General features: G+C 47.5%; 1 protein-coding gene across 3 annotated transcripts; it reads right to left on the bottom strand.

Moving 5' to 3' along the window:
- Positions 1-21,683: 21,683 nt before the first annotated feature.
- On the bottom strand, positions 21,684-69,761 carry DCLK3 (doublecortin like kinase 3). 3 transcript variants are annotated; one of them, XM_073902217.1, is made up of 5 exons: positions 69,728-69,761; positions 47,072-48,903; positions 29,753-29,885; positions 26,943-27,110; positions 21,684-24,722 (listed from the first exon to the last, which is right to left on the bottom strand). In XM_073902217.1, exons 2-5 carry the CDS (start codon positions 48,761-48,763, stop codon positions 24,529-24,531), a joined length of 2,187 nt encoding a protein of 728 aa, XP_073758318.1. In that variant the 5' UTR covers positions 48,764-48,903; positions 69,728-69,761; the 3' UTR covers positions 21,684-24,528. The 3 variants fall into 3 exon arrangements, with proteins under 3 accessions (XP_073758318.1, XP_025740431.1, XP_025740432.1); XM_025884646.2 differs by lacking the exon at positions 69,728-69,761 and adding an exon at positions 49,342-49,742; XM_025884647.2 differs by lacking the exons at positions 26,943-27,110; positions 69,728-69,761 and adding an exon at positions 49,342-49,746.
- Positions 69,762-71,862: the final 2,101 nt, after the last annotated feature.

Here is a 71,862-nt window from a genome sequence, read left to right as displayed (position 1 = left end):
TAGCAGGTGACAAAAATTGGGAAAGGCTGTGAAATCCTCCTGTGGTTATGTTTCATTTTATTGTTGTTTTTTTAATTTTCCTTCATTCATGAGTGAATATTTCTGAGGTAGGGAGGAGATAACTGTGTCCAAATTCCCATAATATAACGGTTATTGTAGTATTAAAAAAAAAAAAGCCTTAAGATTCTAGGAGCCAGCTCTGCCTCTGGATTTTTAAAGATATTCCATGAACCCAAGTCCAGTTATTTAAAAGAGTCTTGTGTTGCTTTGGGTTCCCAGGAGGGCAAAGCTGAGACGGGGGTGCAGCCAGTTTATTAGAAGTGTGATCCCAGGAAGCACAGTGAGGGGTGAGGAGAAAGAGGAAAGGAAGGAAAACCAATATAGGCAGGATAAAAGGACTTAATGTTGTCAACTGCTTGCTGACACCAAAAAACTTCCATAGACTCTCAAAAAGAATCAGATAAGACCACTCATGGCAGGTTAAGACAAAAGCAAGACCACTCCATAATCATGACTGAACACAAAGATAAGGATACTGTGTGACCATGAAAATAATCAAATATCCCCTTTTTCTGACATAAGTGAGTTCTGCCTCTTTATCAACAATAACCCAAGATCTGCTTTGTTGGTCCTGCCTCTTAGATAAAAATTATTAAAATACCCAGTCGTCAAATTGCTCTGAGCTCCCAATTCAGCACTCAATTCGGGAGTGGGGGGATCAACTCATGTCTTACAAACCTTTTCAAAATCACCCAACACAAGTCCTCCTATACTAAAATCTCCTTAACTCTCTCACAGTCGCCCATGGTATGTATTTTCCCTGTTGCAGCCAACTAATCAACCTCACTTTGACTTCGGATGGGGTCCTATGGTCTTAGGCTGAGGGACAGTGACACCAATAAAAAATGAGTTATTGAATTAATTACCATCGTGGGCAGCTGGGATTCAATCCCACTGTGGACACTACAGACCTGCATAGAACGCATCTCAGAATTAATTGTGCCATAAGATGGAAGACACCAGGGAATTAATAGCCGACTCCCACTCTCCTTTACTTGAGAGTCATCCCTGGCGCATTAACTCCTCTGCATTTTTGGATTGTGCCTGCATGAGGCTTGGCAGCCTCCCACAGCCTCAGAGGAATCCCAGCGATGGCAGAACAGAGAGGCATCTTGAGTTCTGCTCTCAAATGTGATCTGGGGACTCTGAAGTCTGTGGACCTGTCCACCAGAAGTGTGCTGATCCCAGGTGGTCCAAGAAGATGTGGTGCAGTGTCCTACACTGCTAGTGATAAGCCACATTTTACAGATGTAGAAACTGAGGCTCAGAGAGGTTAGAAATGTTGAGCTGAGGTCACATGGCCTTTCTTTCAATGTTAAAAAAAAAAAAAACACTAAATTTTTTCTGCCAGAGACACATTTCTGCTCATCTCTCCTAGATGTGTTTCTATAATACTGTAAACAAAAGAGAATGTGTTAAGCCCCACTTCTTACTTTATCAAATTGCAGGATGCAGTTTGGAGATCATCAGCTACCACAGAGCATCTTAAGGAATGTGCAAGACCCTTTGGAACAGGGAAACTCCTGTAGTCGTGAAACCCCTTTTCTCTTCAGAGGAAATCTTATGTGGAACATAGAGCAGAGATGAGGCCCAGAACTTCCCCAACTTCATGACCTCAGTCAGCTTGTGAGGCTCCTCTGAGAATACCCAAACTCCATAGAGCACAGATGTGAATCAAAAACAAAAGATTCAGATGCCTGCACTAGCCTGACCTCTATCAGCTTGTTACCCTTGAATGAATTATATTATTTTATCTCTAAGACAGGGCTCATATGGCCCTGGGATTCCAGTTTCTCTCTTATATTACATTGTAGAGCTATCTTCTTTATCAACCAACAATTGAGGGCTAAATGAGCTGATTAAACAGCCCAACCCTGCTGACATAATTCACAACTAATCTTGTTCATTCTCCAAGTGCAGATTCAACCATTTGATCCTCACCATGCATCAGTGGCACCTGCTGTGGTGCTCATCCTCCTTTATTATGTGTTCAAATACAGTGTCTTGTGCTCCATGATTATTGTTACAACAGATACATAGCTGAACACAGAGACAAAGCAAAACAAAATCCTTTATCTCTTGTTTGCAATTTCCCTTAGGAAACAAATGGAAAAGCATGGCAAAGTCAGGGGATTGGCTGTGAAATAGACTCAGCAGAAACCAGAGGGCTTTAGGAGCCCAAAGATTCATAGAGGATGGAAAAGATAAAGGACAGGGGAATGCTTATCAACAGGCTGCTACATGTATTTAGGGGTGAAATGATACGACTTTGGGATTTGCTTTAAAATTCTCCAATATGATAAAAAGTGAGAGGACAGATGAAACAAGATTGGAAAATGCTGCTAATTATTAAAGCTGCATCCAGGGTACATGGAAGTGTGTTTCTTTTTGTGAAATTTTCTAGATCTAAAATCTTCATAATAAAAGGATGTGGTTGTGGAGTTTTTTTCCAAGTCCAGTGTGTGTGATGCCCGTCTTAAACACTTTGCATGTTATCTCATTTAATCTTTTAGGTTTTTTTAAGGTTTTATTTATTTATTTGACAGAGAGAGAGAGAGCACAAGCAGGGGGAGCTGCAGGCAGAGGGAGAAGCAGGCTCCCCGCTGAGCAGGGAGCCCTATGCAGGACTCGATCCCAGGACCCTGGGTTCATGACTCGAGCCGAAGGCAGATGCTCAACCAACTGAGCCACCCAGGCACCCCTCATTTAATCTTTTAAAAATCTGATTTGCTTTACCGATGAAGAATCTAAGAGTCAAAGCAACGAGGTGATTTCCTTGGAGTGCTTGAGCTCTCTAACTAGAATTAAGGGCTCATGAAAAGGCTGAGTTGGAATTGGACCTTGATTTCTCAGCATATAAAGGCATCCCGGGAGAGGGAACCACATGAAGAAACCTCCTCAGGTAAGACCTACAGGATGAGAAGATGGTTTCGCAACTCATAAGTGTGTATTTTATTACCCAGCTGGTACGAGCTGATTGTCTCATCGCCTGATCAACCCTGAGTGAACTAATTAGAGGAAGAACAAGATAATCAGGTGTTGAAGCAGAAGACTGAATGACCTGAGGGTGTTCTTGACTTGAACTGATCCAGTGACTTGCTGTCTCAGCTGTGTCCTAAGTGTCCAGTGTGAGAAGGAAGGGGGACAGGGATCCCTGACAGCTGAGTGAGGCAGAAATTCTGGCTCCTCCCAGCTTTTGAAAAACTAACTTTTCTTCTTTTCTTTCTCCTTCCTTTTTCACTCCCAGCTCCTGGCCAAAAAAAAAAAAAAAAAAATATGTATATATATATATATATATATATATATTTACTGAGCATACTTACTGCATGCTGGGCGGTGTGCAGGCAGGATGTTGGGGATTTAGAGGTGCAGTATCCCTCCAAGGGCTCCAAGGCTAGACCAGCAGCCACAAAGGGCAGTGATAATGTAAGTTCTGAAGGAGAGGTCTGTCTTTGGGTAAGACAGCTTAGAGGCAGGAGAACCCACATTCCACACAAGGCAAGGGTAGGGCTTGGGCAAACAAAAACTAGAGAGAGCTACCTAGGTAAATGAGGACATGTTTAAGATGTATTTGGGGAGTGGGCAGAGGAGGGCTATAAAAAGTTACAGAGGAAGGTAAAGAAAAGAATCCCTTTAAATTTGAGTGCTAGGCTTAGGATAATACAGAGTCAATGATGTTTTCCATGCAATGCAGAGAAGCATCTCATACACAATGTGGTAGATTACATTCTGGGGGCCAAATTTTTACACATCCCTATATCCACACCCTTTCCCATATGACTTTACAGTTTCCCCATGTAAGCATTAGTGAGTGCATTTCCCCATCTCTTGACTTTGGGATCAGCTATAAAACTTGCTTTGGCCAATGGGCTCTTAGGAGATGAGACAAAGCTAGCTTTTGCAGGGGCCCCTCCCTGTTGAACTTCTGCTGTTGCATGACAAAGATATGCCCTGGATCGGCTGTTGGTCCAGAGAGGATGAGACACACTCCCCAAGACCCACAGACTTGAGTGAGAACTGGAGCTTCCCCAACCATCACAGTCAAAGCCGAATGGCTCAGCCATGCCCCACTTTGATCAGAAAAACTCCAGCCAACCTGTGATATATAAACAAGTCACACTGAGATCAACAGAGACATATGGCTGACCCACACTTATGAGCTGCATAAGTGATTTTTGTTATATGCCACTGGGATTTTTTGTGGTTGCTTGTTACACAGTAATAGCTGACTGATGCACTCACCATGCTTCTCTCTCCCCAAAATTCAGGGATTTTGTCAAGACTAGTCAATTCGTGGACAATCATGGGCACCTGAGAAGCTAAAGTGAGGGATTATGTCTCTCTTCTTGCTGTGGAAAGAAGGGCAGGATAGTGCTGGCAACAACTGTGGAAAAGGCATGGCTTGAGGTAAGATAATATGCACACAGTCCTCCTATATATTTGACCTGGCCTAACTCTCCCTAACCTAGAAGAAGCAATGCTTTTTCCTGGAGATTAGGAGCATTCTGGAAGATTCTGAGAAACTTTCTTGGAGTTGGAAAAAAAAAACTGCTCTAGAAAAGTAAACATTCTAAGTCCCAAAACTTTAGACTCTCTCACACACACACACACACAAAACACCTTTCAAACCTAACCAATAGTGTGTCTTGGGCATATTTAACACTATGATTTTAAAATATTGACTGACCCTTAACAATTTTAGAAGGTTAAAATGGTAGAGGCATCACAACTGTCAACAACTCTGTTATTAGGGGAAAAAAATTGTACATTTCAGCCTGAGATCTTATCTCCTTTTCATGACAGCTGGTTCCAGGCAAGCTTGGACAAAGTAGCCATAAGCATTTATTGCTTCCCTAAGCCAGGAATCAGGGCTGTTAGCTGTTGAGAGAGAGAGAGAGTTGTTCCCAGAACTGACGTTCAAACCCTAACAAACTTTTTCTTTCTCACAGATGGAGATTTGGGCAGAAGTGAACCCAGACTGCTTTGTACCTTCCAGTGTGGCCACAGCCCCCAGCTGCCTTCATGTCCCCACCCCACCATGCATCAGAGACTGCTTCCCAGCAGATGCTGCTCAGCGTGTGTCCCCGTTGATCCAGGAAGAGATGATTTCCCTGAGCCTCCCATAGAATGAATCAGGACCTTTCAAAGCAGCAATTTGACAAGGCTCTTCTTACCTTTAGGAAGTTTTTATTTAGTCTTTAAGGCATATATAAAAACACGGACCTAGTCAGGGTATAAAAGTGTTCCTTTTGAATGTTTGCAGAGTGTGTGCATGAGCCCCTCCCACAGCTGCACCCCAGCCTTTGGTGCACCAGAATCTGAACATTTCCCCATTAACAGCCCTGTCCTCTGACCCCCCAGCAGCCTCAACTCATCTTTCCCCTGGCCCTTTGCCCAAGCTCCAGCCCCTGCCTGGGTCTGTCCATTCACACTCTCTCTCACCCTGACATCTGGGACAGGGCAAATCTAAGTCAGGGAGTCTAGGTAAGGACTGGGCAGGGCTGCACACTTTAGAGCTTATCCATGAAGCTTTTCATTGCCGGGAGCAAGAACATCTTGTTACAGTGACACGATCCTTATCTTGTCTGACAGAAATATCCCATTTTGAGAGACTAAACCTAGCAGGGCAGAAAATGAGAAAGATACCAAACCCAGATTGTCAAAGAAAACATTTAAGAAGCCAATACAACACAGATCCCTCAGGTACAGGGTCAGGATGCAGGAGCCAGACCCAGGCACTGTTGCGCTTTGTTAAACTGAGGTCATTCCCTGATCAGAGCCACGCTGATTCCTCAAGCCCAACACAGCGCCCTGGGAACAAGGACAGATTCCAGGACGATCGGCCTCACCTGGGAGGGGCCCTACGTGACGCTGCTCACAGCGCCATCTGGTGGCTCCTTGGTGACGTGCCAGCCTGCCAAGCCTAAAGACCCCAGCAAAATCTCAACCAGAAGGGTTCAGAAAAGTCAAAACTTCACCCTGCCTTTAGTTCTCTCTCCCACCTGCTCACTCTTGTTTAATTGTCAAGATTTTCCTGTTCCTTGTAATGCACATGGTGAGAAAAAAACTCCGCCAAACCTCAGTCCCACTTGAAGTAAAGCATTTGCTTCTCCGGGATGTATTAGACAGTCAGCCAGACCAGTGCTGGAATGTTCCAGCCCATGTGGAGTGCAGTGATTTTTCCCACTTGTCCTCCCCTTCAATGACTTTGTAAAGGCAGGAGATGAGGACAGAGACAGCCTTCCGTGGCTGCCCCCCTAGGACTGCAGGGTCCTCTTACTCTTTGAATGTGATCTCCAAGGGCTGTCCTCAACCCAGAAGGAAAATGTACAGCTGCCAAATGATTTAGTGGCCAGTGGCACAACGTGGAGGCCTCTTTTTACCTTTTCCAGTCCACTTTCAAATACAGCAGAGCCAACCTCTCCTTACAATTAATGCTCATCCCAATGTTAAAGCACCATAAGGCGGCAATATCCAGCTCTCCTCAAAAATCTTACTGCAAACACGAGAAGATGGGTGGGGTAACCAAGCAGTAATGCCACTGACGACAGATGCCGCAGCTAGGAGTATGATGCTGTGAGGGTATGTTCTTTCAGCTCAACCAGGCTTAGGAAGTGACTGTGCTCAGGTAAAAATATGCACTAAACCCCTGGCATGATAATCCTGATCATACCAGATAAATCACAGCAAAGAAAGGGATACAGAATATTCTGGACAGTGAGCAAGAGAGAAAATACTAGAGCATCATAAGCAAAACAGGCCATTGGGGTAATGTAAACATTAGCAGAATACTTTTTTGAGATATTAGCTTATGTTTTTCTCATGCTACTTTAATGTCCTTGGATTTCATGCAAGTAGCCTTTGTAATTCTTCCCCTCAGGGTATTTTTTACAGAACAGGATGCAGATGGGACTTGAGGTCAGAAGCTTGTCTTTCTGTCCTCTGTAATGGCTCCCTGATAAATACTAGGTGTCCCAGGTGTGGAGTCGAGAGAGAGAAACTTATGCTGGCAATGAGAGAATGCGGGACAGGGCTGGGACTATCTGTGAGCCCCACATCTGTGATGTCGGGAATGTCTGAGTCATGAGGACAGCACTCTGAGGCAGGGTGGGGAGTGAGGGGGTCACAAGACCTCAAAGGGTACTAGGGTAGGGGACGCTAGACCCAAGGGCCCCAAACTCAAAGCCTCACCAAAGATTCTGGCATTCCAAGCTGAACCTGAACAGCCCCCAACAGGCTGGGACAAAGGGTATGTCTCAGCATTAATTAGTGCAGACCCATGACTCATGACTGGAAAGGCCTCCCCTTGGCTTTACCCCTATAAGTGACCCCAGGACCCTGGCACGACCCCAGGGCAGAGCGGTACATACGGTAACACCTGAGGCGAAATCTCCAGTCAACCCAGCAGAATGGGACTCAGCATTAGAATATAAGAAAGGTGAAGACTCAGATTCACACCACTTCAAACATACTGGCAGGAACAGACTTTGCGGGAAACTGCCACTAGAATTACAGAGACCCAGAAGGAAACATAAAATGGAGACTGAAGGTAAAGACTCAGCAGTATGGAATTAAAATCCAAGCATTTAAAGCCCAGAGCCACACACAGTGCCCGCAGCGGACCTAGACAGGCCTGGTGTTTGACCACGATGGTGAGGGTGACTCCCAGATTGTTAGCAAGGATGCCCAAATCAGAGCCTGTGGTTGGCAGCAGTCGCACTTTGTGTGGCCCCCTTGTCTTTTGAGACCCCAATAACACTGGTCCGAGCATCCTCTCCCACAAGCTGCAGGAAGCTCGGTGAATTCCTGGGGCGGCACAGCCAGTGCTCGGTCCTCTTAAGAAACTCAGGAGAACAGACAGGGTCACGGAGATGTCAGTTTTCCTCCCTTTCCAGACAAGCCCTGAGACAGCGATTTGCTTTCTCTCAGATACAAATTGTATTACTCCATCCTCCTTAAGACTTAGATCTATAGTCAGGTTTGTCCTCAAAAAGCAATTACATGGTTGTCAAAACCCATCAAGCTGAATACTTAACATTGGTGCATTTTATTGTATGTTAAATAGCCCTTGCCTTAAAACACACACACACATACACACACACACACACACACACACACACACACACACACACACTTGCTATGGGCATCTCTACAATCTGGAAACAGACAAATATATATGTCATCAAAGACATCTTCAATCTGTAAAACGTGATAGTTCCATGCTTTAGGACCCTCGAGACTTGGATTAGGTTAAAGAAGACAGAATATATATAATATTCTTATTCTAGGGTGTGGGTTCAGTCATTCTCAACACTAGGAACTACCTGGGTAGGACAGAGCAGGGAAGCAGCTAATGACATTGTGCCGGCATGCTGGTGTGCATCGAGTTGGGGCTGTGAGGGACGAAAATATCATTATGGCTTTTTTAAAAACTGTATCGGGAGGGGAGAGATCTAAGCTCAATACGCACCCACTGGGCTCCCTTGAGCAAATTTATTTTCTCTCCCTAGGCATTATATATTCGACCGTAAAAGGAGTAAGATGGGTAAGGTGATCTCTACATCTTAAATTTTATGATCGATTCTGTATTTTATCTATCTTGCAGTACTCGGGTGACTTGCATTATAAATCATAGAAGATATAAGTGAGGCTTCTGATAAGCGACGGTCCCTAAGAAGATGCTGCTCTTCCAAGTTTCTGAATGGAAAACCAAGGCCACATAGCAACTTGAAAATGAAGTGCCTTCTGATCACCACACCACAGAAGAAAAATGCACACTGGATTTCCATGTTGCTAAAGGTAAAATCACCACAACTGCATTTTTACAGGCTCCTTCGACTGGTTGAGAACCAGAGCACCCCCTTGCCGTAGCACTAGAATTAAGCCACCAGCCTGCAGGTGTGGGGCTCTGGAGTAGACCAGAGCCGAGAAGCTGACTGCCTGTGTCTAAAGAGGGTCCAAAAGTGTCCCAGCAAACCCTCGGCTGGTAGGCTAGAGCAAGGGCTGCTTTCATAGCCTAGAAAAAAACAGAAGGCTGCCCAATGACCAAACCACAGCCCGGTCAGCAGCCTGTGCTGCATTAGGGCTAAACTTGGCCCAGATAAGGTCATTGCAGAAAGGGTGTTTTTAGGGAGACGAAGAAACAACAAACCTACTGCAGTGCAACGCCGGCAAATTCTATCCAAAGCTGACCCAGGAACCCAGCACTGCGGACCCCAGTGTGATTCCAAATGTCAAGAGCACCACCTGCTGCCCAGACTGGGGAAAGTTTGGTTTGTTGGCTATCTCCTTCCCTTTCCCTTCAGCAACATCAAACAGAAAGTGCCTTCATCTCAAACTGGATGAGCGAGCTCAGGATCCGAAGTTCTCTCCATGATCTGAGAGCCATTTGTATGTTTTTGTGTTTATAATGGCCTAAAAAACTTCACACAAACTCGATCTCATGCTGGATCATCATACTGATAGGAAGGAAAATCATCAAAACATTCCCGGCCTCTATTTTGCATTTGTTAGGATATCGCAAGGAAGTTGCGCCTGGTGCTACTATTTTAACTGTGGTGTGTTCATGGATCAGAACAGCAGTGGACAGCCTCCTCAAGGAAGTATTTATACTAAGTAAAAGCCAAAGGACTCAGCTTTGAGCTCTATAGCGATTGTAAAAAAAAAAAAAAAAAAAATGGGATGAAAACTGAGTCATCACAAGGGACTCAGGATGGTATAAGCACACCTAACTCGAAAGAATGTAGACAGAACAGTAAGGACCACATTTGCACTGCAAAAGAGCAATTTAGTGGAAACAAAACATCATCTATCCGATCAAATTGATATAAATTATGAGGTAGTTTTATTTGAAGCGAATTTGTAATTTTGTTTTGCTTGTATGATGAAGTATGAATTATAAGGATAAGAAATGTAGACCTAGTATTGTTCGAAATATTTGTTAAATTAGGGGCGCCTGGGTGGCTCAGTCGTTAAGTGTCTGCCTTTGGCTCAGGTCATGATCTCAGGGTCCTGGGATCAAGCCCTGCATCGGGCTCCCTGCTCAGGAGGGAACCTGCTCCTCCCTCTCCCTCTGTGCTCTCTCTCCCTCTTGCTTGCTCTCCCTCGGATAAATAAATAAAATCTTTTTTAAAAAATATTTGTTGAATTATATAAAATGATTTACTTCTGCCTCCTTCTGACTGCTTCCCCCTCCAATATACACACACACATATTCAGTGTTATTTGTTGAGTGAATGGTCAAATTGTGTCAACACAGAGGGATCACTAGAATTTTCTCCCTCTAAAAGGGGCGCATATATGGCTCAGCATGAGTCAGGTTTGGGCTGCAGTGGTGGCGTGGTATATAGCAAACATCCCCCAGTTCTCAATGGCTGACAGTGTGACCACTGTCTGTCGTCCTCACCCGCAAGTGTTGCGGGTCAGTTAGAGCCCTTCTGGGTATGCAGGCCAAGTTCAGTTCTGCTCCACGTGTCTCTCATCTCTGAACCTAGGCACGCTCTTTTTGTGGCTGATGGCAGAGGCCCAGAGGCCACATCAAACAGGATGACACATCTAAAGCCTCTGTGTCCATCACATCTGCTCCCATTCTTTTGGCCAAAACAACAGGATAAGGAAGTATATTTCTCCCATGGAAGTGGAAAGAAGCCAGCACTGGGGGAGGAGGGAAAGTAGGGTTGTGGACAGACCATACAACCTATTACAGACCCACATTTGAGAAACACTGCCTTTAAGGAAAGGGATCATCTACATTCCTAGTCCTCCCTTTTAAAAAAATGTGTAGAACCTCCAATCCAAGTGGTAATCAAGTCTCTGCATCTTTTTTTTTTTTTTAAGATTTTATTTATTTATTTGACACAGAGAGAGCACAAGCAGGGGGAGCTGCAGGCAGAGGGAGAAGCAGGCTCTCCACTGAGCAGGGAGACGTGGGGCTCGATCCCAGGACCCGGGGATCACGACCTGAGCCAAAAGCAGCCGCTTAACCGACTGAGCCACCCAGGCGTCCTTCGAGTCTCTGCATCTTATTCTCTTTTCTTATTTCTGAAATCTCCGTCAGAATATCTTAAATGAACTGAGGACTAAACCACAACCAGAGGCCAGACCTAAATCCTTAAAAGCTGAGATTGTGGACCCGGCCTGCTGCACAGATTTGTGAGAGCCGGACTCCAGGACCCCCGCTCTCACCCCAGCTCTAAACAGGAGTGGCCGGAGACGGGGCTGAGTGGTCAGAGATGGGGCTGAGTGGTGTTGCAGCCGACCGAAAGCAAAATCCAACAGAGTGGCCCTCAGCCTGCTGCCAAGGCCTGAGGGAATGGGGCTGCAGGGTGACCTCACTTGTCCTCGGAGCTCCCCCCACCCCGTGCGCTGAGGGTGTGGGTAGCGAGCTTCCTGCTGAGAATGGCCTCGCTGTGGCCCTGGGCAGGCTGGCGAGGGGCCCTGATCCTGGCAGCTTCCGTCTGCTGGACCAGAAGAGGAAGTGCCCCCAGAAAGGAGGGATCCCATGGTGAGATGGCTCCCTTCCGTGAAGAGGAAGATCTGCAACTCGCTCTCCCCCAGCGTCCAGTGTCATACAAATGAGACCAGTCTAATCTCTGAGGAAGAGCAATCAGAAAACGACCGGAAGGGGAGCGGGTGGGGGAAGAGCAAGACGGGGGAGGGGGAGGCGCAGGCTTCCAGTTACGGAATGAGTAAGTCACGGGGATGGGATGCACAAGATAGAGAACATGACACTGTAATCGTGCTGTGTGGTGACAGATGGGAGCTACACTTGTGGCGAGCACAGAATAACATACAGACTTGTCAAATCACCATGCTGCATCCCTGAAACTAATGTAACATTGTCTGTCAACTGGACTGCAATGAAAAAACGAGAAGAATCACCGGACGTACAAAATGACTCCACAGTGTAGAAGCAACAGCCCATAGTAATTAAAATATGGTGCTTCTGATACATGAGTTAACAGGTTAATGAAATTGAATAAGTCTAGATATAGTGATGCGTATATTGAATGACTGAATGTATAGAAGAAAAATTCGTATATAATAAATAAGATATTCATTAAAATTTTTTTTAAATGGATAAGTCAAAAATTGTGTCAGGACAGCTGGCTAGCCACTAGGGGGGAAAAATAAAACTCAACTCCCTACCTAACTCCTTGCACCAAAATAAATTCTGGATGGATGAAATATTTATAGTTTAAATGTTTAATAAAAATACACATAGGAAAGAGTTTTAATATTTAATCTCGGCATGGGGGGGGGCGTGCTCTCTAGGCAATCGATCAACATCAGAACCCAAAACAGGCAAGACCAGCGAGTCAGACGCCCAGAAGAGTACCGCGATGCCTTGAGAGGGAAACTTACCAGGGGTGTGCCCCAGAGTACTGGGCAGCAAGCAGGAAATGACACTTAGGGATGGCACTAGAAATGCTGGCTCTCTCCTGCCCAGCCCACACTGTCCTCTTCTTAGAAAAATACTCTCAATTCATGCTCATCCAGAAGGGGCAGCCCACCACATCCCATGCCACCTGCCACCACCATCACACACAGCTGTCTGGGCTAGGGGTGGGCACCTGACCCAAGCCAGCCAATCGGAATTCCTCTCCCAGGAATATGGAAACAGATCCCTGTGGGTGAGCCAGTTAGCTCCAAGGAGACATGCTATAAGGTTACGGAGAATCCAAAGCCGGAGTAAGCATAGGACACCGATAACTGTGAGCGAGCAAATCCCAGGAGCTGGTGTGAAGCGGGCTGGTGTGCAGAGGAAGAGGAGAGAACACCCAGCCCCAGGCCTAGCTGAAAGCCCCTGGGCTACCTCTCCAAGAGGCTGGACAGTCAGTGCAGGTGACCTCTGGTTCTTGTGAGACCTTTTTGGTGGGGTCCCCCCATGACCTTGCAGTAAGCCCCCTCTCTACCTGAGTCACTTGTGCTGCTCATCACCCTTGCAACATCATGATTCCTGATGAAGATGCAGCTTATATGGATGCACATGCTAAGAAAAGCACCTAAGAAGGAAGAACAAATCAGACCTAAGGGAGGTGGGGGGAGGAGAGGTCACAGCTGGCTCCGTTCTGTTCTGTTTGAGAGATGAAGCAGACCTAAGAAAACCAGATGAGTGGAAACGGCGTGCAGTCACTCAGCCCTCAGAAGGTGGCCTGCATCCCAGAGCTTGGCAACAGAAAACACTCAGAAGCCGCAAATGTGGGACATAACGTCCCATGGTGCTTCTGTTATTTTCAAGGGAGTAGGCAAAGCAGAAAAAAACAGTGATGTTCAGCCCTTGAATGATTTTTAGGAGGGCTGAAAAGCCAGCCAGGCAGCTTGAAAGGGGCTGCCTCCCCGGTTACAAAGCCTGCGCTCTCTGATTCCAGGCAAGAGAACAGCCCTGCTGACTTTTCACAACCTTCCATTCTTTCCCTGGGATTGGTTTCCACCCCTGAGGGCAAGTGTAAAGAAAGAAGCACTATAAAAGGAATTACCCTCGGTTTGAAGACTCGGCTCCCCTCCTCAATCAGAGTGCTGTGTGCATGCCTTTGGGCCAAAGCCGGGCCTTTTATAAAAATAGAATCAAGCTTCGTGGATCACATTTCCGAGAATGGTGACTCTTCTTGAGAAAGTATTTTTGTTTTTGTTTTTTAATGAGTGCAAAGGTGCGGAGCATCCACAGCCAGAAAGAAAGCCATTGGGCCTCAAAGAAATGAGAGAAAGGGAACAAAGAGCCGTCCAGCAGGTGAAGGGCCACTCTCCTTCCTGTTGTGATTTTTCTAGCCGGGGAGTCTTTGTCAAGTGGCCACGTCTCCATAGCCAAGAATCTGAGCTGAAAACAATTTGAATTGCTGCTGCTGCCTGAGGTGGATGAGGAAGCAGGTGTCTTCCTCTGGTCATACCTGCCCAGGAGCCTCTCCATGTGATCTGCAGTGCAGACAGGAGAGCCGGAATGCATTCAAGAGAGAGCCCACTCTCTACCTCTGCGTGGCTCGATGTGTCTTGAGATATTTTTTTTAAGATTTTTTTTTTTATTTATTCATTTGCGACAGAGAGATACAGAGAGAGAGCATGAGCAGGAGGGAGGGGCAGGGGCAGAGGGAGAAGCAGACTTCCTGCTGAGCCAGGAACCCAACGCTGGGCTCGATCCCAGGACCCTGGGATCGTGACCTGAGCCGAAAGGAGACGCTTAACCGACTGAGGCACCCAGGCGCCCCGATGTGTCTTGAGATATTAATTGATGGTTTGCTGGTTTGGCATTTCCCCCCCTCTCTCCTTCAATTCTAGCTGGTTCTCAAAAGGTACGTGGCAAGGCAGAAAAGACAAGTAAACCGCAGGTTATCTGGTTTTGTTTCCAAAATCCATGGCCAGCATTAAGGTGAGGCAGGTGAGGCACTGTCCTCGGCTACAAAATCTAAAGAGCTACCAAGAAACTCAGAATCAGGATAGATAATATTTTAATGTAATAGTTTAAAAAATCAAAATTACTAAGTCATTCACCACAGGCTTGTTAAGTAATAGCCAGTAAATACTCTTGCTTGGCTTAAAAAAAAAAAAATTAGTACAAAAAAATTCTGATTTTGGGGGCGCCTGGGTGGCTCAGTCGGTTAAGCGTCTGCCTTCGGCTCCGGTCATGATCTCAGGGTCCTGGGATCGAGCCCCGCATCGGGCTCCCTGCTCAGCTGGAAGCCTGCTTCTCCCTCTCCCACTCCCCCTGCTTGTGTTCCCTCTCTCGCTGTGTCTCTCTCTGTCAAATAAATAAAATCTTAAAAAAACTCTGATTTTTAAGGTGTACCCTTAAGGGACATTCTGGACATTCCTAAATTTAAATTTAGGGTCTGAGAGGGATCTTCATTCACCTCACCCTAATCCAAGGCCTGCCCAGGGGAGAATCTGGAAGACCCATGAGGGTGGAAAGAGGGAGAAAGGAGCTTACAGAGAGAAAAGGAGAAAGAACCATACAAAGTAACCTTCCCGGCTTGAGCAAATAGAATCCTACTGAGCAAATAGAATCCTACGGGCTTCAGAAGCCCCAGGGATCCAAGTGGAGGCTTGGAAGAATAATCAGTGCGACCAGATTATGGACTGTTGTACAAAGGATTCCCAGGCCCTAAAGTGGCAAGAGAGCAGCAGAGAGGTGGGCTGGGACAGAGGGTGTGGCAGCAGGAACCCATGGGGACTGATCGCTGAAGGCTGCCCCCCCCCCCATGTGGCACTTCACAAGACCCCAGAACTGTGATCACATGTGGAACGAATGGTGGAGGTCACTGCCCAGCAACCAGCAGGATGGGGGTACAGTCAAAACATCAGAACATAAAACATCAGAAAATAAAATCATGCAGTAATAGTTGCACACCTGTAGTTTCAGACTAATATTAACACCTGCCATATCCAGACAGGGAAACTGAAGCCAAAAGGTTAATTAAGCAACTTGCATCAAGCTTGGACTTAAAAAACAAAAAACAAACAAACAAAAAAGACTGCGTGAATCTACATTTGACAAAGAAACATATCAGTTTCAACAGATCAATTTAAAATGACATCCTTAGTTTTAGAAAGAATGCTTATTAAAATATTTCCTGTTTCCAGAGTCACCTCCATGAGGCTCCTGCATAAATCTCTCTGTCAAAGGCCTGGGGGCCTTGCTGAAGGCTGATGAGAAAGTAGAGCAATCTAAGAACCAACTGTCTTCCTCCACCCTCCCCCTGCCCGAAGTTCTTTTGGGACGTTGGAGCCGAGAATTTATGCACACTCTTCCTTCTTTCAGATCAGGGGAGGGCCCAAGATCTCTCAAGTGAAGTATACTTTCAGATCATGATGAAGCTATTGGCTTTCTGTTGACATAAATTACACGGGTACCACAATAGATGAAGCATCATTTTCTCTGTGCTGCATGGTTTTAATAATAGCAGCTGGATTTCTCATTGTAACTTTTCTTAAGGTCAAATATTCTTCTCCAAGTATATTCGGTGATATGAAACTTGTCAGAACAAATCTAGATATATCTTTATGTTCTTGTATTATTATTCATTTCCCAGATCCTATCAGGGAGATAGACAAGGAGGAAAAAAATATACCATTAACAACAAAAGAAATATCTGATCCTACTCTGAATGGTATCTTTGTAAAACAGAAAAAATATAGCCCACAGGAAAAAGAGAAATCTTCGCTATTTATTCCAGTATCGTTTCTTTCTTGAAAACAATTACAGAGTTTTCACTGCTATTGGTTTCCAGCTTCTAGGACACCATCACTGTAAGATACCCCCTAGGTTTAAGAAGAGCTTTCAAGGGGAAAAGGAAACTATATTCAGTATGCATCAATTGTAAAATGCACTTCAGTGGAAGAAATGCTATGATATGGAAAAGTGTCTAACTTCGAATAAGAAAGAACAGCCATGGAGATTCTTTCTCACAGCAACTCAGCTGTTAGTATTTGCCATTAGGGGGATGGCCACCCGGTGATCCCACACTGACACCAAAGGCAAGGTCATCAAACGTGGGATTGAGATCCAGAAAAGGGGAGAGATATGCTTTTCCAGGTTCTCTAGGCAAGATGACATGGAGGGAAGAGCTATGGCCTCCCACAGTTATGGGTTCGGATCCCAACTCGGCCACCTGTGTGACGCAGGTCCTCTGTTTCCTCATCGGTAAATCAGAGATTTCTTCATTCATGCAACAAATATTTATTACGAGCCTAAAATTTTCCAGTCACTGTTCTAGACACTGATGATACCTAAGGGGACAAAACGGAGAAGGTCCCCGCCCTCCTGAAGCCTAGGTTCCAGGGGTGTTGGGGCTGGGGAGGGGCAGACATCAGGCCAACCGGGTGAGCATTTGAGATGCTGAGTTCACCGGAGGAAATTAAACAGGGGAATGGGACAGCGTCTCAGGGAGGCAGCTTCTTGAGGAGATAGCCTTTGAGCTGAAACATCACAGGGCTGAGGAAAATCATTCCAGAGAAAGGAAAGAGCCAGTATCATGGCCCCAGAGAGTGCTGACTGGGCTTGAGGAGGCACCATGGTGTTTATGTGAGGATAGCAACGCTAGCGGTGGGACAGGGTGGGAGGTGCGATCAGTGAACGAGGGAGGTCCGTTCAGCTCCTATAGGCCACGGTGAGGAGTTGGGTTGCATTCCAAATGTAACAGGAAGTCATTTTAAATGGCGGTGACATGATCACATTCCTCTTTTAAAAATTCCACTCTGGCTGTGATCATTCATGCAAGAGGTGCAGGGTGGGATACTAAAGCCTCTATCATGGGATTGCCTGGGATTCGCTGAGAAAATATCAGGGTCCTGGCAGAGTTCCTGGCTCCACATCTGGGCTCCTAAATGACCACTATTAATTATAATATGTATGGAACCCTCCGAATACCTCCTTCTTCTATTTAATACATTGCATGAAATGATCAGTTTTGGGGCCTGTCTCCCCAACAAGACAGAGCTCCTTGACAGCAGATACCATGCTATATGCATCATTGTATTCTTGGGACCTGCTACAGGGCCTGACTCATGACAAGCTCTCTATCATACTTGCTGAGTTAAGAGCTGAATGCACAAATGATTTTTTCCTGGTGGAAGGAACCCAAATAGTTTCTGTTCTTCCACCATGGGTGTTAAGAGATGGAAATTCAGGTTTGCAAAGATGAGTGGGTTAATAAGGATGGTTGATTCTCCTTACTGGGCACGGTAGGTGTGGTAGGATGCCAAAATGGCCGTAGATTCTAATCCCATCAAGCTCCTTCCATCAAGAGGTGAAGCCTGTTGCCTTGCCCCTTACATATGAGCTGGCTGTGTGAATTGCATCAGCCAGTAATGTGGTGGAAGGGATGTTATGTGAGCTCCCAGGCTAAGCCTGAAGAGACCTCACAGCTACCAACCTCATGCTTGGAATCCTTCCACTGCCATGTCTTCAAGTCCAGGCCGGCCTGCTGCATAGAGGATGAACAGCCATGTGGAGGGAGGGGTCCCAGCCATCCTACCTCCTCTAACCAAGAACAACAAAGCACTGCCTAGATCAGGGCTGCCCAGCTGAGCCCAGCCCATGATCCCAATCCAAAGGCTCCTGAGAAATAATAAATTTGTATTCTTTTTAACCGTTAAGTTTGGTTGTTTTGCAACAAGAGCTAACACAGCAGACCTAGGGTAGAAATTCAATGCAAGTCAGCAGGGGAAGGGAGACCAGTTAAAAAGAGGAGACTATACAAAAGGCAGTGAACTCCAAAGCATGAATTAAGAGCCAGACTCCTCTTTTACTCCTAAATGCAAATGGCACACCACCCTACCCCATTTTAGAATGGGGAGGGTGCCCATATTCTGCTGCCTCGCTGAAATGGCCGAATCCTCCGTCAGCACCGGTGATGGGGTCGGTTTGCTGAGAACCTGTCTCTCTACAGCAAAGTGCCCTGCCAGCCCTCCCCTACCTACCTGCCCTTCTCTAAAAGCCTGATCTTTATCCATCCTAAGATGTCACTGATGGCACCTGCCTTTATTCTCCATCACAATGACTGGAACTCCCCTGCCCTGCTGTGTTGGAAGAAATAGAAGCCATCATTTTCCTCAAGTTCACCAAATCAGTCTCGGAAAAGCATGCAGGCAGAAGCCTCAGGGCCCAGTCTCTCTGAGCCATTTAAAAGGTGTCACCAAAATGGCTCACCTCCAGGGATCTCATGTGCCTCTGACACCACACATCCAGGAAAATAGGCTGCCAACCCCAAGGAGCGACAATCCCAGGCAAAGGATGATTTAACAGCCTCCAAGAGCAAGCCCCAAATGCCACAACCTCCACTGTGATGCCGTGGATTCACAAGGGCCCTAAAACCTCTCCAGAATCACTTTGATCCAGTTTTTTTGTCATTTTTGTCATATTTACAAGGTCCCTGCCCCACCCCCCATGGCTCTGGGGTACTGAAGGGAAACATCAGCACCACAGCAAGTGTCCCAGTGTAGCAGCTCCCACATTCCCCAACCTCACACCAACACTGGGCTCGCCTTCCTCAAATCCTGCCTCCTCGATTCCCGTGTGCAGCAGAGCCCCCCCACTATCCTATCGGCTACCCAGAGGTCACCTGCTGTAGCTGCTCCAGGTGTCCCCACCTTCCCGTGACTCTCTGCATGAAAGGCATCCCCCAGATGTGGAAGCTTTAGCCCAAAACAGACCAGAAGTGGCAGGGGACTTAATCCATCAGGAAAACCACTCCACGAATGGAAGAACGGGCGTTGGTGGTTAAAACCCCAGCTCTCTTGTCCAGGAGTGGGAGGATTCTGAAGTGTGTCCTGCTCGGCATCTGGGAGCACCCCCACCCCGCCTCAGTTGCCCACAGCAGTCCTCAGGCATGAACACCTGCTTGCTCGGCTTTTCTCCCTTCCCAGACTCCCTTCCCCACTCTCACATTTCTTGGGAGATAGGTCCCTGTCTCACCCTCTGCTTTGGAGAACCCCGTGTCCCCAGAACTTTCCCAGGCAGGGTTAGCTTCCTCATCTCCTGGCCAGAAACCTCCAGCACCACCTGCTGGAGCTTCCCTCCGCTCCGCAGCCCAGCTACAGGGCTGAAACCCCGATACTCACACAGGCCCCGAGAGTCTTGCTGATGCACTGGAACTAGTTCTAATTTCTCCCTTAGAAGAAAGGAAACCACAGTTGAGTCTATAACCCCTCTCTGAGCTTGTTGGTCCCTGGATTATATCACCCCGCCAAAATCACCAGGGCCCACCCATTCAGGGAGGCCTGGACCCAGAGCCATTCTGTGCCCTGGTCCCCTGGACTTTGCCTCACTCTGGGTGGCCAAGCATTAGGGAGTCCATTCCAGGTGCAGAGGGACCCCATCAAGACCCATCAAGGGGGTCTGGAAGGACTGGGGAAGGTCCCTGGAAGCAGCAGCCTCCTGCTCATACTAACTGGATGTGAGAAACTCATAGGCTATTTCCCAAGAAAGCAGACTCTGAGGAGATGCGTGTGCAGGAAGTTTCCTGGGGACCGTTCTCAGTATCAACACCTGTTGGGGAAGGGGGTGTAAATCACGCGGGACTGGGTAAAAGGAATGTGAGACAGTTGAAGCGAAGGCGTTGTCTGGTGCCACAGGGAGATCTGGGATGGCCCTGCTGAACTGTCCTGAGTTGAAGCAAGGGGCTGGACCTTTGTAATCCACAATGACCAGTCACTGGATGAGAGCTGCCCCAGAGAGGGGCATGAATGTGAATCCGGAGATTCAGTTCCTCTGAGGGCAAGTCTGGGAGAGCAGGTGCTTCAGTCCAGAGGCAGGGCTGATAAGGCAACATGGCACCCATCACACCCAGTGTTAACAATACTCAGAGGCAGGCATGGTCAGAAACTTCTCTGCCACCCAGAGCAGATGAGGACGACGGAGTGACTGTCCCATGCTAACTTGAGAGGAGCTGGAGTTAGGAAAGAACGCCAAGTCCCTTGACAGCCATGCCCTGGGGCTTCACGCCTGGAAGGACCAACCATGGCTCCTAAAGCCACCTCCAGACCCACTCTCAACTCTCAACCAACCTGCAGGGGGGTGGTTTGCGTGAGAAGCCCCAGGTCCAGCAGTACTGGGTACTAGTTTCAAACACAGCCTTTCTCTTCCCACGAAGCAGGAATACGAGAGGTTAATGAAGCCTCTGGCTGAGTACCTCGCTTGCAGAAAGGAGCCGGCTGGGAATCACTCATCCGAAGGCACTGAGGAGCAAGCCTTGCTGGGTCAGAGCCGAGTAAAGGCTGGGGACTAAAGTGACAGTGCCACTCTGCCCTCGGGTTTATAGCTGGCAGCTGGCATTTTTGGTAAACCGGGTGACAATGAGCAAGTGAGGTCACTTCTCTGTGCCTCAGTCTCCCCATCTATTAAGTGGGGTTGTCGTTTTAAGGTGGAAATGGGGTGCTTGCAGGAATTCCCTCCACAAGCTATGACGTGCTACCCCAATGTCAGAGTAGAAAGCAGTTTCTATGTTGCTACTTCTCAAGCATGTCCAGATTAGGTAACATTTTAGCAACAAAAGACAAAATCGTGTGGGAATCCCTGAGAGAAAAGAGGAAAGTTTCATGGCTCTTTGGGAGAAGGTAGATCAATTCAAAATCAAGTTGGCAATACCCTATAAGGTGACATTTTTTCTAGGTCTAAGAGAAAGTCTCCCATATGTGCACAAGGAGATGGATATACAATGAACACAGTGTTTTTGTAACATTATAGAATTAGCAAGAATAACCTTGGTGTCCCTAAGGAGGGGAACTAAGGAAGCTAAGAGGCTGGATTCAAGAAACACTAAGGAAAATAAAGCCAAGGGGGTTGGTCTGGATTTGAGGTGGGGGACAGAGGTTTCAAAGAGGGTGCCTGTGTTTTGAATTTGCTCAGCAGACCCGTTCCGTGCAAGAGGGGGCAATAAAGAAGGGCCAGGTATGGGGTGCTGATCACATATTCTGTACTGGAGGAATGTATGCCCACATGTGGAGGCGTCACGTGGCCAGTTGGACAGACGGTCTGAGCCACAAGGAGAAGCCTGGGCTGGAGACATACTGGGAGGAGGGAGGTAGAGGATCATCTGCAAGATAGCGGGTACAGGTGAAGGGAGATTATGGGGGTAAGGAAGAGGGTCTAGGACTGGGTTTGAAGAAACTACAACTATGTTATTTAACAGCTTTATTGAGGTATAAGTGACACACAATAAACAGCACATACTGAAAGTGTACAATTTGATAAATTTTGACATGTATACACCCAAAGATCCATTATTACATTCAAGATAATGAGCATATCCCTCGCCTCCAAAGTTACCTGGCGTTCTTTTGTAACTTCTCCTTCCCTCCTATCCCCAGGCAACCCCTGATCTGCTCCCTTGCTAGGATTAGTTCTCATCTTCTAGAATTGTATGTAGATGGGACCACACGAAATGTAATCTGCTTTGGTCTGACTTCTTTCCTTCACTCTAATTACTTTCTTCTTTTTTGTCCATGTTGTTGCTTGTATCAAGAGTTTATTCCTTGTTATTGCTGAATTGTAGTCATTGTATGAACGCACCACAATTTGATTATACATCGCCAATGTATGGACACTCAGACTGCTTGCACTTTTGAGCTACTACAAACATAGCACCTATTAATATCTGTGTACAAGTCTTGGTGTGGACAAACACTGTAACTTTTCTTGTAAATACCTAGGGGTGGAACGGCTGGATCATATGGGCGGGACATGGTTAGCTTTTAAAGGAACTGCCAATTTTTTCTCCAAAGAGGGGAGACTATTGAACATCCCCACCAGCAACATACAAAAGTTCCAGTTGCTCCAACTCCTCGCCAACACTTGGTATGGTCAGTCTTGTCATTGTAGCCATTCTAATAGGTATACAGTATTATTTCATTGTGGCCTTCCTTTGCATTTCCCTGCTGACTAATGATGAAACAACCTTTAGCAACTGGAAGAAGACTGAACCTAGCTATACAGGAAACCCAAAGGAGAAGACAGAGATGCAGGAAGAAGAGCAGAAAAACGTGGCATCGTGGAAGCCAACAGGAGAAATGGCTCAGAGAGAGAGTGGTCAAGAGAATCAAATGATGCTAATGTGGCCTGAAAATTCTCATTTGGATGTAGTGCCTTTGGTGCCATTCCAGTGGCAACTGGTTCCAGCTTCCAGCCTCTCTCCACGTTTGCAGAACAAGAGTCCATGGTACAGCCTACTGGGTGGTACCCTCTCCTCAGGTGTGTGGGCCCCGGCTCCCTCCTCGGAGCCCCTGAGGTGAAAGCACCAGTCACCACTTTGCAGCAGTCCCACGTTTCCAGAGGGGATCACAGGCTCTGTCTCCTGGGAGGCCAACTGTGACATGATTAGCATGCAGAAGTTTTCTTAGGGAGTGGTCTCCGGCTGGTCACCTCTGAGAACGGAAAAAAGCAAGACTGGGCGAGGCCGACGCTGGATTGCTGAGGCTGGGATGGCCCTTCAGCGCTGTCCCCACTGGGGACAAGGGAGCCGAGCCTTCCTTCCCTGTGTGGACCAGTCACTGGACACAGCCTGCCCCAGGGGGAGGTGGGACCCTGAGCGAGGCGACTCTTCCAGCTGAAAGCGATGCCCGTAGATAGTTACTGCTGAGGACTGCCACCCCGGCAACCTCTTCCCTTCCTCCTCAAGAGGGATCAGGGCGGCACAGTCAGCCTCCACTACAAGGGGTCTCTCCTCCAAGTTTCCAGGTTCGTATCACCCAGCCTCTTCCTTTGGCCCCCCCACCTCAGACTGGAAGCCATTTCCTGCCGTTACCGCTGCTAGATCACTTCAGAGGCCCCAGTGCACTTTCGCGATGTTCCAACTCCCGCGTAAGGGATTCCTTACACTAAACACTCTCTCACTGTTCCTGGTTTCCTGATTGTCCTCCTCTGCCCAGAGGACTCCAACACCAGTAGGGAGAAGGGGGCGGGGTGAGAAGCCCACCCTGGTGGATTGGTTCTGTGTCCCACTGGCTGGGTTACATATACATAACCCAGAAAGGTCAATTTGGAAAATATCAGGATCATGTTTTGCTTTTGGCTCATGCATACCCCCGAGTCGTCTGAAAAGACCAACATTTCCATACAGGAATCTGGAATGAATCAGAGAACATGCATCCTGAAGCCTCCGTGTGTCTGCCCTGCAGGTAGGAACGTGGCTGAACTCTCTGAGCAGCTTGGAGCCTGAGTATAATCCATTTACGGCACTGCTGACATATTAATGCACTAAACGGCTCCCTGGTGGTCTGAAAACGTTAACACAGTCACAGCCTGAGTGCCCAGCTTCATGTGGACGTGACTCAGGTTCAGGGATAATTGGCTGAAAAACAGTATAAAGGGGTGCTGGAGGGGGAAGAATAAATCAATGATTTCTCCTTTCCATTCTTCCACCAGTACCAGACCGGATTTTCAGTAAATGCTGGACAGCAAGACCAGCACATCCCAAATAAACAGGTCCTGCCAGTTAATCAAGTGTCCACCACAACATTTAGATGTAGTCATATTGGCTTCAGGAAGCATGTCTAAACTCTACTTCCCTGGCTCCCCTCACCAGCATTAAGAAGTCATCGGAATACAACCCACTTCTGTCAGTCATTTTATTAATACAGAAAGACCATGATTCACCTTGTTGACCCTCACAGGGGGAGTTTAGATCCTGGTAAGCACCACTCATGTTGTTTACCATGAACTTGATTACGAGGAGGAAGCAAAACACAACATTATTACCAAAAAGTCCTCCCTGATAGTCTTAACCCCCCCCCAAAATAAATGTGTTAAAGTCTTCAAATATACAAATCTAAAAATATGTTACAACATTTAACAGTAAGACTCAAGTTCATTTTTTAAAATATGCTTTAAAATATACTAAGCATCTCTCTCCTTCCCCTGATTCTCCAATGAGGGGCAGAAGTCCTCCTCACTGAAGTCCTCCTCACCGTCGGCCTCCTGGATTTCTGTCTCGTTCTCTGTCCCTGGGGGAGAAGGGGACTGCAGAGTACCCGAGGCGGCCACTACGAGGCTTGCTCAGCAGACCGCTTGTGCTGCCTCCGGACGTGGCCTTCACTGCCGGGGGGCACCTCCTTCTGGAGGTTCGCCGTGCTAGTCTTTCCCGCAGTTTCAATCCAGGGGTGCTGAAGGACCTGGTGGGCGGTGTAGCGCTTTTTGGGGTCTACCACCAGTAACCGGCTCACCAGATCTTTGGCAGCTGTGGGAGGGTGAGAAGGAAGAGAAAATGAAATGAATGCAGGTGGCTCTGAATTTGTCCGCCCCGCGCATGAACTGAGATCACAAACGCCTATGTCAGCACCACACACTAGAGGGCGCTGCCCCACAGAACTTTCTGTGATGCTGAGAGCCTTCCATGTCTGCACTACCCACTGAGCATCTGAAACATGGCTACTGAGACTGAGCAATGGAATTTTTATGTGTTGACTTTCAACGAGTGCACGTTTCAACTGCAACAGCCATGAGCGGCGAGGGGCTACCATGTCGGGACAGCAGAGCCTTAGAGGATGTCCGTTCGTTTCTAGAGTCAGGGGGCCAGGCCCACCCCTGACAGCCATGGCGCCCCGCGCAAGAGAACAAATGGAGGCCATATACCATATGTCTACATATCTTACATTTTGAAATCAATCGTCGGGCTGTTAAATAAAATCTGTTCAATCTCCTTCCTAAGTTGGCAAATATGCCTTCACACTGGCAAAGTTGAGAAACACGTGAAGGAAACCTAAGTACAAAACAGCACCAAGTCAAAATGAATTTCATTTCCTGCCCAAGATCATGACTGAGTCTAGAGAGATTGGGGGGGGCAACTGGTGGGCCAGGTGGCAGGCAAGGGGGGGGAGAAACGACTTCTCTGTGGCTTGTTGGCTCTCCCTGGCCAGCTCCCTAAGCTTCCTTTTTGATCACGTGAGAAAAACACCACCCACTTCTCCCTACCTTTCTTGGGTGATGACTCTTGCTTAAGATCAGCTGCTCACCCACCAATCAGCCCCTCCTCTACACCACTTTCCGGCCGCCTCTTAAGCATGGGAGCCACAGGATTTCTCCTACCTCGCCCACTTCAAGCTGGGTGAGTTCTGCCAACAAAGTGCCTGGGCACCCACCCCAAACAGCATCACTCCATCAAGATCCCCAGAGGACTCAGCGGGGAGTGGGTCAGGTTTAAACTGGGAATTCTCAGACTCACATGTACAAGCGTGGACAACTGAACACCCCACCAACATGTCCAAGCTCTCTCTACCCCTCTGAACAGAGCCTCCTTGGCTACCCTGGGGCAGTATAGGAAGTTTCTGGGTAAAGAGGTCTCCCCAGTCTTGGAAGTAGGCCTGCACCATTTGGGCAGAGAATTCTGGGGTTCTGATTAAGTGACCTAGAATGGGGGACCTGGGTTCTGGAGGACACATCTCCTCGGCTCCAGAATCCCCTTGCTCTGTGGGGTGGGTATAACCAGAGTAGGGCCCTCTCTAAGGCATGGGGCCCAGGGCAGGGGCCACCATCCCCAAATCTAAGGACAGTGCTTCACAGAACTTTCTAAAATGATTCTCAGTCCTTCAATTCCCAAGTCACCACTGGCCTGCTCAGCTCCAGACCCTCACTCCACCCGCAGCACGCCACCCCCCCCACCTTATTTAAGGGGCGAAGAAAACGAAGCTCTCTCCTTACCTCACCCCCCAACCCCAAGTGAGGAGCCTGAGGCTGGGGGTGAGGGCAGCTCAATAACTCACCTGAGAAGACACGGTTGGGGAAACTGAGGGAAAATAAAGTTATCACTCCTATTCCACTTGTTAAGCTAGAGACTCAAAGACTCAAAACCCCCGAATATCCAGTTCCCAGTTTTATCAGGGTAATGGGTGGTACCGACAAATCAGTAGCAAAAAGGGGAAAGGTGGGTTTTGAAAGGGGCCAAAAAGGAGGAAGACCCGACATGCCTCTGTCCCACTTAAGATGGCTAAGACCGGCACCCGCTGCCTTCCAGAGCCTCCGTGCTCCAACTACACCGCTGCACAAACCCTGGCTGTTCACCAGGAAGATATGCATTCCCAGGCTGCTCAATTCCCGGTACTTCTATATCCGAGATGACTGTGATCTTTCCAAACGAGGGTTTATATTTCTGATATTCTTCAGTTCTGAGGTCCCTCCACTGCCTTAAGTATCTAGTGACTGCAACCAGTGGTCAGACTTTTTCACTGAATCCAAAGCAAACTCCTGTTTCCCAGAGTGCTATACAAATAAATCTCCACGAAGCTCACAGGTAACAAAGGATGAAGCGCAGGCCCACAGCCCCTCTCCCTGCCCGGTTCTGAGGTGGCCCCTGCACGCCTCATTACACAGCTGACCTAAAACCTGCTCTGCCGGCAGAACCCAGGACGGGCTCCAGCTCTAACGTCGCCTCGTGTCCCCCGCTTGGGGGAGCCAATCTCACCGTCAGAAATATTGTCCCAGTAAGGGGCCAGGAATTCGAAGTGGCCCAGCTGGATGATGTTAAAGAGCTCGTCCTGGTCCCTCTCCGGGCTGCGGAAAGGAGGGAAGCCACACAGTAGGATATACAGGATCACGCCTGCGGCCCACATATCCACTTCCAGCCCGTAACCTGTGCGACAGGCAGAGACACAAGCCAAACTGAGACCAGGCTGGATCAGACAGGAGGAGACAAATGTGGGGAACTGTGGTTCTGGGTGACCAAGGCCCGCAGCTTTCAAGTAAGCACCAGCCACTTCTAAACACATGGGGGGGTGCTTTGCTGCCAATGCCTACAAATGGGGGGTCGACTCCAGTGTTACCCAAAGCTTGGTCCTCAGACGACTGCCAGTTTGGCACCCTTTCTTACCGGTCTGGGATAAAATAAGCACAGAAACTGAAAGTAAACATTTGGAAACTCATAGCAATTGGGCATGGCCATGACATCCAGCTCCAGGGTCAAGGACACGTCTCACTGAACGGAGTTTAGGGCAGAGTTCGGGGGTTGTCGAGCACACGTGGTAAGTCACGCGTGGCATGAGCGGTGACCTCGGCCCATGTAGCAGAGCTTCATGTGGGCCCGCACTATATTAGAAATTCTAAAACCTTCCCCAGAGACAATTCAAGAAGTCCTGGTCTACCCCAGCAGCCTCTCCATCCCAGTCATTGTCTTTTCACGTTGAAAAAATATTTTTACTGGCTCTCTCTTATGATTATAAGAAGACTGACATTACTAGCTGTATCCCCCCATGAGCACACAGACACACACAAACACACACCCACACATATTTCTACTTCCTGTAACGAGATTAGGGTCACACTGGACATATTTTATACCCTATTTCATTCACTTAATATATCATGGCATTTCCTATGGAGGAATTTCCTATAAAGAATATTAAAAAAAATTCTTCAAAAACATGATTTCTAATAGCTGTCAGTATTCCCTTTACATAATAAACCCTCTATTTTGTAATTTAAGTATCTCCTAACTTTCTTACACTATAATTCTGTGATGAACATCCTCATCTATTAAATATCTGGGCACATCTCTGACTATATTCTTGCAATAACTTTCTGGAAATTAAATGCACAATACAGTAAAGGTTTACACAGTGAAGGTTTTTGATATGTACTGCCCAATCATCCTCACAAAACCCTATAACAGCAGTATGGACATTTTCAAACATGTTCTAACTTTTTACCTTTGGAAAAGGAAAACACTCAGCAGCTATAATTGGGAAGTTGGATATTCATTATTAAGCCCCAGAGCAATGGTGTCAAGACAAATCAGCAAAAATATATATACATATTACAGAAATAAATCATTGCTGACCTCTTTGTGGCCAACTTCACTGGCCTTTTCTCAGCTCTGTACTACCTTTCACACTCCGGAGGGTCTGGCTTAGCTTGGCCTCCCATCTTGAAACGTGCCCGTCGACCTCTGTGACACCGTGCTCTCCTCGTCCTCCTGCTTCCACTGCCTGGTCCCCTGCTAACCCGTCCCTCCTTCTCCATCCCCCAACTCTGGGCCTCCCTCCAGAGTCTGTCCCCGGCCGCCCTTGCTGGCATCATGAGGAGCTCCTTATCTCGCCCACATGGGCTGCCATTTCCGCGTTGAGGAGTCTCAAAAGCACCCGCTCAGCGCAGGGCCTGACCTCCCTGCCAACTGGACAAGTCCATGTATCCATCCTCATACCTCTACCAAATCACTGTGTTTAAAATTTCAACCCACCCACCGCATCTCCCAAAAGAGCTTTCCAACACCCTTAGTTGGTATCAGCACCAAGGCTGTGGTTTCCCTCAGCATTCAGGGAGACTATTTGCTTTCCTTCTTTTACCCAGGTCATTGATACCTCCACTAAAATGTCTCTGGTTGTCACCACAGTACCATAGCCACTCTGCTGGCCACACTGAGTCCAAATTCCTCTGCTCAGCCTCCCCCGTTGTGGAGAATCCAGACTCAACCTAGTCAGCCAACTAAATCGCCCTCTGCAAAACTGAGACCAGTCTTGTCAATGGCTCTACCACCCAACCCCCGTGCATAGTCCTGTCTCCCCGTCTTAGCTTCCCTGATGCTTCTGCTGCTGGGAAACTCTCTCCCTTCTCCCCACCAACCCCACAACCCATCCAGAGCTTTCCATCTTACATATGACACCTGAACTGATTTCTCCCAAAGTGCTACAGTGGCTAAACAGTCATTCATATATTTGGAGCCATATAATAATAATAACGGTTTCCTTTTTATGTACTTTATGGAATGTGTCACTAAAACAGTTCATTGGATCCTCGTATAATATACAAACTGGTAATAAATACTACTCATGGGGTTTGAAATGGGACACCTTGTTCCTTAAAATGCAAAGTTGGAGGAGGAATTTTTAAGCCGATTACCATAAGAACTGCTTCAAATTTTTCCCATTACAGGTAGCCTTGGGTCAGTGGCACAAATGGCCTTGCTTGTTGGAGTCCCCTGGCTAATTCTCCATCATCTTTTATCTCGCTCTCCTGCCAGCACACACACACACACACACACACACACACACACACACACACACCCCAATCCCTCCACTGTAAGGGCAGCCCAGATGAGGAAAAAGTCCACACGCTTTGGTGGGGGCTCTGTTTCAAGTATCTCCATTAAAATCCAAGTTGCAAGCCTGGTGCCAACGCTGAGATTTTTGATTGCTCCATATTGAAAAATATTAAATATTAAAAATAAGACATTTGTTAGTAAGTGAACCAGAGTCCCTTGGAGCAAGGTATAACACGTACCTTTCTCAGAAAGAATTTCAGGAGCTACATAAGTTGGAGTCCCACAAACAGTAAATATAGGTCTCACCACATGCTTTGCAAGGCCAAAATCAGCCAATTTCAAGGTGGTAGATTTGTCCTCATTTCGCTGAACCTGTAAGAAAACAAAATCTCCAAATCATCAAAATTGTGATGAGAACAAAGAAGAAAAACTAATGAGACAACAAGCACGCAAGGTCAGGAAAAGCAAACGATAAACCTACTTGAGCTTATAGTTGATAAACCCCACCTGATTTCGGTGATGGATACTCACATTTTCAAGTAAAACACCAATGAGTTAGATTCACTGTGTTGTCCACTACGGTAGTACCATATTGCCACAGATGGCTATTAAAATTTGTATCAAATTAAAAATTTAGTTTCTCAGACGCACTAGCCACATTTCAAGTGCTCAAGAGCCATTGAGGGTTAATGGCTACCATATTGAACAGTGCAATTATAGAACCTTTCCATCATCACAGAAACTTCTATTGGGCACCACTGAGTTAGAACAAGGATCAATGATATTTTGAGCCCTGACTAGCATTAGTGAGGACTAGAAAATGTCTCTGGGGAATGTGAAATCTGGGCAGAAATAAAAAAAAGGGGGGGGAAAGAGCTAGAAATTAGAAGGAAGAAGTAAGTAAGCAGTGGAGAAACACTAGGTACAGACCCTAATTTGAGGACTGGGGAAGGTCTTAAGGACCAAACAGACCAGAAGTCTTTAGTTCCAAATCCAAGACTTGCCTCTGGATGGTCTTGGACCAATTTCTTTACTCATCTAAGCCTCTGTCTTCTCCTTTAAAAAGGGAGGGAGGTAATCAATTCCAGCAATTAGGCTTATGTCAGGAGTTCCGATCAGTGTCCATAATCTACCCTGCGAAGTCCTCCTCTAAAGTAACCAACTGTCCCAGGCCACCAGGGACTGAAGGGTTCCCAGGATGTGAGATTTTCATTTTTAAAACTAGGACAATCTCTGGGCGCCTGGGTGGCTCAGTCCGTTAAGCATCCGACTCTTGATTTCAGCTCAGGTCCTGATCTCAGGGTCGTGAGATCAAGCCCTGTGTCGAGCTCTGAGCTTATCAGGGAGTCTGCTTGACATTCTCTCTCTCCCCCCCACCCCTCCCCTGCTCTCAAGTAAATAAATAAAAAAATAAACTAGGACAGTCACAGGCAAACCAGGATGAGGTGGTTGTCCTTGTTTCCACATAATACAGAATTAATACTACTAAATTGGGATTTATTCATATATATATGGCACATATATATATATATATGTATGAGATATATATATATATATATATATGAGAACTGACAGACTGGGTTCTGTTAACATTTTTGCATGAAGGTGAAAGAAGTTAGTTCTGACTCTTTAGACCCCACTTCCACCAGGTTTTGGAGAAGGGGAAAATCAGTCATTTTTAGAGCAACAGAAAAGATGTGAGCCTCACTCTGAAATGAAGACGGAGAGCCCCTGCTCTCCTCTGTCCTCGTCAAAATGGATCCCACCTGCGTCTGATTCTTCCAAACAAATTCCGGTGGCCAGCTTTCTGATCACTGATAAACCAATTCCCACTGCCCAGCTGATGTGTCCTGTCCTTCTCCCTCAAGGCGTCTGCATGCTAGATGATGTGTTAGGAAGAGGTGGGTCTTCCCCTAAAGAAATGAATCTCAAGAGGTGAGTCTAGCAGATACTTAGACCACCACGCAAGACACAGCGTAAGTAAAGATATGTTCTATTTCACGTAAAAACAAACAGCGAGGGGGCAAACCTAGCATATTTTGCAGTAAGTGAAAGGTGCATTGGCTCCCTCCTTGCTACGCAGGCGCTTTTGCACTCTGGGGAAAGGTTAAATCATCGGGCACATCAGAACTCCAACCTTCTTCAACGCTAGTTGGTACCCAAACAAGTAAGGCAGAAGGGCGACCCATAGGAGGTCTGGCCTCCAAACATCAGAGAGTGTTAAGACTCAGAGCAACAGCCTTCCCCCTGACCAAGTCTCAGGACACCAAGAAATAAAGGCAGAAGCCAAAGGATTCCCACGGCCCCTCGTTCCCGGGAGGCAGGAAGCGAGGTGTCACAACCCGGTGGTACCTGCCTGCTTCCAGCTCCGGCCCCGCGCGGGCCCTGCTCTGCAGCAATCCAGGTAGCCGCCCCTGGCAGCTGGTCTGTGCACACCAGGAAGATGCTGGTTCCCTACCTGGAAGGCGTTCCGAGCCCCTTTAGCAGCCTTGTTACCCATCCTTCCAACCTCATGTTCACAGAGAGCGGCCCACGCGATCTCTAGCAGGGAGCTTTGAATGGTAGATTCTGCAAGTGTGACATCTTTTCCTCCCTCCTGTCCTCTGCCTCTTGGGAAAGGTACACCTGTCGTCACATCCTGCCTTTCCTCCCAACAGAAAGGACAAAGCTGGGGGCTGTCAAGGTCTTGGGCCCAGAGGGGAATTTATCCATAGAGGGCAGAGACAAGAGTGGAATCTTAAAAAACAAACAGAAAAAGTCCAGCTCCTAGAAACAAAGAGTAGAACGGCGGTCACCAGGGACTGGGGAAAGCTGGTGGTCCAAGGGTACCAACATGCGGTTGTAAGACAAATATGTTCCGGGAATCCAATGTACAGCCTGGTTGGTGACTGTAGTTCATCATTCTGTATTGTGTACTTGAAATCTGCCAAGAGAGATCTCAAACATCCTTACAAGAAAAAAAAATGCCACAAAAAACAAAGCAGCTCTACGAGGTGATGGACAGGGAAATTAACGTGAGTGTGGAAATCCTTCCACAATGTATACGTGTATTGGATTGGATCATCATGGTGTACATTTGAAATACATCACAATTTTATTTGTCAATCACACCTCAATAAAGCTGGGGGGAAGAAACTAATGCATAGTTTTAATTAAAACATAAATTTTGTTACATATAAGATTAAGTAAATTTATACTTTGGAGTTTTTTCCAAGGCACGTTCTCAACAAAACTTCTATTTTCCACTTAAAAAAAAAAAAAAATTACAGCCCCTATGGCCGTCTTGAAACCCAGACATACAGCCAGTGCCCTGGGGATCCTGGTCACACAGAAGTGCCCCCAGGAATACAGCCACCTTCCCCCCTGGAGGGACCCCTGCTGGACCCAGCACCACCTGAGGGATTGATGGCAAAAGCCCCTTTTGTAACAAATGGGTAAAATCAGGGTCGAGGTGACTGGCTCTGTCCCCTCCTGGCAGAGGTCGGCCTCAGGTCCACCTGCTTCTGGTTCTCCTGGAGGGGGGTGCTCTGGGCGGCTTCCTCATGTCCCGCACTGAAATAACCCTTTGCAGGACGATTCAGCGTCAAGCACCCATTACATGTACAGACTCTAAAGCCCAACAGCCAGGTGCAAACTCCAGCTCACCATTTACTGGTGTAACTGGCTAAGTCACTGGTCCTCTCTGTGCCCCCACTTCCTCATCTGTAAAGTGAGATGTGAATGAGATGTGTGGTGAGAATTTAATGAATTAACATTTGTAAGGTGGGATAAACAGTACCCCAGCACCTAAGAAGCATGACATAAGTGTTTGTTAAGTAAACCCTATTATTTTAGCCTCTGTAACCCCAAGAGCAGGACTGACTTCAGAGAAAATGAGAAGCATGGGAGGTTGTCCTTGATGTCTCCCTTGTCCAAACCGAAGGCCCGTATATCGGGCAGGGCCCTGGTCCATCCTCTGCTGTGAAAGCTCCAGCCCCCCTCAGCTCTTGCCTGCCCTGCATCTCCTCATAGAAGCTGAATGCTCATGGCAAAGGGGAGCTGAGCTGTTAATTACTGAGCTACGATAAAACAGGGACAAGGCTGGCTGACTGAACCCCAGGGGAGAGACTCCTTGGGACCACCTATAGGAGAAATTATCAACTTGTCTGCAGGCACATGTTCTCACAGCTCTCCTGGAATGGGGACAAAGGTTGCCAATGCTCCCAGCAGTGCCTGGGGGGCCGAGGGCAATGGGAAGACCGGCTCTCCCTGTACACCAACAGAGCCATGGGCACAGCAACACCCAGAAATACGGGGCACGCACTCTCTGGTTTCCCCAGACAAGAGGAAGTTCTCTGCACTTGCTTTGGATCCTGCCAGTGAGCTTACTGCTCTTAGAAGAGAATGTGTCTTAATTACCAAGTCTGAGTTACCGCAGGCAACCTAATCAATGCCTCCCTAATTAACCTAACTGAAGGGAAAGTCACAGGTGCAGACAAAAATGCGATTCGGCTGTGGTCTGCGTAGCGAGACAGACAGAGCCCAGAAGGAAACAGGGAGCTAATGATCAGAATAATTTAGACTAGAAAAACGAGTTTGGAAGGGGAGGACAACAAAATAGTATGGTGCCTAGAATTTCCAGCTGGATCATCTACATTAATCACATTTGCTGGGTAACTGCTGAAAAAATATGTCCCCCACAAATATTTGTATTCTCCCAACCAAATGATCAGCAGGAAAAGCATCTGGCTGCCTTGATAACACCAAAATAAAATACGCCCCCAGGAGAAATAACAAACTGGTCCTTTCCTCAGAGAAACCCCCCCAACTCCAAACCCTGGCTCCGCTGAAGGACCAGCAGATTCAACATGGTGGACACTCAGTGTTTTGTTTCGCACATTTATTAGGTTAAATGTCCACATGCTGACGCATGCACGTCCAAACACCGAATCCGCGTTTTACATCATTCTGTGGCCTTCCTAACACATGGCATGCTGCTTCTTGTCTCTTCACGGTTTCATCCCGCTCCGCGCGTGACTCGAGATCATCCCCACGGCACTGCCCACAGCAGGTGCTGAGCCCAGGGTCTGGTTGAGATCTGTGGAGCCGTTTGTCCCTTCCAGAAAGCGGCTTGAGACCACCGGTGTTTTTAGTTCTGCTGTCTCCAGCTTCTACTCTCAGCAGAGACGTCACATCCTTTGGAGCCGTCCGTGTGACTTGCGGCTTCTCATCTATTCCATCGACGTGAGCAGCTTAATTATACTTAAGGTCCTGCACTGACTGTGTGAGTTTCATTTTGTTTTGTTTCTACAGGCACCTCCCATTCTTGGCTTCAGAACAATTCCCTATCTTAATCGTGAAATCAAATGAGTGACATCCTCCCAGCATAACTCTTCCTCCTAGCATCCGAGGGACTTCTGAAACCATCAGCTTTTCCACCCAGATGGGAACGTGTGTAAAACATCCTCCCACCAACGACTGTTCACTTCTGATTGAAATCTCAACATGGAAGGGATCCCACAACTTTAACAGGCAGTTCATCCCATTTGTGGCCACTTTAACTTGTGAGGAGGTTCACCCCTGTGTTGATTCCAAATTCCACCCCCTACACAGTTGTCTAAGTCTGCCCTCGGGGAGGAAACTGAAGAAAGCCACACTCGTCCCAAAGGGAAACAGCTATCATGATCCCCAGGTCACCTCTGGTTTCTCTAACTTCACATCTGAGGATCTTCCAATTGATCCTTATAAGACCTACTCTCCTGACCATCACCCCTTTCTAGCTCCTTCCTACACTAAGTTCATTGCCTGAACCAACAGCACCATCATCGCTTGGGTAGAGATCTGGGCTGCCCAGACCCACTGAACCTGAACCTACATGTCGACAAGCCCCCAGGGTGAGTCGTGTGCACAGTCAAGTCCTGGATGATCTCCATTTCATCGATGCCTCTCTTAACAAAGAACCCTCAGAAATGAACACTATGTTCCACGTGTAATTTGATCAGGACAGTGGACCTCAGGCCTCTCAGTGAATGGGGCACTGGGTGGCCATAAAGACAGCCAAAGACTCCATTCGGTGTCCCACTCTGATGCCCCTCCCTCAGAAAGCCTTTTGAGGGGTTCCGAACATGCCACCCCAAATTATTCCACTTTGACATACTGATTATTAAACAACTCCTATCTTCCACTAGTTTTCCCATGATTTTACTTGCCACAATTTGCTGTCCCTAAAATCCTGGAAACCCTTTTTCTTTTATCTTGTCACTTCTCTAAAAATGTATTGTTCTTTTAAGATGCTCTATAAAGCCCCAATTTTGAACTACCCGTTTGAGTTACTCATCCCAGAGTTCCTCCCATGTGCGTGTGCTGCATTCACGCCCTCCGTCTGTTTTTCTCTTGTTAGTCTGTCTTTTCTCGATTTAATTTCCAGGGTCCTGCCAAAGAACCCAGGAGGGTGGAGACAAAAGGGTTTTTTTCCTTCCCTACACCTTCGTGGGCCAGGTTGGCCAGGTTTGGCCCATAGCCCCTGTGCCCACATCTGAACTTGCTTCACTGACATTTCCATTTCTCTGTCTTCTGGTCCATAGAGACTCACTGCTCTGGGTCATGTTCCTTCCAGAGCTCGGTTTTCAGCTGCCCTCCAACTGCAAGAGTGTTAGAGATGAATTCACACAGCACTGTCAGGACTGCTGATCCATCTGCATGCATCACCCCCTTTCCCAGCCACACCAAAGTTCCCTGATTTGAATCCAGGTGTTCTCTATTATTTACATAAGCACCTATATAACACCTGGAGGGCCTCAAAGCTTCAAGAGGAATCTTTATTTTTCTGAACAATTAACAGCCTCCTGTCCTTCAATGGTACCTCAATTTAAATGTGACCTTGCAATGTTCATCTCTGAACAGAAGATGGCAGCAGAGTATAGACCAAGCAGCAAGTAGTACCACCGCCCCACCCCCACCCCACCCACCCCACCCCAAGCCAAGAAAAATTCAGATGTGGTTAAGCCTACTTCTTACTTGATCCTTCATGGTCCTTCCGGCCTTTTCCCTCCAAGGTCCCATTTTCAACTGGCTATGAGGACTTTATGATCTTAGAAACCAACTGACACTGAAATACCAAAATACCAATGCCTAGAATCAATTTACATTTCAACAGCAAAAGATACCCTAATACAAAACAATAATTGAAAGCATCAGTGGAAACAAAGTCTTCCCTGGGACCTGTCATGACAGGCCAATGACAGGCCTTCATCTGGTACTTTTCTACTTCATTAACACCTGATATTCACCCAACAAACATTTAGATGCCTAGGGTTTGCCAGGTATTGTTCTAGGTACTAGGAGCAGTGGATGAAACAGGTAAAGTCCTTGCTCTTATAAACCTTCTTTCTATTAATAAATAATATTCAAATGAATATGTAGTGTTCCACAGTGATAAGTGTGGTAAAAAAGAGAAAAAGTGAAATAAAGGTTGTGTTGTCTGGTATAGTTTCCAATAACCACATGTGGCTATTTACTTTAAACAAAATTTAAAGTTCAGTTCCTCAGACACTCAAGGCACATTTTAAGTGTCCATGTAGTGGTGGCCACCGTACTGGGCAGTGCAGAGACAGGACATTTCCATCATCACAGAAAGTTCTACTGGACAATGCTAGAAATGACAACAGCAGGGGTTGCTATTTTAAATGGGGTGGTTAAGGCAGAACTCATTGAGAAAGTAACATTTGAAAAAAGTCAAGCGTGATCCACATTCAAATTTGAGGAGAAAGCTTTTCAGGTGGAGAAAATAGCAAGTGCAAAGGTCCAGGGGCTTGCTTGGCCCGATGTAGGAACAGCAAGTAGGGGCAGGAGTGGAGAGAGTGAAGGAGTAAGCGGTTGGAGTGGAGCTCTGAGAGGAAGCCAGAGGCCACATGATGCAAGACCTTGGAGCTCACAGAAATGAACTTGGCTTTTACTTTGAGTGTGACAGAAAGCCAGTGATGACTGAGGAGAGGAGTTATAGGGTCTGATTTACATTCGGAGATCACTCCGGCTTCTGGGAGGAAGAAGGCCTTTAGAGGAAGAGAGAGGACCAGTGAGGAGGCCACTACCATAGTCCCAACAGGAGATGATGGTGGCTTGGTCTCTGGTGGTGGAGTGGAGGTGGGGACAAGTGCCATCCTAAGGGCGAAGATAAGGTTTGAATGGGGAGGGTGAGGAAAGGGGCTCTGGGGCAGCTGAGCTTCCTGCCACCAGCAGCTGGGCCGGTGGGGGCCCCATGTGACAGAGAAGGTGGGTTGCAGCCCAATATGGGGATGAGAGCCCGCCTGGAGTTCAGGATGGAACGGAATGTGGAAAACCACAAACAGGGCAGACGGGGGGGGGGGGGGGGGCCCGCTTTTGGGGGGGGGGGGGGGGGTGGTTGAAAAAGGGGGGGTGGTGGCTGAGGGGGGCGTGGAGAAAACAAGGTTTGTTTTCTTAAGTTGGGAGATAGCACGTCTGTTTAGGTGATGATGCAGCCGTGTTCTGGGCTGGAGACGTATGGGAGAAGCGCAGGTTCCGTGTGAAACCCGGTTTCGGCATCCTGAGTTTGAGATGCTCATCACATCAGACAACCAGGTGGTGACCTGAAGTGAGCGGCCGACCACGGGCCCGCCCTACGTGAGCCAGGGAACATCTACAGTCCACCCTCCACTCTTCAGCATCAGGGCTGGCCACACCCAACACTGGGTTAAAAAGACACGGCATCCAGGGACTACCCCCCCAGGCTCTGTGGCCAGACACCCCCTGCTGGGGGATCTCCGGCCATCCCCCTGGTGTGGTGTAGCCTCAGTTTCCCCACGTGTACATGGAAGTAATGAAGCCTTCCCCATAGGGTTGATGCGAGAATTCTATGAAAATGCAGAGTGCATAGAATCGTGACCAACGTGCTAAAATGACATGACAATAAAGTTTGTGTGTGCTCTGACGGGACACGGGCTCTAATCAGGTGGGAGCACAGAGTCAATGTCTCAGTGCAACAAGTATAGGTAGTGATTCTCCAGGCACAGTCCTCTACTACCACCCAAGAGATACCAGACAGTGTCTGGAGACATTTTTGGTTATCACACCTCGGGGATGCTAGTGGCATCTAGTGGGTAGAGGCCAGGAAGCCGCTAAACCTCCTACAATGCCCAGGACAGCCCCCACAGCAGAGTCATCCTGCCCAAATGCCAACAGTCAGTGGAGAATCCTGGTGTAGAACAAGAGAAATAGGGCCATCACCATCAGGTTCAGACTAAAGTGACTACCCCCTGGTAAAAGAGACCATTGAGGTAACTAGCAGGATGTTTCCAAACCAACGCCTGGACTAATGTGTGATTTCCATACTCTCCCCTCTCTCTGTATGGAAACACAAAGAGTATGCTCCTCCTCACCAGCTTCTCAGTCTCCCTGATACTGGAACCCAGCCAGGTCCTCCCCTCCACCCCCATCTCTCAAGGGACCAGAGTCCACATTCAGCATTGAACTTTCTAAGGAAATCATTTAATCCAGTCAAGCAACTGAACTGTCAACATGTGTTTTGCAAAAGAGCTCAGAAGTGGGATTGGAATTACCTGGATTTTTGTTTTAGCTCTGCTTACACCAAAAGAGCCAGATGGCCCCCACCTTGACTTTTTCTGAGCCTATTTTATCACCTACGATATGGGAGAGGTCTCTAGACTTCCCACGCAGACCTAATTTTCTGTGGTTATGCTACAATCTACCAGGATTTGAAACCATGCAGCAAGAAAGGATCTCTTTCATCTCAGTTTTAGCACTTAGGGACAGAAAAAAAAAAAAAAATGTTAAGATCTGCCAAGCACCAGTCTAGTAGAGTGTCCAGGAGCTTGGATGGTCCTGGGTTCAAATCCCACTTCTCCTCATTTGCTGTGTGACTCTGAGCAAGTTACTCAACCTCTCTGGGCCTAAGTTTCCTTCCCTGTAAAGAGAGGTAAGTGCACTTACTGCACAGGGTGTATACAGCAGGCAGCAGGAGGAAAGGGCCTGGAGCAGTGCTGGGTCTATAGCAAGCACCGTGTGTTCCCCATCACAGGTGTAATCCAGTCCCTTTGAATTAATTAACTAAAAGGAAGTGAAGATTTTTGCAGTCTCCCTGATTCTATCCTTCACCACCTTGAGTCCCTGACATTTGTTAAAACCAAAGTTTTACCTAAAATAATACTAGAAACATTACCATTTTGCAGCCACACCTAAGTACCTAAAAGCTAAAGAGCTTTCACTTGCCCCCCACAACCCGGGAATGTGGGCGGGGCTTGATCCGCAGGTAAAAAACAAACTGACACATGAAATCCGGACTTGGAAACAGATAAACTAGCGGAGGAGGGTGGCTGGAACCCCAAGGTCATTCTTGGCACAGCCCTTGAAAGAAGCTTCCCTGCAAGGACCCTTCTCGTTCCCTATCCAAGAGCCCCACCCCCACACATGTGGAAACCAAGCCCAAAGGGCATGGCTACCCCAGAGGCAACCACAGCTGGACAAGGAGACAGTGTGGGTCAGGGCGAGAGGCCTGGGGGTCTGCGTGCAGAATAACAGGGCTGTTATGTCCCCACCAGGGCAGGGTAAACAAAAGCAGGCCGAGAGGAAGGGAAAGCATTTGAGAGATGCCTTGTACCATAGAACGAGGAGACCCAACTTTCTATGAGGCTGGGGGGCCCCAAGAGATCCAGAAAAATAACCCCTGAAATTTGGGTGACTCTGGAAACAGAGACCTGGCAGGCACTTCTTATCCATGCTTTCCTGAAAACTGCAGTCCCCCAGATTTGTCCTACATCCAGCAGTCCCCCAGATCTCCTGAAAGAGCACTCGGCAGCATCCCTGTGACCCCACAATGGGGATGCGGAGAAGAGTGAGGGAAGACGTGGCAGCCCCCCCCCATGACCCTGAGCCAGACCCATGCTGAGGGACCCATCCTGGCCAATGAGATAGAACAGGAAGTGTGCTGAGGAGCTCCTGAGCCAGTGTCCTCCACTTGAGAAAGGGAGAACACCAGCAAGAGTCCACCCCCTATTTCTCCTGCCATTTATGTGAGTGTGACAGTGTGATCCTTGGCGCATGGCAGACACTTGGGGGCCCTGAGGAAAATGGCAAAAACTGCCTTGAGATCTTTGACCTGCTCCATTAACCATCCGTGCAACCACTTGTCTCCAGGCTTCTTGTCACTGAGACAACTAGATGTCTTCATTATTTGAGCCCTTGCTCCACAAGGTATGCTCTGCAGACCATTAGCACCACCTGGGAACTTATTATAAATGCAGCAGCTCAGGCCCCTCCCACACCGACTAAATCAGCATCTGCATCTTATCAAGATTCCCGTGCACGTGGCGATTTAAGAAGCGCTGATTTACCCCACTGCAGTCACGTGGTCCCACGGCAGCTGGAAGGTAGCTCAGCTGCAACAAGGAGAGCCAGGAAGGGTGTCTTCTCCCCCTCCTATCCTCTCCTCAGCCCTCACAATGCACCCGCTCCCCTGGATGCAAACACACAAGCAGTATCTCCACGGGCACACATCTCTGTGTTTCCGCCTCCAACTCCTTCCCGGAAAGGTAATGAACTAACATAAAACACCAAGCCCACCACGGTATGGCCGTGCACGTAATTTATCAAAACTCCCAAGGTCAAGGTCCTACCCAGGAAAGCCAAAGTTATGATCAACAGGATTACTATTGTCATGGTCACCATTCCTTATTCAGGGGCCTCCGGCGGTGCCCTGGGATCTGACAAGGTCAAAACATCAGAGATGGTTCCTACAGGGGAAATTTACCATCTTGAAAAGGCACCTGGGGTCCAATGCCTGAGCATGTGGCCCACATGAGATTCTTAGACAAATCATCCTTTAACCTGATTCTATATATTCTATCCGACTGACTGAAAGGGATTTTAAGAGTTTTGTCTCGATACGGAAAAGTGGAGTCTCCTTGCCCAAACGGTAGTTAGAAACTAAAGGTCGGGGTGGTATCAACGGGATACCCGCATCCACACAGAACGCCCAGCTCTGTGGAGTCCTCAGCCAGAAGCCCCAGTCAGAACGCTACAATCACGTCCGCAAGGTTTAACGAATGAGAAAGTGGGAGAAGACTCACAGCTGAGTTTGCCCCGCCCCATCTCTATCTCTGCGCCTTTATCTGTTTTAATCTGTCCCTCTCCTTCCTTCCTTCCTCTCCACATCCTCACATAACCCCCAACACGTAGGACATCTGGAAGAACCTGAAACAGTGCCAGGGGGTTCAGATTACTGCAATTAGACAACCAGATCTTAGACCCTGGACACTCTCTGAAGGGATTTACCAATTTGCTTCCTCAGATTAAGCGCATTTTGAAAATACAGATTTTTAAGAAACCTGATCTTAGATCTTCAAATAGCTCACAAGAAATAGCTCTCAGAGCAGCAACAACACACATGAACACAAGTATTAAGACTAGCAGATTGCTGTTATGCACCCTTACTAAAGGACCTGAACTTCAGGACTCCTTGGGGGAATGGAGTCACAATTTTAGAAGTGATTTAGCAACGTTCAGCAACATTTTCAATCGTGCTTTAAAGTTGTCTCTGTTGCTGATAATTTACTACAGACAGTAAATTATCAGACCATCCACCCTTGTAGGTGGATGGGAACTCTTTCAGAAGGAACAGAGGAAAACCTCAGTTACCAAAATGACCCAGTATCTAGAATTTTGAAGACTTGAAGAAATTTCCTGAAATTTCTGGCTATGTGGTCAAGCCTTAGATAATATGTGGGTTCACTTAGTATGTGGATACTTTTTATTTTCCTGGAAACTGTTAAAATGGAGACCATGAGCCACTCTCACTGATACAAGCCTAAAGTCCTAACTCTGATGTCTCCTGCTGGAATTCACCCTGGGATTGAGATGGTCTCTAACAAACCTGTCTTCTCACAAACTTGATCAATATTGGCCAATGACCGAAAGGCTTATATCACTGCACTTTTTCTTTCGTGATTTCCTGTTATCGCTGAAATCCCCATTTCTTGATTTTATTAAGTATACCCTAATGAGATATGCTTCATAGGCATCAAATGTTTAGTGAATGCCATCAGTATATAAAGGCATTCATGAATACTTGGGCTGTTAAGGAGAGGACCTGGACGCCTCTGTCTTAGATGCTAAGGGGAAAGAAGACTGAAGCTGGAGCTGGAAAAAGAGAAGCCGTGCCGGCCAGGGAGAATTATGCACCGCAGACCTGCTCACAGCACGAAGCACTGAGTCCTTCTTGTGCATCCAAGTAGAAGTGGAAAAAAGAACTTAGAGAATTAAAATGAACAAAATGACTGGATAGATTTCTTTTCCAGGGAGAACGGGCAAGGAGTGTGTTGGGCCATTTTTTATCCTTCCAGATTTTCCTTACCAGCCTTGGGGACGTCAGTCACGGCCTTGTCCTAGTTGCATTCAGCAGTTAAAAACCTAGAAAAGTCTGTTCCTTCCCAGAACTCACGAGAGGCCAGACAAGAGTACCACCTTTATCCTTGATGAGCTGTGACCTGACCCCACAGCTGCCCACCACCATTTGCCCTGGATTCCGAGGGTCTCTGCTCCAAGCACTTTGCAGCCACCATGCCTGCTGCCCATTTTCTTCCTTTCAGCCTGTTTCCAGGGCGGGAACCTGTCCCTTCTCTTGCCCTTCCTCTGGGACAGATGGTCTCAAATGACCTTGCTCCTGTCTGACCTCTCTTCAGCGTCTTCCCCCACCCACTCGCTCAGCCTTCTTTGCTGTAGGCAATATCGCAGCTATTGGCCATCAGAGGCCTGGCCTGCCCACTTCCCATCCTGCGTGGGCCGCTCTCATCGTCCTCACCTCTCTGGCTCCTCTCTGCCCCCTCCCGTCTTCCCAGGGCCCCGTCAACACACAGCACATTCCAACCCTACCAAGGGAGGCACATACTGGCAGAAGAAGCAATTAACATTTCTGCAAGCTGGAAATTCTCATAATTAAAACTTCTTTTGCAAGATCTCAGGAGTCGAAATAACCAAAGGGAAGAGGAGCGCTAGCATCTTATCAGGAAGTGTGATCAGTACAAATAGATAAAAACTCAGTAATACAGGCCTAAAATTGTACCCCGGGGCCCAATTATTAGACACGAGTATTTCTGTTGATTAAAATAACATGATAAGCTTGCTATATTCATAAAGAGTTCTTTGCACATTCAGAAAGTCTCTAAAAGAAGCAATAGTTATAATCACTCGTGTAGTCAGGTATTAGTTCTAACGTGAAATCGCTTTCCTAAGTTTAGCAAAGTCAGGTCTTAACACAGAGTGGCCACCTACTGAAGGATAAAGAAACAATCACTTTGATAATACAAAGCTCAGCACAAGCGCAAAACACTAAATTAAAGGCAACTGAAACACATTCATTGAGGGACAGTGTTCACCACGGGGGTATTTAGGACTGGTAAGTCTTAGAAGACCAAGCAACTTTGTGATGTGTTATCAGACCAGCAAGTTGAGAGATGACACCCTTCTAAGCCCAGACAATGAGCCCACTGCCAAATCCAACACTATCCAGAACTCTGTCTGAAAAGCCAAAAACACTGACATTAGAGAGCATTTAGACTTGACATAACAATATGTTGAACTTCACTCACCCAGAAAAAGGACTAACGTGGCTTATAAATGTGACAGACCTGTTCATTTTGATAAATGCAAGCTGACAAAGTATCCATGGGACAGAAAAGGTATTAACCTATTTCACAAAAGATGGTTCAAATATGGAGCTTTTGGCAGTTTCCGAAGGAGCCATACCACCAAAAAAAAAAAAAAAAAAAGGTTATTTAAAAAAAAGTGGGCTTTCCTTGAAATCATAAAAAAGGGTCTAAATATAAGTTGTAACCAACATCAATGAATAACTCATGTATTGAGACTAAAAAATTACAGCTCCTCTGTAGCTGTGCCTTCTCTCTAGAAAACACACACACGCGCACACACAAACACGTACACACCTCATTGCCCTTAAGGGCACTAACAACAGACATGTCCTGACATTTAAATCCAGGCAGAGTTGTCAAATGACCTCTCAAAGGTCATTTGACAAAGCTGACCTCTCAGTCAGCTTGTCCAAACTAAACATATTCCTTGCAGTTTCTCTAATTCCTCAAGTAAACTTCTCCATGAAATCTAAACCGGTGCTTTCTCTGTTTTAAAAACTGCTGACGAGTGAATCCATAACACAAGTAAGAGCTGCTATTGCCCAAGAGATAAGCTGGCTCGACACACTGGCTCAAGGACCCGGCTGAGAAAATGCAAGCTGAGATGACTGTCCCCAAAAGAAAACAATCCTAGAGAATACATTATCTCATTCCACATACTCAAGAACTTGTATAACCATTATAATGCTTGGTTAGGCCCATGCCCAAAATGGTCAGCTCAGGGGGACCCACCCAGGCCTCTAATCAGAACCTCTTCTGCTGAGACAATTCAGTGAAACTATCAGAGGCTCATTCAAATGTCTCCATAATAAACAGTGAACAGTGCACCGCACATGGAGAACGCGCGGGCTCGGACCCAAAAGACAGAAATAATCAAAAAGCAGTTGAAGAAAGGATGAGAACACTCAGCTAAGGAAGAAATGAATTTTTTTCAGAGGGAGACATGTGATGGTATTTCAGACCTCTCAAGAAACCAGTCAAACTGCTTCTTCAATTCTATAAATTTGGGCCAAAACAAGGTTGCTCGACTTTGTGGTCAACATTGACTTCATTTTACCAGATACCTTGTTTGATTTACTCGGTATTTCTGTTTGCTCATGGAAGCAGTTTACAGATAGATGAAGGTACCGTGGAATGATGTTCCCAGGCTGGGTCTACAGGCATGAAATTTAAGAAAACAGGGTAAAGCCCTGCCAAAAAGGAAAACAAAAACAAAAACGTGGCTCATGGAGATCATTTTCCCCATTCGCTGGTGCTCTATCTGCAGCAATCTGGCTCTGGATACCTGTTCGTGATATCCACCTTAACATCAGAGTCATTTCTAAAGGAATAATAATGATGGTAGCCACCACTGACGGAATGCTTGCTGTTTGGCAGGCAAACACGCTCTGGTCTGAATTCCTTCCTTCATCTAACTACTATTTAAAGATGGTTCACCGTGTGACAGAACTGTTCAAGGTTTGGGGGTAAAGTCTGAATAAAACAAAGCACCTGCTATCATGGGACTGTCTTTCCTGTAAGAGGACAAAGAAAAAGGAAGAATAAATAGGGAAAGTATCCCCGTGGCGATCAGGGCTAAGAAGAAAGTGGGATAGGGCCCCTGGCTGGCTCAGTTGGTTAAGCATCTGCCTTCAGCTCAGGTCATGGTCCCAGGGTCCTGGGATCAAGCCCCTCATCAGGTTGCCTGCTCAGCGGGGAGTCTGCTTCTCCCTCTGCCTGCTGTCTCCCCTACTCGTGCTCTCCCTCTTTCTCTCTCTGTCTCTCTCGCTCTCAAATAAATAAATAAATAAGATCTTAAAAGAAACAAAAAGTAGGATAAAGGTGCCAGAGGGTGACCATGTGAAGCATGCTGTCCTCACAGAGACCACCAGGAACACACTTGCAGTTCAGGAACACTGGGTTTACAGACTCATTGCAACAAGGGAGAATGCACACCACTGGGATCCAGTAAGCCAAATAAGAGGGTGTTCAAAGGACTTTAAGACTGGGGTTGTTAGGTGATTTGGGGGAGGGCTCAAGAAAGCAGGATTTTGCTCCAAATTGGATACTGTCAGGAAGTGAGGGTAATTCTACGATTGGGTGTCTCAGTAATTCTTACCAAGAAGGTAGGAGGAAGTCACCCCTAGTAGCCAAAAGTGAATGTGTGGCCATCTTTGTGGTTTGGACAATCTTGGTTTAATCTGCATTTGGACATGATTGTAAAGGAGTCTTGCTTTTGTCTGGATCCATCACGGTAGTGGAATGGTCTTATCCCATGCTGGTGTTCTGTGAGGCTGTCTATGGTCAACAGGAAAACATCACAGCTGAGCGGTGAATGCCAGGTCAGCTCCCAGACATCCTCCTTCAGCCATGCCAGACAAGTACTATTGCTATTTCTCTTTTATAAATGAGTAAACAAAGCCCCAGCGAGGTGAAAGACTTATCCTACAGCAAGTAACTAAGAAAGCCAGGTTATCGGACTCCTGAGACAGCCTCTCACCCACCTCACACAAGGGCCCCCGCAGCGCTGAGCCTTATGAATACCCCTGACAAGAGGTTCTCTTCAAAAGGACAGAGGGAGTTTCCGTGCGAGGGTGATACAAAGCCCACAGGGGAATCTGCTGCGGGCACCAAGGCCAGAGGCTGTGCAAATACACCCGAAATTAAGTCCACCCGGTCACTGTCAAGGCGGAAGCATTTTTCTCCCAGGAATGAGGAAGCACTTCCCATTTTATTTAAATTGGAAGGTTGCTTTTTCAATAATGTCATCAACACCAACCCATCTCAGCAACTTAGGACCTATAACCAGAGTTTTAACTACTGGCACAAGAATGTTAAAATAACATGAAGGCCGTGTTCCCAGAATGGGGGGAAAACAGCGCAGGAGACATGCTTCCCGACCATCAGGAGGTCAGGGCTTACCAGCAGGTTTTCCGGCTTGAGGTCCCGGTGGACGATGCTCTTGTCGTGTAGGTGCACCAGCGCCCTGCACAAGTCCATGAGCATGAGCGCGGCGTCGCGCTCGGCGAACTTCACGCTCTCCATGATGGCGTCGAAGAGGTCCCCGCCCTGCACGTACTCCATGATCAGGTAGATTTCCGCCTCCGTCTCGTACACCTCGTGCAGCTTCACGATGTTGGGGTGGGAGAGGCTCTGGATGATCAGGATCTCGCTGTCCACCATGTCCTCCTTGCCCTTGAGCTTGGACTTGTCGATGATCTTCATGGCGTAGGCCTGCCGGGTCTCGCGGTGCCGGCACTCCTTGACCACCGCGAAGTTGCCATCCCCGAGCACGCGGCCCGCCTCGTAGTGCTTGTGCACGTCGGTAGCCAGGAGGCCCGCAGGCCGCCGCCTCCGACCGCCCCTGGGCTCCCTCTCCCCGCGAGCGGCCGGTTTTCTGGCCCCTGACGCCGGCGTACAGGGCTGCTTCTCCCGGTCCGCGTCCTGCTCGCCCCCGCGCGGCTCCGGAATTGCCTCGGGCTCCGCCTGCTGCTCCCTGGGCTGCCGGCTGCCTGGCCTGTTCCTGCAGGCGCTCCTGGCCTCCCTCCTCACGTCCCGCAGCCCCTCCTCTCTGACGGGCTGGGCTTCGCTGAGCTCCCTCTTGGCCTTGGCGGCTGCCTGAGCTTGACCTTCCTGACCTTCGGGGTCTCTGTCCTCCTTCTTGTCCGGGTTTTTCCCGGGCCTCCTCAGCTCCTGAGGGGGGTTCCTGGGGCTGCTCCTGTGGCTCTCGCCCTTCCACCCTTCCTCCCCGGCTGCACGGTGGGCCTCGGGGGACCGCCTGCAGCTCCTGGTCCTCACCAGCTTCTCCGCTGCGTCATACCTGTGGCATTTCCCCAAGTCCAGCTCGCTGGTCCCTAGGGACAGCCGCTCCCTCTGCAGGCCCTGCTGGAGCTCCCTCTCTCTCTTGCACTTCTCACATCGGATGGGCTCACCGGAGGTCCTTTCGATCTCCACGCCGGGGGGTTTCTCTCCGCTCGCAGGTCTCTCCAGAGTGGCTTCCCTGGGCGGCCTGCCGCCCGACTCAGGCTCCCACTTCCCCCCGGCCCACTTCTTCTGGGGCCTGGCCCTGTCCCCCAGAGCTGGCTCCACGGGGGCCTTTCCCTGATGTCTGATGGCCGCCTTGGACCGGGCAGCCTCACCACAGCTCTTGGCAGCCTCGGTCTCCCCACAGTGGTGTCCCCCTCTCAGGGCCCTGCTGTGAAGCCTGCTTCTCAGCCTCGGAGAAGGGGCTCGGCTGTGCTGGGTCAGTGTCAGGGCCCGGGCTTTGCTGGGGTACAGTTCTTCTATAGCTACCTGAATGTTCTTCAGCGTCAACGGTTCTTTGCCCATGGCTATGAAAGCATCCCCTTCCCGGAGGAAATCAGAGACACTCCTGATCTCCCTGCCCTTGAGGTTGAAGAGTTTTCTCACGCGATCGTTCTTCCATCTGGGAAAGCCCAGGGCCTCAGAGATGTCCGCCAAGAGCTGCTCAAAGCTCTGCACGGACCGCCTGTTGAGGAGCAGAGTGATCTTCCGGAGGGGGTGACCACCCAGCTTCACCACGGTCACCACCCTGGGCTTTAGGGTACTACTATCAGCATGGACGGAGTGAAGACCATTCTGAGGGCTGAACATGGGCACCACGGAGCCATGTGGCCCCAGGAGTGGTTTCTCCAGATTCCCTCGGCCAGCAGGCAGCCATGTGCCCTGCAGCTTCTGCTCCGTGATTCTGGAGCTTAAAGATTTTAGCGAGTGGTCACAGAGGCCTCGATGTTCTGCAAGAGGAAAATGACAACACAGTGTCAGTCATGATGGGTTCAAAGAGCCCTTTGGCCTTCACCAAAGCTTTACTGAAGGTCACTGATTCTATTACGGTTTTATAGAAGTGTGATCTTTGAGGATCTGCTTAAAATCTTGGAGCCTGTGCACTTTTGGTCTAATCCCCAGTCTCCCCTATAAGAGATCAGGAAAGTAGAACGAGTCTTCATTGGGCCTGAGTGGCTCCTCCAAGCCTCCCAGGAGCCCCCATTATGTGCCACACCTTGAGAGGCCTCACCAGGCATGGCCTGACCCTGGAAACACAACTTCTGCTACCCTAAAGTGAGCTGTCTTTCAGGGATATACAGCTGAGATAAAAGGTCCAAGCTTCGCTGCCCAGGAAATACCAACAAGAGGTCAGAACATTCTGGAACCTTAACCAAAATCTCACCCACCTCTTTGCCAAGAAGAGTTTTTTCAGCTTGACTTTCAACTCACTCAAGGTGAGGTGAAAATGTGAAGAGGTGATGACCACAGACTCTGAAGACAGATCTGGATTTGAATCCTGGCATGGCCACTGGGTACTTGCGTGAATGTGGGCAAATTACTCAGGTTTCTGTTTTTTCATCTAGGAAGTAGGTATGAGAACACCTTCCTTCCAGGGTTTTTTGAAGAGCAAATGGGAAAATAATTAAAGTTCACTTAAAGCAGTGTTTGGCGCACAGTAATGGCCAGTTATTAATACTGTCCTTACAGTCTCAATATTTCTTTTGTATGATAATTATCATTTTGGTAGTAATATATTATATTGATAAGGCAGAATTCACTTGGCATCACAAGAATTCATGGACCAGCGTGACATGGTGGCTATTTCTTAAGGTTGCAAAAAAGAAAGAAAAGGAAGGAAGGAAGGGAGGGAGGAAAGAAGAAAGAAAGAGAGAAAGAAAGAAAGAAGAAAGAAAGAAAGAAAAGGAAAGAAAAGAAAGAGGAAGGGAAAGAGAAAGAGAAAGGAAGTTGAAACAAGTTTCAGTGTAGGTATAGAAACTTTCTTCTCTAAATGATTTTTCTTCCTGATATTAAAAAAAAAAAAAAGGAAAGAAAGAAACCAAGGTCATATTAATGTTCAGGGCTTTAATAATGAAAATGTGCTCATTCTCAGTGTATTTCCTGATAAACTGCATAATTGAATAAAACAGGATATATTTCCTGATCAACTATGCCCAGCCAGAATAAAGCAGTTGAGGCAAAATTGGTTCAATTTCCATTTCGGTCCAGGTCAGGAAACAGGAAAATGACAGAATGTGTCACCGAGTTACACCATGAGGGTGGGCTGCGGATTACTTACATTACCCCACAGGTCCATCTGTCCTACCCTACATGTAGGAATCTGCCGTTTATGCTTCCTTTAAAAAGAGATTAAAGATAATCATTTTTATGTGCATTTGAATTGTAGCAAGAACCCCAGTTGTGCCAGGATGCGCAATTTGGCCCAGCATATTTACACAGAATGTTTTTTGTTTTTTAATTATAATGCACAATCTGTCCTGAGATGATTTCCATCTAGACACAGGTGTCAGATTGGATGACAAGTAGTGGCTGGTACTGATCCCATATGCCATCAATTTATGAGCTTAACACTTACATTTACAGTTCAACTATTTATGGACATCTGTTATTCCTTTTCTTCTCATAATCTCTGTAATCTGCCTCCATTTTTGTCAGAGAGTTGCGAGGAAGAAAGATCTACAGCAGTAATACTGGTCTGTGTTTCCTCACGGGGAAAATTAAGGAAGGACACCAAGGAAGAGGGCCTTCAAATGTGTGTGCACAAGGGGACTAGTGTTGTCATTTGTTTTCCTTGTGGTGCTTCTCACAGGACCTGCCATACATACTTATCAGGCTAAGTCAATGGAAAAGAATTCTCTGTTCCAGGGAAGGGAAAGGAGAGGAATTTTTAGGGGAGAACCAGAAGGACAAAGGAGCATTTGATGAATACATTAGGGATGCAGGAAGAGTTTAGCATGGAAGGGGGCTCAGGGGGGGTCCCAGAGAAGGATCCAGCATGGGATGTCAGGGAACCATACAAGAGTCCTCATGAAACAGGACAGACACTGGTAGTGCTCACACATTGAATAGTGACCAAGGATGACAGTGAGGTGAGTCATGATGGGACCTGTGGCCTCAAGGTGCAGTGAAACTAGGGAGTTTAGGTATGGTGATCGATGACTTGGCCCTGTGGTACCCACAGTCAGGGTAGGGGAGGGGCATGTTCTCAGCCAGATCCAGCCCTGATTCCTGGTGGTGAGGGGAGTACACTGGGAACACCTCATCCCTGAACCCAGGAGAGGCTCCATAAGAGTGGTCCCCATCCCAGGGCACAGAGACAAAGGACGTGAAGACAGAGCAGCTCTGCTCCACCCCCATCAGGCATGCGCAGTCCACTGCCCAGGCAATCACAAACTCATTCAAAACCTCTGGTGTCTGGGGGCAAGCGTGAGAACTACCAATCCCTCACCTCCCCAACATAACTGGGTTCTGGCTGCATCAAGCTACTAGGCAGTGCTAGGAAAACACAACATCAAGGTGCAAGCCCTCCTCCCCCCTTAAAAATCCTTAGTCCAAAGCAAAGTTTTCTTCTTTAAAGGTGAGAGAATCAAATCAGGAGACCCTGAATGCCTGGTCTGTAAGCAGGGAGAGGAAGAATATAGCACAGCCTTTGGGTCTGTCTCCAGCAACAGCATCACCTCCCGAGGACAACAGTGGTACATTTAGGCTAAATAGAAGCAGCAGTATCCTGGTACGTACCCCCATCAAGCCAACCAGAAAGCTAAAGACCAGCTTGTGTCTACTTATCACCAACAATTTACAAAATTGATTAAATGGAACCATGTGAATCTGCCAGTACTTCCATTTTGACCTGCAAAAGAATGGAAATTTCACGTGACTCAACCTAAAATGATCTAGGATAATAACCCCTACATCAACCACAAATAGTTAAAGAAGGTAGAGATAGTGAAAATTAAACACCCTAATTCCCAGTCCTCGGTCACCAAGCCTGTAGCTTCCCACAAAGTGACACAGAAAAAGATGCTGTTGTAGCACTCTGTTTTTCTAAGTTTCTACAGCAACATAAATTGGCCTTGACTTGACAATACTGCTGCTTTTGCCTCAGACACCCTAAATACAAATGTTTATAGGGTTTCTCCCCAGAGTCATTCTAACCCCCCAACACACACACACACACACACACACACACACACAGCAGAATAAACACTGCTTACTCTGAGCCACTCCTCTGCTCAAGAACCTACAATGGCTCCTTATTACCTTCTTGGGGGGCCAAACTGAAACTCCTCAGCTTGATATGTAAGGCCCTCCATAATCCAGTGCCCTCTACCCATCCCAACCGCACACCCATCCCCCACTCCTTACACCCACCCAAGCCTCAACATCTTGTAAGACCTGGGACCCATATCCGCTGCCAAACCTTCCCTGACCTCACTATCACAGTCAGCTCCCTCCTCTGAAGCTCTGTTTGTTCCTTCACCTGAATGCTTGAGACTGGATACAGGCACTTAGCTGCTGGACATCTGGTCTACCCTTCAGCACATCTCACTATTAATGATACTAGGCACTGCAGATTTGGGGAACCCATTCCCGGCACTAACATCCAACATGAGTACCACGTCTCAGTCTGCCAGCTCTCCTTGTAGACAACTGAATGTTTCTCCTTTCAGCTCTGGTAGACGTCACACCCCAGACCTCCTAAAGAGATTAAATGAGAGAGGTGGAAGAAAGTGCAATCACAGACATCCATTTAATACAAGGAAATCTGCCAAAGCAGCATTTATAAAGAGGGACTGACAACAGGCAAGGGAGAGCATTTCTTCAGAGTTTGCAATGGCTTCATTTTAGAGGCATGCAAAGAACACCAAACACAGGGTCAGAGACCTCACTTAAACCCGGTTCTACCAGGCTCTTCCTAGTCATGTGACCTTGGCAGAGTTATAGAATCTCTCTGCGCCTCAGTCTCCACATCTGCCAACCATGATACCTCACTCATGCTGAAAGTGCTCAGCGTACGCTTGTTTTTCTTCCCTCTCCAAAAGAAAACAGGTCTTGTAACCTTGGATATCCCCCAAATCCATTGTACATCTAGAGAACAAAGAGAAAAAGATGCTAAGTGTGATTCAGCAGGTGAATTTGTCACCCACGTAGTGTTTGAAATAGGAAACCAGTAAGGACAGGATAATAAGAGGAATAGTCCAGCAAACTGAAGCATACAGCAATTCTGGGAGGCTAAATGAACTTCCTGCTCACTGATCCTAGGATTTTCTGACTGGTGTGAGCCAATAACTGCACGGGCATTTTGCTCTTATTGCTTCTAACAGCTTTGGCCCCTGGCAATCCTGTCTCCTATCTGCTGCCACGATTCAGATGAGGTAGCATAACCTGATTCTACAAGGGTCAGCTCTACACCTTATCATGCTGACCAGGCTAGCACAATGATGGGAAGTCACATTAATCCTGTTTCCTGTGTCATCATTTAATAACATTTTGTTTAGGCTGCTAATCATGGAGTTTAGGATCAAGATTTTAAAAAACACAAACTATCCTGCTAAAATTAATCTTTTACTTGTCTTTTTTAATCAGAACAAAAAGAATGTACCTCTTCCTAGTCGTTTTCAAATCCTAACCCATATGTCTAACAAAGAAAAACAATGTCTGAGGTCAGCACTAACTTCGGAATTCTCACCTTGGTTTCTAGAGAGCTATAATGACACATGAGAGAAAGAAATGGGAGAATCACACCAAATTGCTATCAGGCATAAGTAATACATAATCACTTTTTAAGCATTTACAAATTATGAGTACTAAAAGAAATGGAAATTGGTGTTTCAAAACATCTGGTAATATGCAATACAACAACAAAAAGTGACTGGAAGAAAGTCAATGCATCTAGTGGCATATAACCCCCTTTCCTGGCAGGGAAGCTCCTCCTAGAATACTTTCCCTTTTATTGAACTCATATTTCTGAGTGGTTTCACCAGATTGATCACGTGTGGCCCCAGGACGCAGCGCTGAGAAACTGTTCACTTCCATTCTTTTGTTGAAGATGAAGAAGGATCAGCTGGAATCATTTTTTCCTTTCACTGAGTAATCATTTGTCCTGGGCTTTTTCCAGGGGCTGTTTGGGAGCAAACTCATTTTGTTCATATGCAGATTATGAGGCAGGAGAAACATTTGTGAACTTACATTTGATTATGCAAACATCCAAGGAGGGTTTTCTAAATGAATAAAAAATTGGAATGCAGCCTCCAGTCACTAAGCCTCAAAAATGCTATTGTTTCATAACTTGCAAGCCTAGCCAACGTCTGTATTAATCAAATAAAGCTGAGGTAATAAGATGAACCTGACGTGCTATTTATTTGCCGTCATTGCTGATGACACTTCAGTCTCTAATTAATGATGTCATTACTTAATCTTTATTACCAAACAGCACATCAATTGAGACATCAGAAACAGAATAATTAAAAAGACTCTTTTCAACTCTCATCTCAGAGGTGCCCCTGGTCTGGGTTGTCTTTTAATCTGCTGACCTACTCATGCCCATTTTCCTATGTACCTCCCAGCTTATTGGCACAAGAACCTTGTATGGTCCCTGAGTGAAGGATATTTGCCAGTCCTTGTTATAGCCTGCCTAACAGATGCCTGATACTTTTTTCCTAAGCTACTCACTGATTTAAAGATGGAATTTGCTAAACAAAAAGCAGAATCAGATCCATTAATACAGAGAACAAACTGGTGGTTGCCAAAGCGGAGGCGTTGGGGGGATGGGCAAAATGGGGATGAGAGGGGGAGGTACATGCTTCCAGTTATGGAATGAATAAGTCATAGGCATGAAAGATACAGCACAGGGAATACAGTCAATGATACTGTCTTAGTGATGTACAGTGACAGATGGTGGCTACACTTGTGGTGAGCACAGCATAACATATAGATTTGTTGAATCACAATGTTGCACACCGGAAACTAATGTAACATTGTGTGTCAACTGTACTTAATTAACAAAAAAAAATCAATGAAGAAAAAGAAGAAAGCGCAATGGATACTGACCAGGCAAAACTAAAGTTGCCTATACAACCTTGTTACGGGTAGAACTGTGTCCCCCCCGCCCTTGAATTCATCCAAAGTCCTGAACCTCCATCTCTCAGAGTGTGACATGATTTTGATAGGGTTTTCACAGAGGCAGTCAAGTTCAAATGAGGTCCCTGGGATAGGCTATAATCCAACATGACTGGTATCCTTATAAGGGCGTTAAGTTTGGACACACACAATTGTACAGGGAGAATGCCATGTGAACATGAAGACGGCCATCTACAAGCCAAGGAGAGAGGCCTTCACTGGCTCCTTCCCTCACGGCCCTCAGAAGGAACCAACATTCCCAGCATCGGATTTCAGACTTCAAGACTCCATAACCAGGAGTCAACAAATTTCTGTTTAAACCAAAAAAAAAGGAATGAAAGAAAAAACATTACTGTCCCAGCTACTTTGGAGTTGCGATGAGTTAGTTGAAAGAGGGTTTTAAAGTGAACAAGCTTACATATCTCCTCACTTTCAAAGCTCATCCCATCCCCCTCGGTAATACTCTTCCTCCCGCCTTTGGGTTTCCCTACACCATGATCCCCTGATCTCATCCCGCACACGCTACCCACCTCATTACCACATCACACTTCTCACTTCCTCTTCTGCTGGTTTTATTTTGTCTAAAGAACTTTCATGTTCCATGCAAGCCAGAAAGCATTTTCCTCTCTCCCCAAATATCCCAGGACACCCCACGACAAAGAGGACCGATGACCAAGGGAGGAACTTTTCCCCACTGTCACTATTGTGCCTCCTTTGGCATCCAACTAAACTGGCTAAGCTGCAGCTCCCATCCCCAATGGCACACACACCGCCTGGGGACTGCATTCACGTACAGGAACTAATTCAGCCAGTCAAGGTCTAGGATAGGTCCTGAGAGCCTGCATCTCTAACAAGGTCCCACATGATGCCTATGCTGCTGGCTCATGGACCACACCTTGAGAAACACAGACATAGAGACAAGTTCCAGAGTATGCTTCTGGGAATGCCGGTCACCCATAAGCAATTTCAAAGTGGCCCATAAACCAATTCCTTAAAGTAGTATTACAACCCACAGTACCTTTATTTTCACCATGTGAGTAAGGAACGTATGGTATGTAATTAAAACATGACATCACCAGTGCAGTGCAACAGAAAGTCCAATCAGACTGTCCTTGCCTGAGTTTTCCTTTAAGGACAGCAAACAGAAGTGAAGGAGAGAAGGACCACTTTGACGACCCAGAGTGGACCCGCGGCACGAGACTCACCTGGGAGCTTGTTGGAAATGCACAATTTCAGACCCTAGCCCAGACCTACAGGATCAGATTCTGCATTTTAACACAATCCCCAGGTGGTCTGATGCATCTGGAAGTTTAAGAAGCACTGCTACAGACTACCTCTTGCATCACCAAAGTGGCTAGCTGAACCAAAATACAAAGACCATGGCGCTGGAGATTACAAAGTCCTTGGACTAGTGCATATGCCTTTGATTAACCCTGAAAGCATGGTGGCATGACCCAACCAAATCCCAAGTGGGATCCAGGGGCGGCTCTGGCCCAGGGGTGGGTTCACTTCTGTGGAATCTACATGCACCAGCTGCCAAATGGGCAGACAAGGGAGTGAGCGAAGGGGGAAGAAGTAGGTGTTTCGTGCACAGGTACCAGAAACCTGGGAGGAAGGAAGAAGAAAAGAGACGGTGACAAAAGAGGCGTGGAATGGCATCTGCACCTGCCCTCCCAATCCTCGGAGCACAGAGTCAACGAGGGACACTAAATGAGTTGGGTTTCAAAAGCCTGTGTGAGGCTTTGGGACGCAGGTGACAAGGTGCAAGAGTAAACAGAGGCAGCTGCCCCGCCTTCCCCAGCACAGCAGAAGAGGACAATGTGGGGCCTTGGGGACACACTGACAGCAAAGGTGGGGGAGTGAGGAGTGACTTAACCACTGGAGAAAGAATAGGAGCTGCAGTGTACCTGAGCACAGGTGACATCCTGTCCTGGGGACTCGGGGACGCTGGCTGAGGTCCTGTGTATGCAGGTGGGGCCACTGGAACTCCAAGCTGGGCATTAATATTAACATGGCCTCAGACATTCCAGGGACCACAAGAATAACCATTTCTCTCCAACAGTTTTTCCTCCAGATGAACCCTTCTCCCGCTTTCCGATGATTTCATCACATGAAGCTTTTATGCTCCTCTTTTCCCCTTCGGCTCTGGGTTTGCTGAGCCTCACCAGATGCTGCCCTGTCGCTCATGTTGTCCCCCTTTGCGACATCCAACGCTGGGTTGCTTTGACGGAAGCGTCCCCTGGGGACAGCTTATATTTCTGTCTCACCCCTGGGTTTACTGTTTCCTCCCAACACGCCCCAACTCACCCACGATCTCATCCCTGGGGTGTCACCTCTCACTCAGTAAAATTCCAACAGAGCATGGCTCCTTTGTTTTCTATGACCTGGATTTTTAATCCTAATTGTCGGCTGCGGCCCAAGAAACTTGATTTGGGCTGAATTTTGCTTTTCTCGGTGCTGTTCAGGGAGGCTCTTTGGAAGGAGAAAGTACAGTCTCCAGCTGACTTGATGCCTCCATGACCTCATCTTTTCCTTTTTTCTGGCTGGTTATTGCACCCAAGGGCCTTCCCCAGACCACCAGTCTCCACTGGCCTGTGTCCTAACAATATCTCAACACACTGGGCTAGCTAGAGCTACACCACAGTCCATTTCTATAGGGGGGGTGGCAGAAATGATTCTACAAGCAAACCCCATCTTCTTTTTTCTAGAGAGACTGAGCACATCTATCCCCTTTCTGCATCTTCATGCTTTGGTTTGGATGGATCTCAGATTGATGTGGAGACACTGGGAATATTTGAACCATCTGAAAGTGCCTGGCCCTACAGACTCTGACTCCTTGTTTATCAGCTGCTCATCTGCGGGGCCAGTGGACCCTCTGCTAAGCATTATTATACAAGACAAAGGAGGCAAAGAGCCTGTGGATTCCTTAAAAAGCATTTTTTTTTCAAGATTTTATTTATTTCTTTATTTGACAGAGAGAGACACAGTGAGAGAGGGAACACAAGCAGCGGGAGAGGGAGAAGCAGACTCCCCACTGAGCAGGGCTTGATCCCAGGACACTGGAACCATGACCTGAGCCGAAGGTAGACGCTTAACCACCCCTAAAAAGCACTTTTTAAATGATTTTGACCTCTTGATAAGACAGCCACCATGTACAACATATAAATAAATAACAAGCAAGTAAAGCATCTTAAAAGGAAATGTTTCCAAAAAATACATAGTTTTCCCTCATATTCAGGAGTGACAACATATTGGGGAAAGTACTGGGGCCTTCTACATAAAATAATGATAAGGGAATACTATGAATTATTTTATGCCAATAAAGAAGACAACTTAATAAAATGGATGGACTCCACGAAAGACACATATTACCAAAGTTCCCTCAGGAAGAAATAACCTGAGTAGCTCCACTGTGCTCTTTATCTGAGGTTTGGGTCCATCTGACAGAGGAATAACTTTCCATAAATATTGAAGACATGGTCATCACACAATTGATCGAGTTTACTGCTAAAAATTCTCAGAAACTGCTTATGTTGAAATACACATCCTTTGTAAACAAAAGTAATGCCTTGCATCCATTCTAAGGAGGATGCAAAGGGAACCTTAAGGAGGATGTGTGGAAGCAGAGACTGTGTGGGTGAAACTCTTTGCACGTTAGAACCAAAAGGCCAGTAGCCCAACACCCTCGATTTTTAGATACAAACATAGACAAGAGAGGGCACAATGGGCCCAAGGCCACACAGCCAATTAGTAAGAACAAAAACAATCAACGGCCTCAGGCAAATTTAGGGGTATCATTCGTAACCGTGGAATAAAGCAAAGCACATGGGACCAACGAGAGGAAAGAGAGCAGGTCGCCAACCCATCAACAGGACCTAAGCAAAGCAGCCTTTAACCCCTAATTGTTAAAGCAGCCAGCATCCCAACTGGGCAAAATAAAGTCCCACAGTGTTCCTGCAGCTGGTAATAAACAAGGGAGCCTTTCCCTGATATCCCCGTAGACAGGATGACCTAAAAACACAACTCCCCAAAGTGTATTAAGATTCTAAACAGAGTGATGTTGGGGGAAAGCAGATTAAGGTACAAACTTTTCTTCTTCCTTTAGGCAATTCAAACTGGGTTTGGTTTTCCTCTAATCTAAAAGTAGGGAAGTCACCGTGCCAGGACCCAGGCTGCAACCCACAGCCAACAGGCACCATAAAGCTCCCGCAGTGGGCCCAGTACCCACCCTGAGTGCCAGAGCCAAGAGGGACCTCTGCTGGGATAGTACCTGCTGGTCCTCGCTGCCATGGGGGCCTGCATGGCCACCACCGGCCTGGCTTCCCAGAATGGCCATGAAGACTGTAACAAGATGACAGGCATAAGGTCACCTGCACATGTAAGCACTCAGTACATCATGGTTCAATCACACTGAATCCAGTGGCCCCAAGGCAAGCCAGCACCTCTGCTAAGAAGCCAACATAGGGGCGCCTGGGTGGCTCAGTCAGCTGACTCTTGGTTTTGGCTCAGGTCATGATCTCGGGGTCGTGGGGGCTCTGCACTCAGCAGGGAGTCTGCTTGAGATTCTCTTCCTCTGCTCCTCTCGCGCTCACGGGGGCCGCACACGCACACACTCTGTCACTCTCTCTCTAAAATAAATAAATAAATCTTTAAAAAGAAGCCAACCTCAGTGGGCAGAAATGTGTACAGTTCCTTCAAAGAGCCCAACTGTTGCATGAAGGTCTTTTGAGAGCACCATTTATAAGTGTTTTGGCAAAGATTGGTGCCTTCAGAACCTTGATAGAAGTAAACCTTGGCAGTTTCTATGGTTAAGCTTCTTCAGGATCCCTTGCAATGTGCTCTTTTGACATTTGCCAAAAATATCACTGGAAGGGCTGGTGTCTACTAAATAAACGGACCTTGCTTGGCAAGGTTCCAAGCACACAGACCTAATGCCAGGCAGGCAGTAGGCTGGCAATAAATAGGTGTGTGTGAAAGAACCCAAGAGATCCATAATCGTGTTAATGACCACAACCTACCAGCTGAGTCCACAATTATCAGGAAGTTCCAAGATGATCAAAGAAATCCTACACCTTCAATCTGTTTCTGCCTCAAAGTCTGTCTAAAGCAACTCAGTCATCCATGTTCTGCAGAGCCAGCACAGTCATGGATGCAGGTGCCCAACTCAATCCCCCTACCAGGCAGTGGCCCCGACCCACCAGGCTGTTAAAGGGCCACCACTACTCTAGTTTCCAGAATTACCCTCTGTTGACTGGAGACGCCACCCACCCAGGAGGTTACACACCCACCTTTACCTTCGCAAGTGCAGCCCACAATCAGTGACTAATGAGCACAGGGAATGGTACCAAAGACCCAGGGGGGCCCAGCTCTGTGTGCAGTGCATTCTCCAGAACTCCCATGGGCTTGGGCTGAGGTTATCTCCAGTGGAAACCACATCCTTGCTTAGCTGTGTCCCCTGCTCCCCTGGCCCCCCACCTCCCTTCTCCTGACAGCTTTCCCCTCAAAATCATATACACAAGGATCCCGAGCTCAGGTTCTGCTTCTAGGGAACATGAACCCACACCATTGCCTAAAATTATGAAAGGTCTTTAAATCTCAAAATAAGAATGAGTGTTTTGTGACATGTTTTTTCAAATTCATTCATAGAAGGCATCCATCTTTCATGTTTCATTAAAAACAAAAGGCAATTAATTACACAGAAATGCCTAGAGTGTCTTCAAACTCTCACACACCATCCTTCCAACCTTTGGTCTGGTCTGCAATCAACCATCTAAAATCATTTCTCCAAGAGGCGTTCCATGAAGACCCTCAACCGCTCCATCCCCCTCCCTCACCAACCCTGGGGCTGTTTCCCTCCCAGCTTACCACTACTGGTGTCATAATATTTACCTGAGGCTCTAATCCCTGTCTCCCAGCCCTCCAGCTCTGTACAGGCTAATACACAGCCACCTGGCTACATGGGGCTATTTGCAATTTCAATTTAAACTAATTAAAATTACTGTGCCCACGGTGGGTGGCATAGGAGACCCTCAGTAAGTAAATGTGAGTGAATGAAAGAATAGTTTGTGGTGATCATCAGTGATTTCCCAATATCTAATTTTGTAACTTTTACACCAAAAACTGATATTTTCAAGGGTAGGAAAGGAACTTAAACAACCTTTAAGAAAGAGTTCCTTAAAACGCATGAAAGGATATGACTGTTACTGGTTGAATTTGGAGCGGATGGTAGTTAATTGTAGGTTAAGAAAACACAATGCCAGCCTCCAGATCGAGGCAGCCAGCTAGCCAGAAACTGCTGAGAATTTTTGACAGTTATTCAAGGCAGCACGGAGAATATAAAACTTTCCTTTTTCCCCTCCCTGGAATGGGCAGGTATTTAAAACTCCACTCCCTCCTCCCAGTAGAATAAAAACCCATCATGTATGTTTTTTCTTTGTTAACATCCTTACTTAAGACTACTTAAGAGCCCACACATCCTGTTTATGACCAAGTAAGCATGTGGGGGGAGGGGCAAAATAAAGAAAGAGATCACTCTCCCTACCCGTCCCCTCTCCACCTCTCCACCAACACTCCACTTTCCTTTCTAAGAAAAGAGCTTCACAAAGACACCTACTTTGTACTCACAATGAAGAAAGCAAGCTAAAAAAGAGAACCAGGCAGCCTCTGTTAACAGCCTCTGTTATCTTTGCTTTATAATGTAGACAAAGCAACCGGCGCGGGGGGAGCAAATAACAAACAAATGTTCCTGGGAACATGGGAACCACGGGGGGTCTTTCAGCTGGTTCTCAGATGTTCTCATTTATTCTTTATTTCTCCTTAATGTGAGTGTGGACTCCTGTTTCCCTTTCACACTATGGAACATCCCTGGAAAATACTACCTTCCAAACCAGTAAGACATCTTTAGCTATGCCATTCTTGCAGAAAATGATCAACTCCTTTGAATTCTAAATTAATACTAATGGCATTAAAGAGAAAGCACTCCATGGTTCAAATAACCAGCGCACAGCAGACTTAAAACCTTACTCAGGAGCTTCCTCAAAATTACATTACTCGGGGGGCCTGCAACCCTTGGTCATTAGTTGACTCCAAGTTCCAAAAAGAAAAAGGAGCTTCAATCTAATGCACTCGATTGCTTTCTGTCTCCTTTTCCTTCTTAAATTAATATGGCCAATGATTTTGGTTTTCTTAACTCAACACAAGGTTAGACGCTGACCAGGGCTGTGGTGTCCTTTTATTTTGTTCTACATTAATGGTTGACATAGTAGGCCTGTCTTTTGCCTCACTGAAGATCACTGACATCATCTTTTTATCCAGACTCACAATATAAACATGCTATTACTAACAAGTGTCAATCATCTAAGGGAAGACTATGATGTTGGGGCTAGTGATGTCTAGTGCTGGTCAGAGACCCCAACAAGCAAATTTAAATGACTTTCCATTCCAGAATGTGAAGTCTTAGTCAATCAAACATATCAGTTCTTGCCAGGGTGCCTGGGTGGCTCAGTTGGTTAAGTGTCTGACTCTCGATTTCAGCTCAGGTCATGATCTCAGGGTTGTGAGATCGAGCCCCATGTCAGACTCCGTGCTGGGCATGAAACCTGCTTGAGATTCTCCCTCTCCCTACTCTCCCCACCACACTTGCACATTCCCCGCTTCCCTCTCTCTCTCTCTCAAAAAAAAAAAAATCAGTTCTTCTCAAGTGTCATTTGTAGGTTTGATGCCATTTAAGTATTGATGCAATTTTTGAGGGAGGACAGGAGAGAGATGAAAATGAGTAATGAAGATAGTAAAATATATTACGGAGCTCCAAGTGCAAGATCTTGGTACTTACACAAGAATAGCTGGATTTTAGGGGAAAAAAAGAAAATTGTAGCCTCAAAATAGATACCACTTCGCATGAGAATTTAATGTATAATACAAGATCATTACAAACTAATCAGGAAGGTAAGAATCATTTTTATTCAATATTGAAAAAATTGGTTAATAATTGGAAGTAAAATGAATTTGGATTCCAGATGACTTAGAAGCCACAGAAACACATAAATAAATTGTACTTTAATATTAATCAAACCACTGAAGGCAGAAGGAGAGTTTGGACATGGGAAGCATTAAAGGAGGTCACAGGTGTAAGATCCCAAGCTCTCAGCACAGGATGGGGAAATGGAGGATGGACTGACTTCGGCGTTGGCACCCCACAGGGACAGTGCCACACGGCAGGTAGGTAGGAGCCTCAGGCAGCAGCTACCATTAGAAGAGTTCTTGCCCGTATGAATTCCACGTGGACTGAGAAGCCCTCCTCCATCTCAGACCCTCCAAGTGGGATGGACACAATGGCAGTGCCCTGGCTCTTCTCTGCTCTGCAAGACAAGCGACACACAGCACTTCCACCCATAGTCCAGTGGCCCCAGTCAACCCAAAAGGGTCTTGGGTTGGACTCTCCCAAAAGCAGAGCCTGGGGTCAGGATTTGAGTTGAGCTGGGAGGTGATCCCAGGAAGTGCTGGGGAGGGTGAAGCAATGATGCAGTCCAGCAGCATGGGCCAGCTGGTCACTGCTATGGACAACCTGGGCTCAGCTCGGAGAGGAAACTTCTGAGAGAATGGGTAGAACATGCCCGAAGGTTGTCCCACCAGGGGGGCAAGGCAACTGTGATATTTATCCACCTGCTGCCCTCCACAAGGGGTTGAGGGCGGCTCCCGGGAGCATTAACTCCCCAGGACTTCTGGCTTTCTCCAAGAATGAGCGAGCCATTCCCCTACGGCCAGAGAAAGCCCTCAAACGGGGCTGCAGTGGATTGCGGGGGAACTGTTAAGAACAAGAACTAAAGCCAGGGCTGATAGCATCTGCTAAAGAAGGGGAGTGCGTGAGTATCTGGGGGGGCATGGATTCTGGTTACAGCCAATCCAAAATCAACACAACATCTGAACTACATTGAACAACCAGCTTCACCCAATCCATTCCCAGAGGAGACATTCCAAAAACCAGGCCACTGTGGCATAGACCATGGCTCCTCCAACCAGACCAACAATGGTGCTCAAAGGTGCCTAGCTCGTGGGTGCGGAGTCAGCTCTTAGGAAAAATGCTCCACTAGTCTGGGGGGGGATTCCAAGATGAGTAGACACAGTGCCTGTTCTGTGCCTGTCCTCTGGAAGCGTGTGGTCTCTGGGGGGTGACAGGTCAGCCCTTGCTTACACACCATTTGTCACAAGTTCCAAAGAGATGCGGAGGGGTGCGGATCCCCTGGAGGACGTCAGAAGCTCTGCCACGAAGGTGATGGCTGTGCCAAGGTCAAGAGACAAGTAGCAGTTGGTCGTGAGCGGGAACACGCAGAATGTAAGGCGTTTCTGGCAGTTGGCTCCTGGGGCTTCCATGGAGGGGGGTAGGTCAGGTTAATAATTCACACAAAGAGGAGACACCAGGTGACATTTTAAATTATTTCGTGCTGGTAACTTTAATTAATACACGATCTCACTCTGGTCACCATAGAGATTTGCCTTCGGTTTGTGACATTTTTATTTGTATGTCTGTTTGGGTGCCCTTGTGTTCTCTGCCCTCAGCTTCCCCCAAGGGCAGAGTTTCCAGATTCCTTGTTACGTAGGTACCTAGAGAGCATTTAACCTGCGCCGCACCTGTTCTCTCCTCGGAGAATTTTGAGTATCTCTGTCCAAAAAAAAAAAACAGACTTGGTGCTCTTAAAAACTGAAGGCAGATAACTAATCTCACTTTATATGGTATGACAGCTTCTCTCTCAGAAACATCCACGATTTTGTCAAATATTTTTCACTTTCTCAAAACATGGAGAAGACACAAAGGATGTGCCTAATTAGGCCACAGAGAACCTGCTCCAGGGGGTCAGGACCTGCAGACGCAACCAAAAGGCTAACAAAGCCAATCACGTCCCAAATGAGTACTAACGAAAAGTCCTAGAAAGGAAAAAAAAACAAAAAACAAAAAACAAAAAACAAAACAGACACTGCAATCGGTTCCGGAGAGCCCAAGTCAGTCAGGAAAGACAGGACGATGAATATGGGTAGCCCAGCTCTGGCCTGGAGCTCTTCTGGGCTTCCCGTGGATGTGGGTGGTCCTCACCCTGGTCAGTGGCACCATCAGCCACCCCCACCCCATGGTGATGAGCCATCTCTGACTCTTCGTCCCTCCCCTCACCTCCCACAGCCAATCTCCGGGTCCTGTGGTTTCCACCTCCCAAATCTCTCTCAAACCTGGCACCTCCTCTCCATTCCCTTAACTACTCACTGCCTCGGTGCCTACCCTCAGCACGTGGGACCCGACCCGCCAGCCTCTGGCCCTCCGCCCTACCCCCCACCTACCCACACCTGGGCAAGCAATGTCTCTGAGCCATAAAGCTGGTCATCTGCCTCCTTCATTAAACACTCCAGGGGTTTTTTCCACCTGCTTCTCAAATTCCCGAGGATCCTCAGACACATTCTAGGGGATTTGCAAGTTCTCTCAAATTATGTTTGTTTAACTTTGTGCTTCCATTTCCATGATAACCTCTTTTAAGCTTATCCATAGAAAATCAACAGAAACGTATTCTGGATCATGTGAACAACCATGTTATGGCCAAGTGCTGCCACATCATTTAACAGGGTGTATTCGTGCATTTATGATACAGTTGGCGACCAGAAATATTTTAACTGTCACAGGCTAATAAGAAAATAAGAAATCAGACTTAACATAGAGAACTAATGAGAACTGAGCCATCAGGCAACCCATGTGGCACGACACATATCATACCAAATTCACATGACCTGAACAGTTGTTTTTAGAATCAGAAACAGTGATTTCATTGTAGCGAAAATAACTTCATCCATCACACTAAATTCATCCAGTTAATTTGAATTTCTCAATTTGTAGCTGTGTTGATATTTTACATATATATTTGTTTTGGTTTTATAGTCATATGTGAGCTCCAAGCATAGAGTATAGACCTCTTTCATGCTATTACATCTTTGAACTGCATTATAATAAAAAATAATTTAAGCCACCACTAGGAATCTACAACATTTTGTTTCCTTTAAAGGAATTCACATAAACCTCCCATTTGAGAAACCCTGGCCTTCGGAATGAGGCTTAAGGTCCATAACAAGGCCTATGTGGGAGAGACAGTGATGTTCTCTGAACTTTCCATCCACACACGTCACCCCCCAACCTTTCCCAGCCCCCTCCCAGTGAGGTCTGACCAATGGGCTGTGGGCACAAGCAACAATGCGTCAGTTACAGAGCGAAGCACAGAGGAGTCAGAGAGCAATTCTCCCACAATCTCCTCCTGTGCTGGTGACTACAGAGGCCACATTTTCCAAATGGTGTGTCTGCAAGATGGGCAAAGCTCTTCCACCTTGGCCCTCTGCTGACCTGGAGGGACACAGAGTGTGAGTGACAGGTAACCTCGGTCAGGTTAAGCTATGAGGAGGGTGAATTTGCTTTGTTACTGCAGCAGAGCTTAGCCCATCCTGACTTAGCCCACCCCAGCCTCCCTGCCCAAGCCCTTCTACTCATACTCATGCACCCAACAGCTCTTAGTTCAATGACCTGAACACACCAAGCTGTTTCATGACACCTGACCTTTGCACATGCTGTTCCTTAATCCTAGAATGCCAGCCCCCTTACTCTTCTGTTCTCCTCCCCACAGCCCACCACTGTGATTCATCCTTCAAAACCCAGGTCAGATATAAGTACCAGCAGGAAGTCTTCCTCCCTATTCCTTCCCTCTGACCCCTATCACCGTTACCCATGAACTATACAGAATGCTTATATTACCATGTAAAAGATCACACATTCACATGCCTATCCCCACCCTACCCCAAACCACACTGTGACAGGGTCAGCGGCTTCCTCATCTCTACAGCCTCAAGACCAGCATGCAGGGAGAGTAGGCACCATTTGGCCATTTGGCCAGGAAGAGCTTCCTCCAGGGGGCTAGTCTAAGGCACCTGAAGGAAGTTAGATCCATTACCCCTACAGGGAACAAGTCCCAGCTGTCTCTGCCCCAGCAACAACCAGACCTGCCCAGGAGGCCCAACCCTCCCCATCATCTCCTCAAGCACAGTTCTCCTCAGCCCTAAGAGGGGCCTAAGGCCTAGTACTCAAAGTGTGGTCTCCAAACAAGTAACACTTACAGAACTTAGGAGCTGGTGGGAAAAGCAGAATCTCAGGCCCCACCCCAGACTTCCTGGATCAGAATCTGCATTTTAACAAGATTCCCACATGAGTCATATGCCTAAGAATATTTGAGAAGCACTGGGCCAAGGCACCCAAATAGAATCTCTTCAGCCTAAAAGGTAACTTTAATAGTAATACTTTCCATTTGCAATAATATCTGCTAATATCTACACCACTAAATCCCCAGAATAATTTGCTCATGCCCATTTTACCAATGAGGGAATGGAGGCTCAGAGTAGTTGGGTACCCTCTAAGGATCACACAGCTTTAAAGTGATTTGGAGGCAGTTCCAATGGACTCAAGAGCTCTAACCCCCATAACTATACACTACAAGGCATACTGCTGTTTGCAAAGTTCTATGAACACTTAGCCTTCCAAACCAATGACAGCTCCTCCCTGCCCCCTCATACAACCACTGAACTGGAGCTTCTCTCTATTCCATCACTTCCTGCCTACACCATGAAGTCTCCACATACACCACCAGCCCTGAGAGATTGCCCGTTCTCCCTCTACTGATTTTATGGACTTGCTCAATAAGCGTCTGAGGAGTCAATGAAAACATTTCCCCTTTGATCACCAACAACCCTCTGAGGTCAGCTTGACAATTATTATTAAATAAAACAAAGTTGAAGAGGCTGACATTCCCAGGGAAGTTTGGTGACTTGTCCCCAGGTCACCAGGAAGCCGCAGACCTCTGGGGATGGAACGCCACTCCCTGATTCCCAGTACAAATGTCTTCTTCCCCACTTTTCCACTCTCCCTGCATTTCCCTCTCCTGACCTACATTACCAGGCAGTTAACAAAACATCCTTTCCAAAGAACTCCCCCACATATGCATCTTCAAAAGGGGCTCTGCTTCACTACCAGAAGAGCCAAATTTAGACGTTAATAGGAGGCCACCAAAGGAAAAGGTGGGGAAACTGTGGGTTCCACAGACAATGAGCCTAGCACCGAAACTCAGCGGTCTAGCATTTCTCTCTCCAAACTTTGCCTGCAGCCTGGCATGATAAACTAAGACTTCACCTCCATTATTCTGAGGGCTTCATGGGGTTCTTATGCGGAGACTCTCCCTTCTCACACTTTTTTAGCTCACCATCAAAGAACATGACTCAAAGACCTTTTACACCTAAACAAAGTAAGTTACAGAGCATCTTTCAGCCATCGTTTTCTCCTCTCTATTCTTTCTCCAGTGAAGCCTTCTATGGCACCACCCAAAGCAAACCACATTTTAAGTTGAGATGCTTTTCCAGCAACCCCAGCATGCCTTTCCTTTTTCACTTCCTAAGGCCCCTCCTTGCTACCTTGCCCCTTAAGGAAAAGCCCAGTGCTTGGCTCCGGCTCTAGATGCCTGATTGGTTGTGATGGTGATTGTCAGCTCAACACCAGCCCACCAGACCACCCCTCCAGGAGTAACCCAGACTGACCTCACAGCTCCTAACACAGTCACGGAAGCACAGGACCACCGGATGCCAAGACACGTGGTGAAACATAGTGATGGTAGTAGGACCAGCTTCAATTTGACCACTGTCATCTTGGACAAAACACGGAGTAAAGGAAGGAAATAGAATCCACGGGGCGGGGTGAGGTGAAGGGATGACTAACATTGGCGATGAATAACAACTGAGTTCCCTCCACAACTTCTCCTCACCCCACCCCACCCCCACTCCCAGCAGGCGGATCCGCTGAGAAGGTGTCCCCAGCCGCCTCTGCCCAGCCCTGGCGCAGTCTTCTCTCCACCTCCCAACACCTCGCCCCCAGAGCCAGACGTAGAAGGCAGTGTAAATGCGGTCTTAGATTTGAAATTAAGTGATGGGAGATTTCACGAACTCTTTTTTTTTTTTTCTGTTAATTCCCAAATGCTTTGCCCGTAGCCTTTATCCTATGGTCTTTAGTTCTCCTGTGTGTTTCTTTACCTAGTTCTAAGGAGTTTCCTTTCTTTTAGCTCGGTCGGAGAGCTCCGTCCGGAGACCTGGGCTCAAATCCCAGCTCTATAGCTACCAAGCCATATGACCTCGGGCAAGTCAAGAGTTCTGGGCAGGGCCGTTGCTCATCTGAGAAATGGGGATAATTCCACCTTCCTTACAGGTTGTGGAAAGGATGGAAGGTGGTCAACTCCAGGCAAAGCACCTGGCACATTGAGATGCTCCATAAACGTCAGCTGCCTGCCGGATGCCTGCACTCTTCAGCAGCCCCACCGCACCTCGAAGGATGCCCACGCGTTTCCCGGGAAGGCCCCTCTGGCTGGCAACGATGAGGAAACCAGCTGTGGACAGCGTTATCCCCCATCCCCGAGCAAGCGAGTTCCAGCGGGTGTAGACGCGCGCGCGCGCGGACACACACACACACACACACACACACACACACACGCACGCACAGCGCTTGGGGCACCCCCGCGGGGCTGGCACGGCGCCCCCACCCCGCAAGGAACGGGGTCTCTACGTCCCCGACCCGCTGGGGCCCGGGCGCGCGACACTTACCCGGGGCGGGCGGCGCGGGCCGGGCCGGGGGCGGCGGCGGGCGCGGAGTGGGCGCGGCGGCGGGCATGGCGGGGCGGCGAGCTCGGGCGCCCGGGGCGCGGCGGTGACAGCGCGGGGCCGCGGCTCGACGGCCGAGCTGGCGCGGGGAGGCGGGGCGCGACCGAGTGGCCAGCCGCCCGCGCCCGCCCTCTCTCCTCTCCCTCCCGCCTCCCGCCCCGCGCCGCGCCCGGCGACAGCCACCAGGAACGTCTCCGGGGGCGCCGGGCTTAGCAACCGCGCGGCGCCGCAGCCTCGCTCCCCGCGCTGGCCCAGCGTGCGCGCCGCTCTTGGCCCTGGAGGCGGGGCGGGCGGGGAACCTGCGCCCACACCCTTACTCCGCCAGCTAGTGCCGGGAGGTGGCCCTCGGGGACCCCTGGGCGGCCCCGCCCGATCCAGCCTTCCCGCACTCCTTCCCCGCCCTGCACGCCCTGGAGCCAGGAGGGATCCTGCTCTGAACGTGAGCCTCGCCCACGTTCTCTGTAGGTGGCAAACCGAAGACAGCCTCAGGAACCCCACAGCCCTTGCGCCTCCTGGCAGTTTTGAGTCCAGACTTCCCGCACCACTCCCTCCATCTCACCCCATTCCCACTACTCTAGCACGCTGACCCCAGGTCCCGCAGCCACTTACATCCTGTGGCCCCCTGGATTCAGAGACCTGTTCCCACTCTGACCACACCCGTGGCTTCTAAGGCAAAGGCTACAAAACAGCCCTCAGCCTCATGCCTTCCTGGTACCATCCAAAGACTGCTCAATGTCCCTTGCACGGTTGTACCCCTTCCAAGTACCACCAGCCCATTCCTCATATTTGCAGATATCCCAGGTCCCGGGCCCAGGGGACCCATATCCTCAAGCACCGGCTCTCAGGCTCCTCCTGGGAGAGACGGTGAATGCCGGGGACCACCATACACACACCTCTCCACGTGGCCACTGACAAGATTACAGAAGTGGTCTTGATTTTGCCCTGATCCATCAGGTCACAGAGCGACCTTGTCCAATGTTGATGTTCTGTGAAATCGTTCGGGTTCAACAGAACACTGAGGTTAAGCTAAGAGTACCAGGCGGGGTCCCAGGTGTCAGCATCTGTCTTTCTCACACAGAACAAGCCTAAAAGAAGGCTGTTTCTGCCTCTCAAGGATGAGCTTAGGACCAAATACCGTTCCAGGCTTCTAAAAGCCCACCTTCAACAGATTGCCTTTTCTCCCCAGACTCAGGGTCACAGAATGGCTGCAACAGCCTCATGAAGCCATTGTGTTGAAAAAGAAGCTTCTGCTTCTAGCTGGCAAGATGACCAGACAACCCAAAGCAATCATAGAGGACCATAGTCAGCAATCCAGTTCACCAACGGTGATCAAAATGACAAGTGACCTGCCTCCAAGTCACCCTCTAGAGAGAGGAGGCAGATAATGAAATAATCAAGTATGGTTATAAATGATACGGAGAAAAAGGAAGTAAGGAAAGGGGAAAGTGGGTAGTCAGGAAAGGCCTCACTGACAAGGTAACACTCAAGCAAAAGCCTGAAGGAAGAGACTATTTGGAAATTTCTTTCGGAGGTAAGTGCCTTTCAGCTACTTAAATACTTTCTTTTTAGAAGCCTTTAGCAGCCACTCTTCCTGGCCCCATCATTTATGTTTTAGGAGTAAATAAAACGGAAACTGAGTTTGAGAAAAACGTTTAACTTGTGGAAGAGAACTCAGATGACTTATATTTTCCTTCTTGCAAAAGCAACAGTCCAGCAGTGTTTAATTACTGGTTAGATAACCATTTATATGTTAATTAGATGCATGATGAACACCATAACTGAAGTTATCAGATTACCTAGCGACAGTGAGGGGTAAATACTATGCATCTTGTTGAACACTGTGAAAGACATCACTAGTTGCCTGAATACTTCTTCCCTCTTTCTGACCTTGAAAGAGACCCCAGTGTTTAGCTGAGCACCCTGCAGCCTGGAATAAAGAATACATTACCTGCTCTCCCTTGCAATCAGGAATGGTCTTATGGAAAGTTTCTGGCCAATGAAATAGAATAGGATGGGTTGTGTGGGGGTTTCGAATGGGCTCCTTAAAAACAGATGTGGTTAATAGCTATGTTCCTTTG

This window comes from Callorhinus ursinus, unplaced genomic scaffold (assembly GCF_003265705.2).
Source record: "Callorhinus ursinus isolate GAN/ISIS: 27379988/994484 unplaced genomic scaffold, GSC_fseal_2.0 scaffold1, whole genome shotgun sequence".
NCBI lineage: Eukaryota > Metazoa > Chordata > Mammalia > Carnivora > Otariidae > Callorhinus > Callorhinus ursinus.
This window is presented reverse-complemented; position numbering and strand designations above follow the sequence as displayed.

What these genes read in the sequence shown, in the direction of transcription:
- DCLK3 (XM_073902217.1), bottom strand. Translation starts at nt 48,763, where the DNA reads ATGTTCAGCCCTCAGAATGGTCTTCACTCCGTCCATGCTGATAGTAGT. An exon ending in TCAAGCCGGAAAACCTGCTG is followed by an intron (nt 29,886 to 47,071) that starts GTAAGCCCTGAC and finishes GTTTTCTTACAG; the next exon opens with GTTCAGCGAAATGAGGACAA. An exon ending in CTGGGACAATATTTCTGACG is followed by an intron (nt 24,723 to 26,942) that starts GTGAGATTGGCT and finishes ACCCTCCCACAG; the next exon opens with CTGCCAAAGATCTGGTGAGC.